At 45.8% G+C, this 72,089-nt stretch overlaps 1 protein-coding gene across 1 annotated transcript; it reads right to left on the reverse strand.

Moving 5' to 3' along the window:
- Positions 1-30,550: 30,550 nt before the first annotated feature.
- Positions 30,551-60,453, reverse strand: EGLN2 (egl-9 family hypoxia inducible factor 2). Its single transcript, XM_044306471.1, has 6 exons — positions 60,055-60,453; positions 58,774-59,894; positions 40,548-40,667; positions 36,366-36,502; positions 36,214-36,281; positions 30,551-31,525 (listed from the first exon to the last, which is right to left on the reverse strand). Exons 2-6 carry the CDS (start codon positions 59,698-59,700, stop codon positions 31,473-31,475), a joined length of 1,305 nt encoding a protein of 434 aa, XP_044162406.1. The 5' UTR covers positions 59,701-59,894; positions 60,055-60,453; the 3' UTR covers positions 30,551-31,472.
- Between the last annotated feature and the right edge of the window lie 11,636 nt (positions 60,454-72,089).

Genomic DNA, 72,089 nt, shown 5'->3' on the forward strand with positions numbered 1-72,089 from the left:
CTCTAGGGGTGCATCAGGGGGGCTTCAAATGGGACATGGTGTAAATAAACTAGTCCAGCAAAACCTGCCTTACAAAAACCAAACGGCGCTTCTTTCACTCTACGCCCCGCTGTGTGGCCGTACAGTAGTTTACGGCCACATATGGGGTGTTTCTGTAAACGGCAGAGTCAGGGCAATAAAGATACAGTCTTGTTTGGCTGTTAACCCTTGCTTTGTTAGTGGAAAAAATGGGTTAAAATGGAAAATTTGGCAAAAAAATGAAATTCTCAAATTTCATCCCCATTTGCCAATAACTCTTGTGCAACACCTAAAGGGTTAATGAAGCTTGTAAAATCAGTTTTGAATACCTTGAGGGGTGTAGTTTCTTAGATGGGGTCACTTTTATGGAGTTTCTACTCTAGGGGTGCATCAGGGGGGCTTCAAATGGGACATGGTGTCAAAAAAACTGTCCAGCAAAATCTGCCTTTCAAAAACCATATGGCGCACCTTTCACTCTACGCCCCGCTGTGTGGCCGTACAGTAGTTTACGGCCACATATGGGGTGTTTCTGTAAACGGCAGAGTCAGGGCAATAAAGATACAGTCTTGTTTGGCTGTTAACCCTTGCTTTGTTAGTGGAAAAAATGGGTTAAAATGGAAAATTAGGCAAAAAAATGAAATTCTAAAATTTCATCCCCATTTGCCAATAACTCTTGTGCAACACCTAAAGGATTAACGACGTTTGTAAAATCAGTTTTGAATACCTTGAGGGGTGTAGTTTATAGAATGGGGTCATTTTTGGGTGGTTTCTATTATGTAAGCCTCGCAAAGTGACTTCAGACCTGTAGTGGTCCCTAAAAATTGGGTTTTTGTAAATTTCTGAAAAATTTCAAGATTTGCTTCTAAACTTCTAAGCCTTGTAACATCCCCAAAAAATAAAATATCATTCCCAAAATAATTCAAACATGAAGTAGACATATGGGGAATGTAAAGGCATCACAATTTTTAGGGGTATTACTATGTATTACAGAAGTAGAGAAACTGAAACTTTGAAATTTGCAAATTTTTCCAATTTTTTTTAAAATTTTGTATTTTTTTGTGCAAAAAAAATATTTTTTTTCACTTCATTTTACCAGTGTCATGAAGTACAATATGTGACGAAAAAACAATCTCAGAACGGCCTGGATAAGTCAAAGCGTTTTAAAGTTATCAGCACTTAAAGTGACTCTGGTCAGATTTGCAAAAAATGGCCTGGTCCTAAGGTGTAAAAAGGCTGTGTCCTTAAGGGGTTAAATAATGCAGCTGCGCATGCCAGGCTTGAGCAGGTATATGTGTGAATATGGATTAGGGAAGATGCTGAGATCCGTCTCTCCGCATGTCATGCGGACAGTCGGATCCATCTTGTATTTATTTTAACATTTTTACCGGTCTGCACATGCTCAGGCTGGAAGGACGGATCCGGCACTAATACATTCCTATGGGGAAAAATGCCGGACCCGTCCTTGTGGGCCCTTGGGCGATAAAGTCCCAGTGGGCCCCCTTACATAGTGATAACTCTCTGAGTATAGATAATGTAGTAGATATCACCTGCAGCTCTATGTAACAACACAGATAACACAGTACTGGCTATCTGAGTACAGAAAATTTTGTAGTGTTACCTGCAGTCCTATGTAAAACTACAGATAACACTAGAGCTGATAATGTGGTAGTGTTACCTGCAGTCCTATGTAAAAACCACAGATAACACTAGTGTAGATCATGTGGTAGTGTTACCTACGTCCTTAATGTGCCTCCCTGTGCCTCTCCCACGGACTCCATGCTGGTGGCGCTGCCTTCTCTTCCATCTTCTTCTTCTTGCCCCACACAGAACATCCTGATGCAGCTGCGTTAAGACATAGGAACACTGTGGGCATGGTGATGGTGACACAAACACAGACACACACACACAGGTGACAGACACACACACAGGGACAGACACATACAGAAGGACAGACACTTATACAATGGTGAGATCGTCACAGCACCAGCAGGTATGGGGCAGGCTCGCCGCCGCAGTCCGCTCCATCCATTGTCTCAGCACCGCATGGTGAGTGGAGCACAACACGGCTTATCATAAGCTGGGCCATGCAGGCAGCCGACTGAAACAGCGGTGAAAACCCAGTGACAGCTCAGGCTTCTTTCACATCAGCGTTCAGCCTTTCCGTTCCCCTGCTCCATTTAGGAGCAGGAGAATGGAAAGGACGGATTCGGCACATAACTGAGCCGAACGGAGCCTAAGGACCCCATAGACTATAATGGGGTCCGTTAGGTGTTTGCTCAGAAGAAGATTTTTGAAGCGGAGACAAAAGTCCTGCATGCACTACTTTAGTTTCTGCTCCAAAATCATCTTCTGAGCACAAACCTAACAGACTTTATTATAGTCTATGGGGTCTGTAGGCTCCGTTATGTTCCGAATCTGTCCTTTCCATTCTCCTGCTCCTAAACTGAGCAGGAGAACGGAATGGCTAAACGGTGATGTGAAAGAAGCCTCATACTGATCCTTTCTATAGGGGCCCCCTTCTTCTCCCTCTGTACAGGGAACACTGACAACTGTTGCAGTCCGCATCTTTTGCAGCCCGATTGAAATGAATGGGTCCGCACACATTACCCAAAATTGTGGCACTGAGGCGGACCCAGAATTACGGTCGTGTGACTGGACCCTAAAGCTGGGTCATCAGCGATACTTGGTGGTAACAGCAGCGCTGAGCAGTGGCGGATTATAATTGCGGCGTTTGGGTCGGTAGCCCCGGGCCCGGCATCGCTGGGGGGCCCAACGACCCAAACGCCCACAAACTACGGCGGGGCACGGGAGCACATAGTTCCCTGCCCCGCCGCCGATCACCACCATAGGCTTCAGGCCTGCTAGGCCTGAAGCCTATGCGGTAGTAAAATCCTGGTGCAGGCGGGCGTGATGACGTCATCGCGCCGTGCCAGTGCCCGGACGCAGCACACTTACGTGTGTGCGCCCGCCTGCACCATCTACGAGTGAGCGCCGGCTGGGACACAGGTAAGTATTAGCTTTTATTTATTTATTTTTTTGTGTGCCAACTGCCGACTTTGGGGGACATTACTGAAGGAACAGGGGGGGCAAACTACTACGTGGGGGCAAATTACTAGTATGGGGGAAATTAATACTGTGGGGGTAGTGTGGGAGACAATTAATACTGTAGGGGCAAATTACTACCATGGGGGGAATTAATACTGTGAGGGCAGTGTGGAGAAAATAATACTGTGGGGGCAGTGTGGGGGGCTATTTACTTAATGGATGGCAGTGTGGGGGAAAATTATCTAATGGGGGGCAGTGTGGGGGGTTATTACTTGATGGGGCAGTGTGGGGGGCAAATTACTTAATGATGGGACAGTGTGGGGGCAAATTACTTAATGGATGGCAGTGTCGGGGCAAATCACTTAATGGATGGCAGTGTGGGAGCAAATAACTTAATGGATTGCAGTGTGGGGGGCAAATTACTTAATGGATGTCAGTGTGGGGGCAAATTACTTAATGGATGGCAGTGTCAGGTAAAATGATCTAATGGGGGGCAGTGTGTGGGGTTATTACTTGATGGGGGCAGTGTGGGCAGCAAATTACTTTGTGGGTGAAATTACTACATGGGAGGCAGTGTGGGGGAAATTACTGTATGGAGCAGTGTGGGGGAACTTACTATATGGGGGAAATTACTATTTGGGGGCAGTGTGGGGGAAATTACTATTTGGGGGCAGTGTGGGGGAAATTACTATATGGGGCAGTGTGGGGGAAATTACTATATGGGGCAGTGTGGGGGAAATTACTATATGGGGCAGTGTGGGGGAAATTACTATATGGGGGCAGTGTGGGGGAAATTACTATATGGGGGCAGTGTGGGGGAAATTACTATATGGGGCAGTGTGGGGGAAATTACTATATGGGGCAGTGTGGGGGAAATTACTATATGGGGCAGTGTGGGGGAAATTACTATATGGGGCAGTGTGGGGGAAATTACTATATGGGGGCAGTGTGGGGGAAATTACTATATGGGGGCAGTGTGGGGGAAATTACTATATGGGGGCAGTGTGGGGGAAATTACTATATGGGGCAGTGTGGGGGAAATTACTATATGGGCCAGTGTGGGGGAAATTACTATATGGGCCAGTGTGGGGGAAATTACTATATGGGGCAGTGTGGGGGAAATTACTATATGGGCCAGTGTGGGGGAAATTACTATATGCGGCAGTGTGGGGGAAATTACTATATGGGGGCAGTGTGCGGGAAATTACTATATGGGGCAGTGTGGGGGAAATTACTATATGGGGCAGAGAGGGGGAAATTACTATATGGGGCAGTGTGGGGGAAATTACTATATGGGGCAGTGTGGGGGAAATTACTATATGGGGCAGTGTGGGGGAAATTACTTTATGGATCAGTGTGGGGAAATTACTGTGTGTGGGCAGTGTGGGGGAAATTACTATATGGGGCAGTGTGGGGGAAATTACTATATGGGGGTAGTGTGGGGGCCTTTCTATTAGGGGACATTATTTTTGGGGACACTATACAGGTATTATTACCTGGAACACAATATAGGGTGTTATTATTACTGGGGGCACTCTAGGGGACATTATAATTGCTGTAGACACTATAGGGACCTTTGGGGTAATTTATCAAACTGGTGTAAAGTATAACTGGGTTAGTTACCCATAGCAGCCAATCAGATTCCAGCTTTCATTTTTCACAGCTCCTTTGGAAAATTAAAGGTGGAATCTGATTGGTTGCTGTGGGCATCTAAGCCAGTTGTAATTTACACCAGTTTGATAAATGACCCCAATTATGAGAACTCTAACGTGTCTGTGTAACAAACTCTGTATAGAAGAGATGCGGCAGAAAGAATTTGTCATGGAGGTCTGGGTCAAACGGAGGAGAAGATGAAAGAGAGGATCTACATGACAGGAGATGTCACAGGTATGTGGTGCAGTATTCTCCTATATGTAGAGCGGGCTCACTACTGTGACTTGTGTCTCATCTTCTCCTCCAAGTCTTTTTTTATCATAATCGTATGTATTTTAAATTTGGCAACTAAAATTTGTATTTGTCACCTGCAGTCCTATGTAACAGCCTAGATAACAGTGATTACTTTCTGTGTAGAGATAATGTAGTAGATGTTCCATGCAGTCCTATGTAACACCCCACATAACACAATAGTTCACTGTGTTATGTGGGGTGTTACATAGGACTGCAGATAACATCTATGACATCTGTACACAGAGAGTTATGAGATGGTGGGGGTCTGACTCCTGGCACCCCCGCCAATCAGCTGTTTGAGGAGACCGCGATGTCCCAGTGAGCGTCGCAGCCTCTTTGCTCGTTACAAAGCACAGCGCTGTCCATTTGATAGCCCTGCGCTCGGTATTACAGCTCAGCCGCAATCACTCGGATGAGACAGAGCTGCACCTAGACCATGTGAACGATGTCATATTGCCTAGGAAGAGACGTTGGCGCTTACGAAGCACCGCAGCCTCTTCATATAGAAAAAAAAACTAAAACTAAAATGGAGGGGGGGGGGGGGGCCTGAATTGGGTAGACAGCCCCGGGCCTATCATGCACTTAATCCGCCCCTGGCGCTGAGTGACAGTAACTACTGACAACACCTACTAAGGACGCGCTCTAAAGATTTAGCATGGACAAGTACTACTTCTCCATGCTAAATCTTACAGCGTGTCCTAATTATAAGTAAATGGGACATCATGGGAGGGGAGTGGTGCTGGCTGAGACTCACTATTTGGCTAATGGAAAAAGCTCAGTCACTGTTGCAGCACGCCAGACCTGCAGGGTATAGCGATAGTGAGGTCACGGTTATGGGCAATCGAGGGTTACTCACTTTTCTGAGGAGAACCCTGGGCAGGCATGCGACAGTGAAGGAGAGGCAGACACTAGTTCCTCTGGGGCACACTCTGTAAATAGGGACCGGGCCTGATGGTGTGTGAGGTGCCCTGGATGTTGCAGGTATTTTGAGTGCCTGAGGTAAGGTCCCTTTAAGAATCATGATGCCAGTGCCTGTAACGGTGGCACACCGATTTGTAGGAGGATTAATAGAGTACACAGATGGTAAACCAAATGTTGCTTTACTTTAGACAACAGTCCAACTTTGTACAGGCAGTTACAGTAGATGATGATGCAGTCCTTTATAGCACAAGTGCACAGCAGGTTCACTTTACAATACGGCAGGTTTAAATCTTGCAAGATACTTGGAGGGTAAACAGTTAATGCTTTGCAGTGCAATGCTGCTCTATCCCCACAGCTATTCTAGCTGGCTGGATCCCAAGGCCCGGATGCCTAATTGCTGGCTTGAATCCTTGGTATATAAAATCTTCCTCCAGTATTGGCACTTGCTCTATATATCACAGTACCTCTGCCCCTCAGCTTACTTCTCTGCTGGGTTGGAAGGTGGCTGCAGGTTTCTCCCAGGAGGTCCACTCCTACTACTGGGGTGTCTCTACTGAGCTAAGCTTAGCCTCAGGAGCTTCAGGCTGACTAGGTGGTCCTTCTAGTCCCCTGGAATTAGTGATGTCCGGATCATGAACGAATCGTTCTTTTGAACCGATTCAGTTCACTGATCCGGAAGAGTCGGTTCCTCTGACTGAGCCGATCCGAATGAAACGGCTCAGTCAGATCAGCATAGAAGCAGCAGCAGGCAGTGAAATAGGAGCCGGCAGTGGACGCTAGCCCCGCCCCTCCCCGCCCTCCAACCAATCAGAGGCAGCCAGCACTGCCTACCAGCACAGGGGGAGTCGCAGGGACTCAGAGAATCGTCTGAGTCTATTAGTTAAAAGAATCGAATGAGTCGGAGACTCATTTGATTCTTTTGAGTTAAAAGAACCGTGAGTCACCGAGTCCCTGCCAGGCTCCCTGCTCTGCGGCTCCCTGTAAGTCCGTCCGGGGGGAAGGGGGGGCATTAATCTAGCATGTAGCAGAGCTGTGTGTGTACAGGGTGCATGCAGCAGTGTAGCATCATGCTACACTGCTACATGCACCCTGTACACACACAGCTCTGCTACATGCTGTAGCAGAGCAGGAAGTCTGGTAGGGACTCGGTGACACGATTCTTTTAACTAAAACTCTCAGACAATTATCTGAGTCCCTGCAATAACTATAGCCACTACATCACAGTCTGCTTCACTGCAGCAGAGCTGTGTTTGCCAGGAGCGAGTCCCTCTGACCTTCGGTTCACTTGAGAGCCGACTCAGCAAGTGAACCGAAGATTCGATGAGCTGAGCATGCGCATTGATTTTCAGTTCACTTGCTTCTGCCGGCTCATGAAGTGAACCGAAGATCCGATTCATGAATCGGTTCATTTGAATGAGCTGATTCAAATGAACCGATTCAGCTCAAAGATCCAAACTTCCCATCACTACCTGGAATACAATAACTCTCCCCTGTCTGGGCCTACCTATATATATCTAGGGCTCTCTAGCTCCCTCTAACGTCTGGGAGGCTAAACTACACCCTGACAGGCCTGCTAAGCATTAAAGGGATTCTGTCACCTCCTTTTACGATTTTAACCTTCCCCGGACCGCCGTACGCAGGATTGCGTCCTGCCGGCGGTCCTGCTCTTCTGGGTGGACGCATATACGCGTCCTCCCGCGAGAGCCGAGATTTCCTGTGAACGCGCGCACGCAGGCGCGCGCGCTCACAGGAACGGAAGGTAAGAGAGTGGATCTCAAGCCTGCCAGCGGCGATCGCTCGCTGGCAGGCTGGAGATGTTTTTTTTTTAACCCCTAACAGGTATATTAGACGCTGTTTTGATAACAGCGTCTAATATACCTGCTACCTGGTCCTCTGGTGGTCCCTTTTGTTAGGATCGACCACCAGAGGACACAGGCAGCTCAGTAAAGTAGCATCAAACACTACACTACACTACACACCCCCCCCTGTCACTTATTAACCCTTTATGAACCACTGATCACCCCATACAGACTCCCTGATCACCCCCCTGTCATTGATCACCCCCCTGTCATTGATCACCCCCCTGTCAGGCTCCGTTCAGACGTCCGTATGATTTTTACGGATCCACTTATACATGGATCGGATCCGCAAAACGAATACGGACGTCTGAATGGAGCCTTACAGGGGGGTGATCAATGACAGGCGGGTGATCACCCATATAGACTTCCCGATCACCCCCCTGTCATTGATCACCCCCCTGTCAGGCTCCGTTCAGACGTCCGTATGATTTTTACGGATCCACTGATGCATGGATCGGATCCGTAAAACGCATACGGACGTCTGAATGGAGCCTTACAGGGGGGTGATCAATGACAAGGGGGTGATCACGCATATAGACTTCCTGATCACCCCCCTGTCATTGATCACCCCCTGTCATTGATCACCCCCCTGTAAGGCTCCGTTCAGACGTCCGTATGATTTTTACGGATCCACTGATACATGGATCGGATCCGCAAAACGCATACGGACGTCTGAATGGAGCCTTACAGGGGGGTGATCAATGACAAGGGGGTGATCACGCATATAGACTTCCTGATCACTTCCCTGTCATTGATCACCCCCCTGTAAGGCTCCATTCAGACGTCTGTATGATTTTTACGGATCCACGGATACATGGATCGGATCCGCAAAACACATACGGACGTCTGAATGGAGCCTTACAGGGGGGTGATCAATGCCAAGGGGGTGATCACCTCATATACACTCCCTGATCACCCCCTGACATTGATCACCCCCTTGTCATTGATCACCCACCTGTAAGGCTCCATTCAGACGTCCGTATGTGTTTTGCGGATCCGATCCGTGGATCCGTAAAAATCATATGGACGTCTGAATGGAGCCTTTCAGAGGGGTGATCAATGACAGAGGGGTGATCAATGACAGAGGGGTGATCAGGGAGTGTATATGAGGTCATCACCCCATATACACTCCCTGATCACCCCCCTGTCATTGATCACCCCCTGTAAGGCTCCATTCAGACATTTTTTTGGCCCAAGTTAGCGGAAATATTTTTTTTTGTTAGTTTTTTCTTACAAAGTCTCATATTGCACTAACTTGTGTCCAAAAAATAAAATCTCACATGAACTCACCATACCCCTCACGGAATCCAAATGCGTAACATTTTTTAGACATTTATATTCCAGACTTCTTCTCACGCTTTAGGACCCCTAAAAGGCCAGGACAGTATAAACACCCCACATGTGACCCCATTTCGGAAAGAAGACACCCCAAGGTATTCCGTGAGGGGCATATTGAGTCCATGAAAGATTTAAATTTTTGTCCCAAGTTAGCGGAAAGTGAGACTTTGTGAGAAAAAACAAAAAAATTATCAATTTCCGCTAACTTATGCAACAAATTTTTTTTTCTATGAACTCGCCATGCCCCTCATTGAATACCTTGGGGTGTCTTCTTTCCAAAATGGGGTCACATGTGGGGTATTTATACTGCCCTGGCTTTTTAGGGGCCCTAAAGCGTGAGAAGAAGTCTGGGATCCAAATGTCTAAAAATGCCCTCCTAAAAGGAATTTGGGCCGCTTTGCGCATCTAGGCTGCAAAAAAGTGTCACACATCTGGTATCTCCGTACTCAGGAGAAGTTGGGGAATGTGTTTTGGGGTGTCATTTTACATATACCCATGCTGGGTGAGAAAAATATCTTGGTCAAATGCCAACTTTGTATAAAAAAATTGGAAAAGTTGTCTTTTGCCAAGATATTTCTCTCACCCAGCATGGTTATATGTAAAATGACACCCCAAAACACATTCCCCAACTTCTCCTGAGTACGGCGATACCAGATGTGTCACACTTTTTTGCAGTCTAGGTGGGCAAAGGGACCCACATTCCAAAGTGCACCTTTCGGATTTCACCGGTCATTTTTTACACATTTTGATTGCAAAGTACTTCTCACACATATGGGCCCCTAAATTGCCAGGGCAGTATAACTACCCCACAAGTGACCCCATTTTGGAAAGAAGACACCCCAAGGTATTCCGTGAGGGGCATGGCGAGTTCCTAGAATTTTTAATTTTTTGTCGCAAGTTAGTGGAATATGAGACTTTGTAAGGAAAAAAAATATATAAAAATCATAATTTTCCGCTAACTTGTGACAAAAAATAAAAAGTTCTATGAACTCACTATGCCCATCAGCGAATACCTTAGGGTGTCTACTTTCCGAAATGGGGTCATTTGTGGGGTTTTTCTACTGTTTGGGCATTGTAGATCCTCAGGAATCATGACAGGTGCTCAGAAAGTCAGAGCTGTTTCAAAAAGCGGAAATTCACATTTTTGTACCATAGTGTGTAAACGCTATAACTTTTACCCAAACCATTTTTTTTTTTTGCCCAAACATTTTTTTTTATCAAAGACATGTAGAACAATAAATTTGGCGAAAAATTTATATATGGATGTCGTTTTTTTTGCAAAATTTTACAGCTGAAAGTGAAAATTTTCATTTTGTTGCAAAAAAATCGTTACATTTTGATTAATAACAAAAAAAGTATAAATGTCAGCAGCAATAAAATACCACCAAATGAAAGCTCTATTAGTGAGAAGAAAAGGAGGTAAAATTCATTTGGGTGGTAAGTTGCATGACCGATCGATAAACGGTGAAAGTAGTGTAGTGCAGAAGTGTAAAAAGTGGCCTGGTCATGAAGGGGGTTTTAGCTAGCGGGGCTGAAGTGGTTAAGCTGGCACCATCGCTATGTTGACTAAAGTAGCTTATTTCCAGGACTCTTCTTTTTACTTAAAATCGTTTAGTAGTTTTGATGTAAAAGCGATTTTTATGTTAATTAGGGTCCAAGGTGCCCAGAGGGGCGTTTTTCTCACTCTCCGGTGCCCAGTGACGCCCCCCTGCAGTGCCCAGTGACGCCTCCTGATCATCAAATAACCTCCCACAGCCCGGAAAACCGTTCCTCCCCCTCCCCACGTCATAGTGTACCTTATAGAAATGCCCCGTCCTTCTTACTGTCTGCGGCCAGAAAACTCGCGCAGGCTCAGTACCGCCTGCGCGATCATCAACCTCCTGAGGGCAACAGCCTCAAAAGTCTCACTGGGCATGCACCGAGCCCAGTGATGTGACCTGAGCGCTGTTGCCCTCAGGACGTTGATGATCGCGCAGGCCGCAGGCGGTACTGCGCCTGCGCGAGTTTTCTGGCCGCAGACAGTAAGAAGGACGGGGCATTTCTATAAGGTACACTATGACGTGGGGAGGGGGCGGAACGGTTTGCCGGGCTGTGGGAGGTTATTTGATGATCAGGAGGCGTCCCTGGGCACTGCAGGGGGGCGTCACTGGGCACCGGAGAGTGAGAAAAACGCCCCTCTGGGCACCTTGGACACTAATTAGCATAACATAAAAATCGCTTTTACATCAAAACTACTAAACGAAATTAAGTAAAAAGAAGAGTCCTGCAAATAAGGTACTTTAGTCAACATAGCGATGGTGCCAGCTTAAAATCGTAAAAAGAGGTGACAGAATCCCTTTAACAGGGGAACCATACCAATGTAAAACACACAGAAAATACATTACAATGCATAGTTAAATATAATATCACTGTCCCTTGTGAGCAGAAGTAACACGTTACCTAATTGACCCTTGTGTAGTGCCCACTCCTACCTAGTGGGACAGTACACTGTGACATGGCTGAGCCTCAAGGGGTTAAAATTAAACAACTGGACAAAATGAAGGAAAAAAAAAAAAAGGACCTTACTAGTTTGAAGACAGGCCAGCAGCAAGCAGGACAGGAAACAACTCTGCAGTGATGGTAGAAAGGCAGGAGTAGCCACACTGAGTGGTCACCCTCTGGTGATCACAGAAGAACGTGGGGCATGTCAGGAGCACAGAGGACTGCAGAAGGAGGAGGCAATGATCGGGCTATTTTCCTGGGCCCCAGCCCCTCCTTCTGCAGGTCTCTCTCTCTTTTCCCTGGCTGTGTGAGGAGGCGGAGCCAAGGGTCGCAGACTGGCACAATGAGTGAGAGGCAGCACACTGCCTGCATGGCCGGGCTTATCATAAGCCGGGACATGCAGGCAGCCGCCCACGACATTTGGGACCTATGCAGCTGCAGGAGTGAGCTGGCACAGTGGGCCCCCCCAGGAGCAGTGGGCCCCGGACCCACCCACACCCCAGCAGCTCACCTCGCTGCTGGGGTGGGCCCCGGACCCACCCTCCACTTCCGGCGAACCACCTCCCAGACTGCCTCTCTACCTCCGCCCTCCAGCTCCGAGTCCGATCGCCCCCTATCACAGCACCACGCCCGCCGCCACATGAATTTTTTTTTATTTTTTTTTAATCCTCAGTCGGCGGCGGGCCCCCAGTGGCGTAGGGCATCATATCCATTGCTATGGCTGCTATGGCGATCCTTACGCCACTGAGTCAGGTAGTTTCAATCTAAAAGACACAGGATTAATAATATCAATAATCTCATAGGGTCCAATGAAGCGCGGTGCAAACTTTCTGGAAACCCCTTTCAAGGAAAGATTCTTGGTGGACAGCCACACCTTGTCACCGACCTCAAAATTAACTCCCTTGGAGCGTCTCTTATCAGCTTGCTCCCTCAGACTCTCCTGGGCATTTTCCAGGTTCGTTAGAACCTGGGCCCAGACTGTGCACAGTTCTGAAGTAAAACTATCTGCCTCCGGGTTGGGTGAGGACACCGAAGGACTGGAACTAAAACGAGGATGGAAGCCCAGGTTACAGAAAAATGGAGACACCCCCGTGGACGAGTTCACCCGATTGTTGATGGCAAACTCCGCCAACGGAAGGTATCCCACCCACTGATGCTGATTGTCAGACACATAACATATCAGAAATTGTTCAACCGCCTGATTCAACCGTTCCGTCTGCCCAAAGAAATTTCACACCTTTGACAAAAGGCCTTCAAAAACTTAGAGACGAACTGCACTGTCAGAAACAATATTTTCCGGAACTCGATGCTAGAGTCTTGGCATTAGGGAGCTTAATCAGAGGGACGAAGTGCACCATTTTACTAAATCGGTCGACCACTACCCAAACCACTGACTTCCCCTTAGAGGTTGGCAAGTCTGTGATAAAATCCATGGAAATATGTGACCATGGCCTGCATGGAATGGGTAGGGGTCGTAATTCACCAGCAGGACGCGTTCTCTGAGTTTTAGATCTGGCACATACCTCACAAGCAGACACATAAGAACGGACATCTCTAGATAAAGTGGGCCACGAGAAAGACCTAGACAGGATTCCCTTGTGGCATCAATACCAGGATGGCCGCACAAAACAGAGTCATGGCACTCACCAGGCAAAGACGGAAGTGCCCAGGAATGAATAACTTATCTGAGGGTGTCCGTGCAGGGGCAAGATGTTGTGCTGAAGCGATTTCAGAAGAGAGGTCTGCAGATATTGAAGCCAAAATGATATTAGTCGGCAGGATGGGTTCAGGAGGGGTGTCAGGAGGCTGGAAGGCACTAAAGCTTTGGGACAAGGCGTCCACCTTGATATTCTTACTTCCTTGCCTGAAAGTAATAGTAAAATTAAAACGTGTGAAAAACAGGCCCCATCTGGCTTGCCTAGGATTAACGTGTTTAGCAGCTTCAAGGAATACCAAATTCTTATGGTCAGTAAGAACCATGACACAGTGTTTAGCCCCTTCTAAAAAATGTCTCCATTCCTCAAACGCCCATTTGATGGCCAGTAGTTTGCGGTTCCCAATGTCATAATTCCTCTCCGTGGGAGAGAATTTACGTGAAAAGAACGCGCACGGTCTTAAATTAGTGAGGTTGGGAGACCCCTGAGAAAGAATAGCCCCCACCCTGTCCTCAGATGCGTCCACCTCTACTACAAAGGGTTCCTCTGGATCCGGCGGAATCAAGACTGGGGCATTCTGAAAACACATTTTAAGAGTCTCAAAAGCCTTGAGAGCCTCAGGTGGCCAGTTAACAAGATCCGCCCCCTTCTTGGTTAGGTCGGTCAAAGGTTTGGCGATTACAGAAAAACTTTTGATAAACTTTCGATAGTAATTAGAGAATCCTAAAAAGCGTTGTAATGCTTTTAGGGAGGATGGTCTCAACCAGTCTGGAATTGCCTGAACTTTCTTAGGATCCATTTTAAATGAGTGTGGAGTAAGGATATACCCTAGATATAAAATCTCCTGTACTCCAAACACGCATTTCTCTAATTTGACCGACAATTGATTTTCCCGGAGGAACCCGTGCACCAGTTTGAGAGGAGAGACATTAGACTCCCAGTCCGAAGAGAAAATCAAAATGTCGTCCAGATATACGATCATAAATCTGCCGATTAACTCCCTGAAGATGTCATTCATTAAATTCTGAAAAACTGCCAGGGCATTGCTGAGTCCAAATGGCATGATTAAATACTCAAAGTGCCCCTCTGGGGTGTTGAAGGCAGTTTTCCACTCATCCCCTTCTTTAATACGTATCAGGTTATAAGCCCCTCTCAAATCAAGTTTGGAAAACCAGGATGCTCCCAAAACCTAGTTGAACAAGTCAGGAATCAACGGGATAGAATATTGATTCCTAATGGTAATCTTGTTCAACCTTCTATAGTCAATACAGGGTCTGAGACCACTGTCCTTCTTATTAACAAAAAAGAACCCTGCACCCATGGGGGAGGTGGAAGGTCGAATATGTCCCTTTTTAAGGCTCTCCCTAATATACTCTTTCATAGCGCTGCGCTCTGGACCAGATAGGTTGTAAATACGTCCCTTGGGAAATCTAGACCCTGCCACTAAATCTATAGCGCAGTCATAGGGTCTATGGGAAGGAAGAGTCTCGAACTCGGACGTGGAAAAAACATCATGGAACTCTTCAATATACAGAAGGACCGCCATGGAATTAGAGGAAACCCCTGCCTGGACAAAGGTCAAACAGGAGTTACAATTGGGACCCCATTTTTCTAACTCACCCATGGTCCAGTTAATGACCGGGTTGTGTGGCTGAAGCCAAGGCATCCCTAAGACCACTTCTACGGGCAGATTTTCGAGAATAAAAAACTAACACCTCTCTGAGTGACACAGCCCTACCAACAAGGTTATTTTAGGAGTACAAAGCTTGACCATTCCTCCCAGCAGGGGAGTGGAGTCAATGGCGACAATATAGAAAGGAGTAGACAGATTCAACATGGGTATTCCCACCTGTACTGCAAACTTAAGATCCATAAAACTAAAGGTAGAACCGGAGTCAACGAAAGCTCTACCTGGCCCCCTGAGGGTCCCAAAGACCACAGAAATGGTCAGTAACAACTTCTTTATTACCACCTCCCGAAGTACCATGTCTTGGGCTCCCCCAAATTTGGACGATCTTCCGGAAGGAGGAATCTTGGGGCACTGAAGAACCCAATGTTCGGAGTTGCCGCAGTAGAAACAGGTGCCCCGTAAGCGACATTGCTCTCTATGGGTCATACCAAGTTGCATAGGTTCGTCCATCTGTGCCTCCGACTTGAGTCCCACAGGAGCGGTTTCAGGTTTGGAAATACCCTGTGGAGAAAACAGATGTTCCCGCTGTCTCTCCCTGACACGTCTGTCCAATCTAATGGCCAAAGTCATAGTCTCCTCTAAGGCCTCGGGACAGGGGTAGCAGACCAGCAAATCTTTAAGATTCTCAGCCAGGCCTGACCTGAACTGGCTCTTGAGGACCGGTTCATTCCAGCCGGAAGGTACGCACCACTTACGGAACTGGGTGCAGTAGTCCTTAATTGGCCGATCACCCTGACTGAGGGCCTTCAAATGTGACTCGGCTACGGACGCTCTGTTGGGTTTATCGTACAGAACCCCCAGAGCTTGAAAAAATGAGTCAACGGATCTAAGGCAAGGAGAGTCAGGAGGCAAGGAGAATGCCCACTCCTGAGGGTCTCCCTGGAGGAGGGAGATAATTATTCCGACCCTCTGTTGGTCAGAGCCAGACGAATGAAGCCGCAAGCGAAAATATAGCTTAAAGCTTTCCTTGAAAGCCAAGAAGCACTTGTGGTCTCCTGAAAACCGATCCGGCAACTTGACATGAGGTTCTTCCTGCAGACCAGCCGGAGAAGGTATAGGGAGCGTCCAGTCAGATTCTTGGGCAGTAACCTCTCTCCCAGTTCCTGAACAATTTGCGCCAGGGTTTGTACATGGTCAGTGAGACTCTGTAAAGGGTCCATAATGATGTATGGCCTGTGATTCTGTCACGGTCACGTACACACACACGCAGGGGGGAGGAAAGTGACCACTGCCCTCCACCCTCACCCCTGGCCCTGCCTACTTGCCTCGCAAGTCCTAATGACAGGGGACAACTGGACGGCAGTCCTTAGCTTAGAATACTTGCTGGGATGAAAGACAAGACAAACAACGGATAGTGAACGGACCGAGTCAATACCAAGAGTGCGACGAAGTACAAAGGGAGTAAGCAGAGAATAGTCAGGAGAAGCTGGGGTCAAATACCAGGAGAGTAATAAGGTACCACAGGATTGAGCAAGAACAGGCCAGGTCACAAGCCGAAGTTCAAGCCAAGAGGTCACATCAGGAACAAAGAGCAAGCAGTAGCGGGTCAAAAACAGGCACAGGTCAAATCCAGATAGCGCAGGTAACTCAATAACAGATAGCCTTGGACAATTAGTCACAGGCAACTTGTGGCTAGCAGGTTGCCTGTTTATATACTGAAGAGGAGAGGTCGTGTGACGTGGCCAGCGCCACATGACCTCCCACCATGTCTGAAGCCGAGCGCCGAGCGCCGAGTGCCCAGCTCGGCGCTCAGCCCCTTGAGCATCACTGTGGGAACGGGGGACGCCGGCCACACAGAGAAGAAGCGTGCGGCCGGGCGCGCTCCGCTCCCCGTTACCCCAGCAACCAGCTCGGTTCGGCTCTCCAGCAGGACACGGCGTGCGTGTCTGCCACCGTGTCACACCAAGGTGCCGGCGGTGCAGGAGAGGAGAAGCACGTCGCCGGTGCCCTGTGACAATTGACCTCCACAGCGCCCGCCCCTTTAACAGTGAACTCCACAGCGCCCGCCCCTTTAACAGTGAACTCCACAGCGCCCGTCCATTTAATAGTGGCCCCTGCCCCCCATGCATGTAGCAGTGTAGTTGTGCCGTCATACGTCATATGACTGAATATTTCAGGACCTGTGAACTGCTAAAACCTGTGATCAGTTGTTATGGCAACCTGAAGTAGGACCTGTGGGCTTCTATTGGCTGACAAGGGACATGTGACCATGTGTATGGTGGTTAGGATTTAAGTGAAAGGCTGGTAGGCTTGTATTGGATAATGCAGGTCATTTTTTGGGAATATCTCGGGAACAGTACGTCCTAGAGAGCTGAGACCAACCCCCCCCCCCCCCCCCCCCGCGGAACATACATACATATATACGTCCTTTTTTATATATATAGCTATGATATCCAAACATGAAGTCACTGTAAATAACTCTGCTTTTGACTTTAACACACAAACATAGGAACTGTATTAAGGTTATTGGCAGGTTTAGCTGTATAATCATATAAGCTATACTAGCAATCTAGGACAGGTGTTAGATGGCCAGCTACACTATGACGGGGTCACAGAGAGCATTACTAGCACTATGGGCATTACTACTATTAAGGGGGCACAATGGGCATTATTACTGTGAAGGGGGCAAAATGGGCATTATCACTATGAAGTGGGCACAGTGGGCATTATTACTATAAAGGGGGCACAATGGGGATTATTACTATAAAGGGGACACAATGGGGATTATTATTGTGAAGGGGGCACAATGGGGATTATTACTATGAAGGGTGCACAATGGGGATTATTACTGTGAGGGGGACACAATGTGGCCATAACTACCGTGAGAGGGCACAATGTGGGCATAACTACTGTGAGGGGGCACAAGTCTATACAAAACTACTGTGAAGGTTGTACAATGAGGGCAATACTAATGTGAGGGGGTACAATTTTTTTAAAGTATTGGGGGGGGAGCCAGAGAAAGGACCCACTCTGTGTGCCAAACACCCTAGGCACGTCCAAAAGATATGTTTGGCGCAAAAACAACACTGCACATCACCAAAAGAACACCATCCCCACAGCGAAGCATGGTGGTGGCAGCATCATGCCAAGGGGCTGTTTTTCTTCAGCTGGAACTGGGGCCTTAGTTAAGCTAGAGGGAATTATGAACAGTTCCAAATACCAGTCAATATTGGCACAAAACCTTCAGGCTTCTGCTAACTTTATCTTTCAGCATGACAACGACCCAAAGCATACATCCAAATCAACAAAGGAATGGCTTCACCAGAAGAAGAATACATTTTTTGAATGGCCCAGCCAAAGCGCAGACCTGAATCCGATTGAAAATCTGTGGGGTGATCTGAAGAGGGCTGTGCCCAGGAGATGCCCTCGCAATCTGACAGTGCAATCGGAGTGTTTTTGCAAAGAAGAGTGGGAAAATCATGCCAAGTCAAAATGTGCCATGCTGATAGACTCATACCCAAAAAGACTGAGTGCTGTTATAAAATCAAAAGGTGTTTCAACAAAGTACTAGCTTAAGGGTGTGCACACTTATGCAACCATATTATTATTTTATTTTTATATTTTTTTCTTCCCTCTACCTAAAAGATTTCAGTTTGTTTTTCAATTGAGTTGTACAGTTTATAGGTCACATTAAGGGCTCATGCACACGACAGTATTTTGCGTTCAGTATACTGCCCGTTTTTTTCGTTCAGTATGCGGTACATATACTGAACCATTCATTTCACAGGTTCAGCAAAAAAAAATGAAGTGTCTCCGTCTGCATTCCGTTTCAGTATTTCCATATTTCCGTACCGTGAAAAGATAGAACATGTCCTATTCTTGTCCGCAAATCACGGTGCTTAGCTCCATTCAAGTCAATGGGTCCGCAAAAAAAACGGAACACATACGGAAATGCATCCGTATGTCTTCCGTATCCGTTCTGTTTTTGCTGAACCATCTATTGAAAATGTTAAGCCGAGCCCAATTTTTTTTACTGTATATGGCATACGGGAAAACGGAATGGAAAAACGGAACGGAAACACAACGGAAACGAAAAACGGAACAATAAATCCGTAAAAAACAGACCGCAAAACACTGAAAAAGCCATACTGTCGTGTGCATGAGCCCTAAAGGTGGAAAAAGTTCTGAAATAAATTATCTTTGTCTAATTTTTTTACATCACAGAAACCTGACATTTTAACAGGGGTGTGTAGACTTTTTATATCCACTGTAGTTTCCTTACAGCAAGTCTCATTGTCTTCAGCACAGGAGCAAATCATCCACCTATTGTAACAGGACCGCTGAGCCGGGCGGTGCCCAGTTTGTAAGGACAGATTGCAGAGCCTGTGTATACATGGTTGGGGAATTCTGAGCTCCCTGAGGCAGGACGGTCCAAGTATACTGGTTACCCTTAAATGTAAAGGCAAACAGATACTGACAGTCTTGGTGCAACGGGACACTAAGGCCTCGTTCACACTTCAGTGTTTGGTCAGTGATTTCCATCAGTGATTTGTGAGCCAAAACCAGGTGCAACTCTAAACACAGAACAGGAGCAGATCTTTCCCTTCTACCTCATGTCTGTGGAGGCTCCACTTCTGGTTTTGGCTCACAAATCACTGATGGAAATCACTGACCAAACACTGAAGTGTGAACGAGGCCTAAGGGTTATTATTACTAAGGAATAGTGTTGAGCGAACTTCTGTTTTAAGTTCGGCGTCTAAAGTTCGGCTTCCGGTAAGCGGAGAATCCCGATATGGATTCCGAATTCCGTTGTGGTCCGTGGTAGCGGAATCAATAATCGGCCATTATTGATTCCGCTACCACGGACCACAACGGTATTCGGAATCCATAGCGGGATTCTCCGCTAACCGGAAGCCGAACTTTAGACGCCGAACTTAAAACAGAAGTTCGCTCAACACTACTAAGGAACCTAAGATATCTGTGTGGTAAACCCTGCAAAGACGAGACGCAGCTGGAGAATCATGGGCTGATTGGACGAGAAATAGAAGGTCTGCATCAGAGGAGACCTCACCTGGGAGGCACTGGATGTAATAGGTATGCGGTGCTGTATAGTTCTATATTTTTGGTAGTGTCTATCCAGCAAGTAAAATATGTCTTTTGTGCTAAGGCAGGTGTGTGTGTTTGGGGCATTTACTTTGAGAATTTGGCATATATGCATTGGGGCTTGGGCGCCTTATCTTTTAAGACTCTATCAACGCCCCTGAGCAGGGGTCACACATTCAGATGGGACTTGTGGACCCCGTTTGGGTGATTACTAAGGCATACCTTCCAACCGTCCCAGATCCGGAGGGACAGTCCCAGATTTCAGGGGCTGTCCTGCGGTCCCGGAACAGGGCAGGTATGTCCTACTATCAGCCAGCTGTCCCTGCTTTTTATATGACGCAGAGACAGTTGCCTGTAATGATGAAGCAAAGAGCCGTCCGCTCCCTGCTTCATCATTCCTCCCCCCTGTCGGTGCTCCACACTGCTGGTCTGTGCATGGGGCGGGGCTGGCCGGTAGTCAGCTGTGCTCCTCCTCCTTCTACACAGACCAGCAGCTCTGTGTGTATCCTGCTGCCACTGGGGAGATCATCGGAGGAACCAGGTGAGCATGTAGAGTTTGGGATTTTTTTACTTCCTGTGAAGGGGGCATATACCTGGGCTTATTACTGTGAGGGGGCACAACTGGGCATAGTACTGTGAGGGGTCACATAACTGGGCATATTACTGCGAGGGGACACATAGGGCAAAACTACTGTGAGGAGCACATATCTGGACATAATACTGTGAAAGGGGCACATATCTGGGCATAACTACTGTGAGGGGGCATATATCTGGTCATAACTACTGTCAGGGGGCACATATATGGTCATAACTACTGTGAGGGGGCACATATCTGGACAAAACTACTGTGAGGGGGCACATATCTGGACAAAACTACTGTGAGGGGCACATATCAGGGGATAACTACTGTGAGGGGCACATATCAGGGGATAACTACTGTGAGGGGGCACATCTGGCATAACTACTGTGAGGGGGCAGATATCTGGGCATAACTACTGTGAGGGGGCACATATCTGGCCATAACTACTGTGAGAGCACATATATGGTTATAACTAGTGTGAGGGGCACATATCTGGACAAAACTACTGTGAGGGGCACATATCAGGACAAAACTACTGTGAGGGGCACATATCAGGGCATAACTACTGTTAGGGGGCACATCTGGCATAACTACTGTGAGGCGGCACATATCTGAGCATAACTACTGTGAGGGGGCACATATCTGAGCATAACTACTGTGAAGGGGCACATATCTGGACATCACTCTGAAAGAGGCACAATGCTGGCATAACTACTGTGTAGTTACATAAAGGGGGAATCATTTCTATGTGGGGGCATTCAGGGAACTGGGTGGGATTAGGTGTATAGTTATGTTTTGGGTGGACCTAGTGCAGAAAACATGTGCGTGCTGCACATAATGTCCATTTTCCTTCTTTTAAAAAGTTGGGAGTTATGCACTAGGGATTCCAGCGGTTGGACCCCCAGGAATCACACGTTTATGCTCTATCCAGTAGATAGGTGGCAAATGTGGCTTAGGCTACTTTCACACTTGCGGCAGAGAATTCCAGCAGGCAGTTCAGTCGCCGGAACTGCCTGCCGGATCCGGCAATCTGGACGCAAACGGATGCATTTGTAAGACGCATCCGGATGCATGATGCAGTATTTTCTTCGGCCAAAAAACGTAAGAGGGACTGAACTGAAGACATGAACGGATTGCTTTCTATTCAGAATGCATTAGGATAAAACTGATCAGTTCCTTTCCGGTATTGAGCCCCTAGGACGGAACTCAACACCGGAAAACAAAAACACAAGTGTGAAAGTACCCTTATGAGAAAACCACTTTAAAATATGTTTCTGATCTACTAGATCAAAATGACGTACATGATTAAAAACATATAATAGAAAATGACAGAATGACAGACAAATCAGTATCACAAAAGTGCGGTACAACCCTGGGAGAACTTGGTAAGAGAAGTGACGTAAAATGGAGCCTGAAGACAAGAATTTATTTCATAAGTCCAAAAAATGTGAATGTCTAATCAATGAAAACAAAAGATGCCATATACATAAAGTGCAAGTGCAAAACCGCAAATAAGCAGCCAGAGAATAACGGCTCTACAGAGTTCATAAGTCATCAATTGAGTAGACGTCTAGTCAATAAGGTGCAACAGATACCATGATAAAGTGCGTGTGCAGGAGAACATGGTAAAATACTATTCAAAGGCTCAACGGCTAATTTTTTAATACGTATTCATGTTCCCGCATATGTCTGTGTCTTCCTATCTGAGATCTAATATTAATGCTGTCTTTCTGTATATAGGTTAATATATCTGCATTCACCTTTCTACATGGACCCTGACTGGATTGTCCGTGTCATCATGATCCCAATTGAAGATGGAAACGCCACATCATCTCTTTCTATTATCTATGGATCCATTCACTCACACCCTATTAATATTGTTTTTCAATTTATTTATTATATTCTTTATTTCAGGATATTTGTAGCACTTTAACATTTTATTCACCATATATATTTATTTTTTTCTCACCAGTTTTTCTTCACCATGAGTATTATATGTTATAATAGATCAGTCCACTAGTTATGCTACGTTATATACTTTGGGATCTGTTTTCTCATACCCCACCATAGCCTATTTTGGCCATTTACTAATATCGATTCACTTACACTATTTCATTCACATTCATCATGCACTCCTCTCACTTCTTTACCTCACAAGTAAGGTTACTATGTGTTCCGGTGCGTTTTTCATCCTTTGGGCGTTGCCGATCATGTGATCGCGCTTCGCGATCATGTGATTTATCTCCCCTTGACATCGCCGGCCACGTGACAGGCCATCACGTGATCGCCGATTGTCTCGCGGGATCAATACGTCACGCAAGGTCCTTAAAGGGGTTATCCCATCATAGACAATGGGGGACTATCACTAGGATATGCCCCCAATGTCTGATAGGTGCGGGCCCCACCGCTGGGACCCGCACCTACAAACAGAACGGAGCGGAGAAACTTGAGGACGGCGATAGGGCAGATGGTTTCATTTACACCATCTGTCTCTATTTTTACTAAATCGGCGTACTTTGATTAGAGGAGCATTTATTTAAATATAGCCCCTCCAGTAGGAAGAACCGTGCCCCCAAAGGAAGGTTTCCACCGAAACGCGTGTCGGGGTGTGCGGTCTTCCTGTGGAGTTACTACTTTAAATTTACGATATGTGACTTCTTATGCTTATATTATATTCATTATATTATTACCGTTGAGCCTTTGAATAGTATTTTACCATGTTCTCCTGCACACGCACTTTATCATGGTATCTGTTGCACCTTATTGACTAGACGTCTACTCAATTGATGACTTATGAACTCTGTAGAGCCGTTATTCTCAGGCTGCTTATTTGCGGTTTTGCACTTGCCCTTTTTTGTATATGGCATCTTTTGTTTTCATTGATTAGACATTCAAATTTTTTGGACTTTTGAAATAAATTCTTGTCTTCAGGCTCCATTTTACGTCACTTCTCTTACCAAGTTCTCGCAGGGTTGTACCGCACTTTTGTGATACTGATTTGTCTGTCTTTTTCTATTATATGTTTTTAATCATGTACTTCAATAAAAAAAAAATATATATATATAGCTTATTAATTCTCAGTGTTCGATTATAGGTTTTTCCAGTTATCCCTGAGTTAGCTTTTATGCTGAGGGGCTCATGCTACTTTGTTGCTTCACGCATCTTTTTATGTAACCTACTTTGCATTTAACTAGATCAAAATGACCTAAAGTTTATTATAAGCATTTTCTTAATTGTTTGAGCTTTATATTTGTAATTTGTCACCTTTCTTTACAAATGCCGCTTTTCCATGATATTAATGGAACTAGATCACTTGAAGTGCTCTGATTATCGTCTTATTTACATGCAAATAATCTGAAATCACAGTCAGAAGTTTCTGGATACTTGTCTTTTTATTCCAGATGCTTCCCTACAATCATTCCCAGGCCAGTTTCAACTCATCGTGAGTGCTGTACTTCAAAATTACCAGCAGATGGAGCCAGATAGGTTCCAAATTCCAATTCCTGGTGTTTTCGAACAGCCATTCCTATGTTGAGCCCTTCATGGGTGGTGTACATCATAGTGACCAGCAGGTGGAGCTATAATTCTAAACTGTAAATATTCTTTTAAATAAAGTGTTTTTAAGCCAAGAATCTTCTTAAAATACATCAGTTTAGCCCCAATAATATTACCATACACTGTGCTGCACCTCAAAATCTCAACAACACTTCCAGTGCCCCCTAGAGACAAGAAAGGAGGGTAACCCTTTAAGTCATGAACTGAAAAAAAAAAATTCTCCTAAATTTATTCTTAGAAAATCACAATATTGTAGCACAGCTGGAGAACTGCCCTTCCATACCAATCTCTTTTGTCTTGTGGACCCTGAAGGACTTGGCACATCCATGCATCACTCAAACAGCGAATTGATTTAAAGGGGTATTCAGAGACTATATAACTGCTGATCTATCTTCTGTATAGGTCATCAGTATGTGATCGTGGGGGTCTGACACCCGGGACCCCTGACAATCAGCTATTTGTGAAGGCCGCCCCGGTGTTCCTGTGAGTGCCACGGTCTTCTTAAAGTTTAGCCTAAGACATGTGATGTCACGTTCATTGGCTGAGGGGCTGAGCTGCGATACCAAGCACAGCTGCTATACCAGGGATCAGCAACCTCCAGCTGTTGTGAAACTATAATTCCCAGCATGCTCCATTCATTTGTATAAAGTTCTTAGAATAGCAGAGCAAGTATGCATGCTGGGAGTTGTAGTTTCACAACAGTGGGAGTGCCGGAGGTTGCCTACCCCTGTGCTATGCAATGTACGGCACTGTGCTTGGTGAGCTGCGAGAAGCCTGCGGCACTCACAGCAGTCCACAGCTGGTCGACAGGGTCCTAGGTGTCGGACCCCCACCGATCAGATACCAATGACCCTTCCAGAGGATAAGTCATCGGTTAAAAAGTCTCGGGAAACCTCTTAAAGGCTACTTTCACATCAACGTTTTTATATTCAGGTTTTGAGATTCGGCACAGGTTCGCAAAGCCTTAATAAAACGCTTCCGTTTCATTCAATACAACTGGATGCATCTGTTTCGTCCGGATCCGGTTGTAATAAATAGAAACTGAACATTAAAATCATTGTAAGTCAATGGGTGCTGGATCCTGTTTTTTTCCTTTCAGCGGTTTTGTGTCTGGTCGGAAAACTGAACAAACTGGAACGGAATGCAACCTGATCTTCATTGACAATGAATGAGGACAAAATGGAAGTGTTTTGCCCCCGTTTTAAGATCCTCTCCGAATTTCAAAACTGGAATGCAAAACGCATATGTGAAACTGTGTAATACTGTGTTTATCCAGAGGGGGTGCTGCAGGGAAATGAACACTACATACAGCGTTACCGCTAAGGCTACTTTTACACTCGTGTTTGGTGCGGATCCGTCATGGATCTGCACTGATGGAGCCGTTCAGATATTACAACCGTCTGCATCCGTTCAGAACGGAACAGTTTGTATTATCTTTAACATGGCCAAGACATCTTGAACGCCATTGAAAGTCAATAGAGGACGGATCCATTTTCTATTGTGCTAGATTGTGTCATAGAAAACTGATCCGTCCTCATTGGCTTACATTGTGTGTCAGAACGGATCCGTTTGGCTCAGTTTCGTCAGACGGACACCAAAACGCTGCAAGCAGTGTTTTGGTGTCCGCCTCCAAAGCGGAATGGAGATGGAACTGAGGCATTTTGAGGGGATCCTTATCCATTCAGAATGCATTAGTGCAAAACTGATCCGTTTTGGACCGCTTGTGAGAGCCCTGAATGCATCTCGCAAACGGAAATCCAAAACGCCAGTGTGAAAGTAGCCTAAGATTACACCTGATCACTTGGATTCCCGGCAGCAAGACATCCTGTGACCAGTTTATGGTCCGGAGTCATTTTATAAAAATGGTATTGTCTAGGGAAGAGAACTCTTTAAAATGTAAACCGTCGTTATGGTAATAATATATAACATACGAAGCATGCACACACCATACGTAGATATGTACATACTAAAAATGCACATAAAGATGTGGACTTTGCTCCATATATAACAAAAACAGTGGCTTGAGAAAGGTCTTTTGCGGCCAAAATGTTTCCTGTCCTTCCCTACTCATACCATGGAGGTGGAGTAAAGGTTTGGAATTGGCGTCTGATCCCTGTTTTTTTTTTCTTCTATATTGTATTTCTTGATAGTGACTTGGTGCTGAGGATGCACCTTACTGTGCGTGCGCTCGGTATTCCATACAATTCAAAGGCAGAACGAAGCCTGAAAACAAATTGAAATCCTTTGGTCAAAGTAGCCTCTGCGGTTAGTGTCCATGTAGTTAGATATCACAGCTCACATGTTCATGACCATCTAGAAATTAAGGAGAACAGCTTTCATAGAGAGGACCATCTAGAGCCAAGAAAGCCCTTAGTAGCAGAGCTTTTCACCATCGGGGGTTTTGCTTGGGGCCCAATACCAACTGCAGACCTCTAGTGTCAATCAGAATGCCGATGCAGCCAAGCCTTTCCTCCGGGCAGCAGTAGGTACCAGACCAAAAATCAGAAGAAGAGTAGAGAGTGGGATACAGCAGCGGCGCAACTAAAATAAATTCAAATCCACTGGTGATACTACATCTTTACACTGCAGGCAAGATCTCTAGCCTCATGTAGCTTCTCTGAAGAATACATTTTTGGGTTCCCCATATATCATTGGAGTGGGAACCCCTTCAACCATTTGGCACTGCAGAAAGGAGTATAGGAGGAGAGATAGTCATCTGTGCCTGAGGCTCTCTCCATTGGGAGTAGCTGTTACCACAACACCCATGATCTTCAAAGGAGAGAGCCACATGCATTGCATGCTGACTGGGGGCAATGAGGACCTTCATTGTCCTGGTAATGCCAGAATTAGATCCTGCACTTGTAAATTTATGACATACACTACTCACAAAAAGTTAGGGATATTTGGCTTGTGAGTGAAATTTCAGAATTAACCTAAAATGCATTCTAACCTTTACAGGTGAACCTAATGTGACCTTCTCCAAACTTCTGAATGCACATGTCCAACTGTTCAATGTATCAGTACTTTTTGCACAACTTGCTGTTCTCTAACAAGGAGCTTAACGGCAAAATTCACAACAGGTGTTTAATCCATGAATCGCCCAATAAATTTCCTGGTTCAATTAGAATTGGTATCTAAACAGTTCTCCTCATCATGCTGTTCACATTTTTTAAATCAGGAGACCAAGACGACACCTAACAATTGATCAACAGTACTTTGCCATTGTGAGGCTTCGAGCAGAATGGTCTCAGACAGAAGTGGCCATTGAGCTTAGAGAGTCACAGAGTGTCATCAGCAGGTTGCAACAGAGATACAGAGAGACTGGAAGATTCACAGAAAGGCTTAGACGAGGATGTCCTTTGCCACATCCCACACTGATGACCCCTTTATTGTGAACAATGCCCTGCGGAACCGGATGATAAATGCCACACAACTCTAGGCACATTTAAGGGAGGTGAGAGGCACCCAAGTGTCACGGCAGACCATTTGAAACTGTTTACATTAGCCTGCTAGACGACCTGTAAGGGTACCTGACTACAACACCAGGCACAGGCGTCATCGTCTTGCATGGGTCAAGGAGAATCTACGCTGGACGAGGGACCAGTGGGCCTCAGTGCTGTTCACTGATGAAAGTCGATTCACACTGAGCAGAAATGATGGCCACCAACGATGTTGGAGACGCCAAGGAGAGCGCTATGCATCAGCCACTGTTGTCACCAGATGAGCCTTTGGTGGTGGTGGTGTTACAGTGTGGTCAGGTGTGTCTAGTAATGAGATGAGATGTTGTTGTCAAGCTGTAATTGATGCTCGAGGCCACATGACAAGTTATTGAGACAATGAAATTTTTTGTGGGGCTATACCCACCACTGTTGTTGGTTTTTGTTACAATAAATAGTTTGAGGAAATCACTGTTACATGCTTCTACTGAAATGCCCTACTTTTATGCCCTACTTTTATGATATAATATCACTGTAGCGTGAACCTGAAAGCCAAATATTCCTAGTAGTGACTAGTGTGTACTTTTGTCATGCCATAAATATCTTGGTTAGAATATTTCTTTATATATTACTGGGGCCCCTGGGATAGGACACATTTATTGGTGGGAGGCTGACCACTGGGACCCCCAACAATCCCGACAACAGGAGGCAGCAGTAGAGCATGCGAGCTGCCACTCCATTCACCTTATAGGACTGTCGGATATAGCCGAATACATTAATCAGCTATTTCTGGTTTTCCCATAGAGTGCTGGTGATCAGTGGGGGTCCCATCGGTCAAACCCCCACTAATCAGTTAATGGAACACCCTTTTAATCAATATATAAATAATAATACTCTGTAATATACTTTGTGGGAAATTTATTATCGCCGGTGCTACAAAAAGTGGTACCAAAAAGCTACAAGCACCATTTGCAAAAAGATATAAAAAAATATATATAATTGCAACTTGGGTTTTACGCCACCTACTGCACTTTGTTTTCTTTTGAAAGGAATAACTATTTCAGGCCTGATATTTAGGCAGAACGAGCAACAATCGTCAATAAACCCATCGATCGGCGCTCAAAAGTATATGGGAGAGGAACTAATTCAATTGTATCAATTATCGGCAGAACATCCCCGATTACACCAGAAGATGTTCTGCCGATAATCTGTTATCTTTCATTCTGATCACTTGCTCGCTTATTGGCTGAGAGGCAGCATGACTATACAGGAACAAGCGTTCTTAGACCTCTCGTACATGATGTGGCCCCGACAGGGTGATCTGCATGCAGCTCACAACTGTAATTCTTAGCCAGTAACTTGTATATGCAATTTGTTTTAAAATACCACGGGACGGCCTGGCAAGTACAAGTGCAGCCCGGCAATTATCGGTGAGCCGCTTTGCCGGGGCAGCATCCTGTACAGGCAGTCTAAGAAAACTTTTTTGCAATAATTTTCTTGAAAAATACTCAATGTAAGGGTACAACCACGAGGAGCAATAGTGTCATGGTTGTGAAGCGCTGCGGTTGAGTACCCTGGCCAGTACGAACACCAGATCTTTTCCCCATCGAGAACGTCTGGGACTGGACGGAGCGGTGGATCTCCCATGCACAGCAGCCAACAACCACCCTGGCTGAACTATGTATCCAAGTGGAAAGAGCGTGTAATAACATACCACAGGGGGATCTCCAACATCTGTTTGGCCACTAACATGCCAGAGTGGCAGCGAGGGGAGATGCCACCCAGTATTAATGTGACCCTGAACAAAAAAATAAATGGGGCACCACCTTGTGTGTTCATTGACCGAACACCACAGGTTTATCACATTGTTTTCCAGGTGTTCTTCTGTTCGTTTTCTGCTAATATACACTCCCCTAAAGAATTATTAGGAACACCTGTTCTATTTCTCATTAATGCGATTATCTAGTCAACCAATCACATGGCAGTTGCTTCAATGCATGTAGGGTTGTGGTCCTGGCCAAGACAATCTCCTGAACTCCAAACTGAATGTCAGAATGGGAAAGAAAGGTGGGCTACAACAGCAGAAGACCCCACCGGGTACCACTCATCTCCACTACAAATAGGAAAAAGAGGCTACAATTTGCACGAGCTCACCAAAATTGGACTGTTGAAGACTGGAAAAATGTTGCCTGGTCTGATGAGTCTCGATTTCTGTTGAGACATTCAAATGGTAGAGTCCGAATTTGGTGTAAACAGAATGAGAACATGTATCCATCATGCCTTGTTACCACTGTGCAGGCTGGTGGTGTAATGGTGTGGGGGATGTTTTCTGGGCACACTTTAGGCCCCTTAGTGCCAATTGGCCATCGTTTAAATGCCACGGGCTACCTGAGCATTGTTTCTGAACATGTCCATCCCTTCATGACCACCATGTACCCATCGTCTGATGGCTACTTCCAGCAGGATAATGCACCATGTCACAAAGCTCGAATCATTTCAAATAGGTTTCTTGAACATGACAATAAGTTCACTGTACTAAAATGGCCCCCACAGTCACCAGATCTCAACCCAATAGAGCATCTTTGGGATGTGATGGAACGGGAGCTTCGTGCCCTGGATGTGCATCCCTCAAATCTCCATCAACTGCAAGATGCTATCCTATCAACATGGGCCAACATTTCTAAAGAATGCTATCAGCACCTTGTTGAATCAATGCCACGTAGAATTAAGGCAGTTCTGAAGGCAAAAGGGGGTCCAACACCGTATTAGTATGGTGTTCCTAATAATTCTTTAGGTGAGTGTATGTATCAATGATATTTGCATCTCCTCTGTAGGCTGCAACTTCCTGTGGACATTCATGTCATTGCTCCTCTCAATGGGTCTAATGATAGGTGTGGTCCCTGTTAGATACCTGCTCCTCAGAGGCGGTAATGTATTTGTCGGTACTTGATTCATGCACACAGATATCAGGCACGCAGAAGGTCATGAGGTAATTTTTATTGCAGCTCTTACAATATAAATCAGTATCTTTCTTTCATACAAACATCTGATCTCCGTCTCGGTCTGTCTTGGGTGGATGGGGGGGAAAAAAAGAGTTTTAGAAAAAGAAAAAAAAAAAGGTGAACTTTGCAAACATTAACCCTTTAACTGACAGCATATAGCAGCAGGAAGACAGGGGTGAGGGTCTGGCAGCGCTTTACAGGAGCCACAGACAGACATACACGTATTTGGACGTGACACGTTGACTTCTCCTTCATATCATCCTATGAAGAACACAAGGTGAAGCCCTTTGATCTCTCCCTGCTCCCAGTCACCATTCTATATACTGTTTTGTGTGTCCCTTGTTTGCCCTTATGACTGTATCTGTTGTATCTTCACATTGCCTTCACGGCAGTCTATATCTTCATCAGTAAAGGTCTCTGACGTCTATGGTTTACCACCCCACCCCCCTCTTCCTGAGCTTATCCCAACTCAACATCTTGCCCCCTTTCCCCCTTCCCAGTCATACTGACGTCATGACATGCCAGGACAAGTGCACAGCAGACCCCTGCTGCTTCACCTCTGGCCTATAGCTCTCTGTCTGTGCAAGGTTTGAGTGAACATTCAGCAATTCTTAACAAATGTCTGACCATGGGGCAATAGTCTGCGGATGCCTTCCCGGTTTTATGCTCTGCTGGCCGTGTGATGTAGCTTCATTTTACATATTCACATTTCAGGAAAGAGGTTGATCGGATGATCCCAATGGCAGGCCGTGAGGAGGTAAAAATCAGCAAACATCTACCCGGGAGGGGGGTAGGAAAGAATTCCAGTTCTGCCTGGTGACTGGTATCCTCGCCCGGATGATAGCAGCTGAGAGGCGCCTACAGAACGACTACTAGGAGGCATCTAACCTTCCCCTCCCCGTCACACTTCTCCAGAGGTGGATACCGGGACGTGGATTCCCTTCTGTCCGCTGGCTGGAGGGCAAGAAATAAAAAGAGAAGGGAAGAAAAATGTTTTAATTGAGTCATAAGTTCCAACTCTAAACATTAACTGTTGTTCCTGGGGGTGATGTCACCACTTGACCAGTGACATCACAACACTGATTATATTGGGAACTGTAGTACCCTGACAGATTGTTCAACTATTGTTTTCAGCCTGGCTTGGGTCACGTTCCTATTTAGGGCATTCTATAGTATTCTCAAAAATGTATTACCTGCTTTTGCCACTAGGTGGCATAAGTTGCAGAGATAACCTGCTACTATACGAAATGTGACTATGGATCTCACTTTAAAGGGAACCTGTCATCAGCTTTATGCTGATCTCACTGAGGGCAGCATAAATTAGTGACAGAAATGCTGATGTCAGCGCTGTGTCACTCATGAGCCAAAAGTAAGTGATTGCCGAGAACCAGCATCATAATCATTGCAGCCCAGGCCTTGAAAAGAGTCAAATCTACTTGAGAAGAGTCCTGGTTATTCCTAATCTCCTGCTCTCCGCCATCTGCTGATGATTGGCAGTTCTCTCCTAGAGAGAAAGAGAGAAAACTAGGTAGAAGCCTGTCAGTCATCAGCAGGAGAGCAGGGATTCATCAATAACCAGGACTCTTCTCAGGTGGCCGGGACTCTTTTCCAGCCCAGTCTGCAATGATTGTGATGTTGGTTCTCGGCAACCACTTACTTTTAACTTATAAATGACAGATCGCTGAAATCGTCTCACCTGTCTCTACTTTATTCTGCCGATAGTATGGGCAGCACAAAGTTGATGACAGGTTCCCTTTAAGGCAATGCACACAAAAAAAAAAATACAACTTTAGAAAGTTTTAGCCGATTATGCACAATTCCTGTTGATAACCCACAATCCGAATAAGCTACATTGTGCAGCAAATATAATAAAGCATGCATGGGCTAAGTAAAGAGTTTCCACGTATTATATACTACAATGACGTAAACTAGATGTTATTCTGAGTTGAGTATCTAATGAACAGACTGTTTGCCCAATAGTGTGATCTCAGGGCAGGAGACCCCGTTTAATTAAACTTACAAAGGTGTTGCCCACCCTTTGGAATCTGTATTTACCCCTCTCACCTCAACGAGGCCACCTAAACATAACATTGCAAAAGGAACCTATCAGAATCAAAGGGGGTCTGCCAAGAAAAATCTGATGTCTATGGCCATCTTAAAAACAAATATATGCTCTCTTTTGCCCTCTAGTGGTGACAGAAAGCAGCGCCATCGTTTAAACGGGTTATCCCATCTCAGCATAATTGGCATATCGCTGGGAGACGCCAGAAATGTCAGATGGGTGCAGGTCCCACCTCTGCAGAATGGGCCCTGCCCTAAAGTGAAGGAGGGCATGGTGTGCGCGCACGACATCGTCTCCTTCTCCCTGCTATAGGACTTCCAAAAATAGCCAAGTGACTGTCTCTTAAGTCCCAGAGCCGTGAATGGAGAGCAAGCCACATATGTTGAGAGGGTAATACCCATTTAAAAGGTCCACACTGTTCCAGAAGACAACTATTTGCAGTTGTATTAGTGGATGTTCAGAGGAGGGACCAGATTTGCTAATGTGTCTGCCCCTAGAATCTGTCCAAACGTACCACAAATTGGCACAACTAGAGTTTCTCCAAATTTTTTGGGCTTATTCGAAAAGGGATGGAGCTTAGTGGGAAGGGCTTGGTCTAAGTTGCAACATTTTGTGCTAAAATTGCACCACAATTCTGTGATAAATCTGGTGCAGGTCTACACAGCCATCTACAGGCTTCGTAAATCTGCCCCATGGTGTTTTTAGTCCGTACAGATGTGTCCTAAGAGACAGCAGGAGACATCTCGAGTCCCCTCACTGCAGCCTTTCCACATGCCCGAGAGGTGAAATTCCAGTCTTAGCTGCATTGCTCTTGCACAAGAATTTTAGGCATGACCAGAAGCATTCCGATCCTGTGTCGCTCGGCCTTCCTGCCATCTGTGCACTCGCACCGGCTCTGACATGGTTTATCTTATGCAGCTGTCAATTTCCATGCGCTCAGTTTTGCCGTCATGTGCCAAGAGGCCAAGACCAGGAATAGGTCGCAGTCAGTGGCAACATACAGTACAGGCTTGCTACCAGTGGCAACCAATCAGTGGCCATGATGGGAGTTGTAGTCTTGCAACAACTGGAGTGCCAGAGGTTGTGACCCCTGTGAATATATGACTGATGAGAGCAAGGATCAGACTATACAGGGTTTGTCTGGGAGGTGCAGCCATGGAGGTACAGAGATCTGCATAGAAGCCGTAAAATATTTTCATGAAGACTATCGGCAAAGTTTAGTGCATTTTATTTTAGTTGTCTTTCTGAAAGGGATGTAAAGAGCACCGATCAGCAGGATCCACCCTATTAAGCCAGGCATGTTGCCTGGTAGGGTTGAGCAAGCTGAGCAAAATGATAGCCTTCTTTTTCCTGTAGGGCAAACTGCTGCCGAGATACCGGTATATTCATTTTTACATTTATGCAAATTACCTACTTAGAGCATCAAGGGGCTGGCCGTAGAGCTCGCAGCACTGCTAGTGCTACGTCCCTGTGCTCTGTGCATTACCCCCTCGCTCTTGATTGGCAGGGCCAGACCTTTCGGCGCTTGTGCAGTGGATCTGATGAGCTCGGAAAGCAGCATCAGATCCACTGCACAAGTGCAGAGTCACTGTGCAAACTAGGAGAAGGTGCGAGAACACAGGTCTAGCCCTGTCAATCAAAGGGGAGAAGGAAGTACACAGAGCACAGGGCCATAGTACTAGCAGTGCTCCATGTTTTACAACCAGCCCCATGGTGCTCAAAATAGGTGATTTGCATAGCTAGAAAAAGTAATATCTTACAGCTAATGGCCCTAGAAACAAAAGAAAGGTAGCATTTTACATAGCATGATCAACCCTTCCAGGCAATATGCCTGGTTTAATAGGGTTGATCATGCTGACAGCTGCTCTATAAGGGTCCATTCACACGTCCGTATGTGTTTTTCTAATCCACAAAATGCGGATCCGCAAAATATGGACACCGGCAATGTGCGTTCCGCATTTTGCGGACCGCACATCGCCGGCACTCTCATAGAAATTGCCTTTTCTTGTCTGCAATTGCGGACAAGAATAGGACAGGTTCTATTTTTTTGCGGAACTGACAGCACATTCCGGCCCCATTGAAAATGAATGCGTCTGCACCTGTTCCGCATAATTACAGATCGGATGCGGACCCATTTTGCGGACGTGTGAATGGACCCTACAGAGCTCATCAGCCCTATTAAACAAGGTATACCACTTTGTAGGGTTGATCCTGCTTATTAAATGACACCTGTTTTCTGAAAGCTGACATTCAAGAGAAAAAAAAAACACTTGTATAATTTATGCAAATTAGGGTCGGGGCCTATCCTCTGTATGCGCCTCAGCTTTTTAATGCTGGCCTCACCCCTTCGGTGCACTGTAGCCCTTCTTTGCATAAGGAATAAAAGTTTTTGGTTTTTTTTTCTCACAAACGCCATAGATTCTCACAAGACAGGTATGTGTCACGGTCATATTGGTGTTTGACCGTGATGCGGTTGCCGTGGAGACTCGTTGCTTGTGGCAACATATAGTTTGCAGTTTGCATGTACACAACCCCTTTAAGTTGTGTCTCCCTGCTGTGTGGTGTGCGTGGGGTTAATATCCTGACTTGGTTAGATCAGGGTGTGGTCTCTTCTAGCTATTTAGCCTTTGCTTGTAGCTTGGAGGTTAGTTGTGCTCTAGCCTTGCTGTGGGCTGGAAGCTATGCTCCATTCTGTGGCTTTTCCATCTGCCCAGTCATTAAGGGCCACCTTGTTGGACATCGAAGTCTCATAGCAATGTCATTGCTTTGTATCCCTTGTATCCTCTATGTACCCAACCTCACTTGTATGTTTGGTGTGGGTTTATGTTCAGGGTTTATTGTATGTCTTGTTTGTTGTTTTATGTCTGGGATGTTGTTGGTGTTTGTCCCTGCATGTGTGCAAGATGTTTCCCTGTGTGTGTTGTCCCTCCGGAAGGGGGTTGGTTTCCCGGAGGGGTGAACCATTTTTCTATGATGTGCAGTTGCTGGAGTCCTGGTTCCTGTGTGTCAGTATGGACTGCATCCGGATGGTGTTTGGATGGCAGCACGTCTGCTTGGGTTCCAGGTTATTTCTTTTGTGTTCTGGCGGCTGCAGCAGGTAAGTAACCAGATTTACTGTTGTTGTTGGTTCAGTTGTTTCTGGCCACTGGTATCATTTTCTTGATGTTGTTTGTCCTTTTGTTGCTAGGCCTGTGGGAGACTCTGTTTCATCCGTGTCATGGATGAACCAGTTGGTCTCTTGTCCCTTTCTCCTTACCTCAGGTATTTCAGGGTTCTGAGGTTTAGGCGTATGGGCCCTCCACCTTCAGGGTTGGCTCATACAGATAGGAAATTAGGGCCAGATTTAGGGATGCTTTAGGAGGCAACCTGATACCAGCATCCAGGCTTAGTTGCTACCTTATATCTCTGACATTGTACGATGGGGGGTTTCCCCCACTCCCCATCGTGATAGTATCATTTTCATCAGCAAGATCAACCCTACCAGGCAGTATGCCTAGTTTAACAAGGTTGATCCTGCGGATCCAGCATCTACTACACTACAAAAGCAATGTAGAGACACGTATCTCTCAGTCCCTCTCACCTAGTCTGTATTTGTCTTTGGCCTCTGATCGTTCCTTTGCATCAAAATACCAGACAGTGATGGCATACCTGTGGATGGAAAGAACACCAGAGCAATATTAGGTCCTGAACCTGAAAGTTACCGGCATAAACCAGTCCCTAATAGGCACTTACCGCATGGCGTAGGCCGGCTTAACTTCATGGGGATTGCGGCGATCGGACCAGAATATCAATAACCGGTCAAACAATGGCTCAATGTTGGCTACAACCGAACGGCCTTCTGGGAAGATCTGTAGGAGTCCCCCGTGGACCTAAAGATAAAGGAGGAATACATCAGCGAAATATTGGTCTAATGAGTGAGTTTTACGTGAGGGGCATCACAGGGGCTGTCCTGTTGGATAAAATGTTTAACAATGTTTAAAGAGGACCTTTCACAGGTCCTGACATAACAATATTAGTACCTGGCAGTGAAGGAAATGATCAATAGATGTCTGTGGGCAAATTTTTTTTCAGATTGGCTGCTCCGTTGGGGGCGCTGTGCCCCTCTTTCTCTTTTCCCGCCCTGTATGCTAATCAATAGCGTCGGTACAGGGAGGAGGAGACGGCCGTGTTTCTCAAGGGGCGTGTCCTTCTCCTTGGCTGTGAGCTGCCCAATCGCAGTGGAGTGCATCACAGCCAGGGGGAAGGGGAGATTTATTTATTTTTTTCTCCCTGGCTGTGACACCGCACCGCTTGCGGATTTCACTGCAGACTTTTTCTTCGCCACCGACTCAAATCCGAGAACCAAAATCTGCAGCAGATATTGCGCGATGCGGATTTTAAGATCCAGCAAATTCTTTGCTGGAATTTCCACAGCATACGGATGAGGTTTTGTGAAATCGCAGCCGCTTGCCTTACACTGTATCACGCCGCAGATTTTATCGAAGAGAATCTGCAACGATTCCGTGAATTCAGACCTACAGTAAATTGTGTTATAAAGGCAAGAAATTCAGAATCTGGCAAAACGAGCTTTTATGTTCCCCATCGTTTTACTGATGACAGTCAAGGGTGTCTGGCTCCATGAAAGGATTGGTAGACTGGCCAAGGTGGCGGCAGGTTCCACCTTTGCTATTCTGTAAGTCATTCATGGCTCGCCAGTCTGTGCCCGGAGCTCCATAAATAAACTACAGTGATTAGAAGCAGGTTACGGCGGCGGGACGAATTGTAGCACAGAACCAGAGCAGGAACGCACATTCAACAGCCTGTCAAGCAGAATTAAAGGGCAAGTCCTGTGAAATATGAAAAAAAAAAAAAAAACTATTTTAATTAGCGCTAATAAAGATATTAATTTACATTTGTCAACTGGGTTGAGTGTCCTGAGCTCAGATCAGTTACCACCCCATACAAAATGCGTTACTCCGTAGGGGGCGACAAAGAGCATAGCGGAAACAATCTGCTGAGGCCATGGTGGGGGTCCGATCTCTGGGATTCCCCACCGATCCTGACAATGAAGTGAAGGGGCTGTGCTACTATTCTCTGCAAAGCTGGGCATCCAAGAGCGCTGCTCTGCAGGGAAAACGTAGAAGAAGATGCAGGGGCCTCTTCCTTCTCAGGTGGGGGTTCCAGAGGTGACGACATATGATAAGATGGGAATAATTCCTAAAGGCTACTTTAAGTAGTGTTGGAAGGCTGGAGCAGTGGGGGACAGATTGGAGATACAACTATAGAGGACCTCTCCTCACACATCTGTTTTAGTAACTACTTGAATTCCACATGAATTGACTATTCTGGAGCATTTACTGTTAGGACTATGTTGTCCCACAGCACTCCTCCATTATTCCTACTAGAAGTTCATGAACTGGGGATATATATCAGTTGGGCGGGGTCCCTACGCAGTCCAATTGGTGCTGTCAGTATCAGACTATGCAGGGACACACGCTCAAATGGTAACACCCAGATGGACCTTTATTCCGAGCATATATTTATAAGAGTAGATGATCCAGTACTGTTAGTACAAGGGGAATGCAAGTCGGTAACTAAAACAGACATGTCAGGGGAGGTGAGGGTCCTCTTTAAATGTGATGATCGCTAACACTAAGAAACCAGGAACCAAAAATCCAGGTCTAATATCTCAAGTGAGAGACGCTAGAAAAATCACTTCTGATATCTGGAGTTGGAAGGAGTTAGGATGCAGCCATAACGTCAAGCAGAACACACCATCACTGTTGCTATTCATTGGGAAATCCTTCAGACTCCCTGATGAATCATCTCCGCAAGGGACAGGTAAAAGAGACACTATCATCCTGCAAAGCATTACAAGGGGATGTCCAATTTAATAATATTTGGTTGCAATAACATCTTATTGCACCAGTTAAGGGGTTGTCCCATGACCACTTGTTGCTCCATTTAAAACGGGAAACATGGGCCCCCGCTCTACTGATCCTGTGGATAGAGGATTAGTTGTCATCATGGGATAAGCCCTTTAAAGAGGGCTTCATATAGGAAAGTGCAGACGTGGTTACACCGAAGTCAGCCGACCGTGAGCAGGGACACAACCAATTCAATGATGAAATGAACATCTTTATTCAGAAGATAAAACCTCTTGTAGATAACATGTTTTAGAGTGCAGCCTGTTGTACATGGAATGGGTACCCCAGCCATTAAGCCAGGGGCTGCCTGACTGTAGGTAGCTCAGCCAAGTGGTAATACAAACAATATCATGTAAAGATCAGCAAATATAACCAGTGTCAGACTGTGGTTCCTTGGGCCCAGCAGATACAATTATTTTTTAAGGCCCAACCCATATATCATCAATGAAGTCTAATAGGGTTTTTAATCAAAGAAATAGCCCATAGTGAAAAGTGACTAGGTCCAATGGTCGAATGTTTTTTTTTTTTTTTGTCCTGGACCTTTGGAGCCCACTATGGTATTAAAGCCTAGGACCACCAGAGGATCCTCTGGTACTCTGGTTGGCCAATCCAAACCTGAATATGGCATATATATAAATGGGTTAATTCCTGGGGTAACCTAGGGTGAACGCCTGGGTTAATGCCTATAGTAACCTAGGGTGAATGCCTGGGGTAACCTAGGGTGAACGGCTGGGTTAATGCCTGGGGTAACCTAGGGTGAACGGCTGGGTTAATGCCGGGGGTAACCTAGGGTGAACGGCTGGGTTAATGCCTGGGGTAACCTAGGGTGAACGGCTGGGTTAATGCCGGGGGTAACCTAGGGTGAACGGCTGGGTTAATGCCGGGGGTAACCTAGGGTGAACGGCTGGGTTAATGCCGGGGGTAACCTAGGGTGAACGGCTGGGTTAATGCCGGGGGTAACCTAGGGTGAACGGCTGGGTTAATGCCGGGGGTAACCTAGGGTGAACGGCTGGGTGAACGGCTGGGTTAATGCCTGGGGTAACCTAGGGTGAACGGCTGGGTTAATGCCGGGGGTAACCTAGGGTGAACGGCTGGGTTAATGCTTAGGGTCCCCATTCCATGTAAGTACATTGCATATTAATTTGCTTTGCATTTATTTCATGTTTTAGACTTGAAAAAGTGAGTCCTAGCACTCTGAAACACGTTGTCCATAAGTTTTATTTTCTGAATAAAGATTTTCATCATCAAATTAGTTGTGTCCTTGCGCCAGTAAAGACGTCCCCTCACGGTCAGATGACTTTGGGCTAACCATCTCCACCGGTTTCCATTTCTCTTTCCACTCCTCCTGTTGGTCGGCCACTGCTTGCAGAGTATACTGAAGACATGGGCTGCACCGACCAGTATACCCGCTCCATTTGCCTACACTAGTCTTGCACAACACAAGCAGATGAGCATCATACGTCCCATCGTGGACCTTTAGGCTAGTTTCAGGTCAATAAGAGAAACACGCTGTGTGTGGGAGCATGAATCCCCGTTCTGACCTCTGCTCCTCTGACAGGATTGCACAGTATTATAATGATTTATAACGCTGTGTGTCTCTCCCTGACCTCGCTCACATAATGCCATCGGTGCAATTCTGAAGATACAGGTCTGGCAGTGTGTTTCTCCCACTGAACCTACTCATCTGACCTTAGCTTTGACGTCTTCACCCAATGAGCAACTTTCCTCTTCTTTTGCTACTATTGCTTAAAGAGGACTTGTCAGCCTTTATGTCCGTTTCAGAAAAAAACATGTTCGCCATAAAAAAATATCAACGCAGGGCGATATCATTGACATAGATGACGGTGATATGACCACCCATGACCTGGGCAGATCACCATTAACAGCTTCAGCAAACGCATGGACAAAGTGATCACATAATTGTGTCCCGTCCCTATGGAAGGACTTCGCCCTGCGTTTGTCTCTTCCCGTTGGATTGCGTCCATGAAGCAGTGACGAAGAAACTCACCTCTGTGTCCCAGTTTTGATTTAGGTAGTAAATGCAGGTTAAGCAGCGTCCATCCCTGTTTGGATTATCGACATGTCGTACATATCCCATCCCGTTGCCCGGATAACAAGCGACCATCGCCTGGAAGAAATGAAAATCATCTTATCATATAATGCTTAAATAAAGCTTCTATAATGTGTATCATATACCAACAATGCAAGGCTGGTGTCACACACAGGTTGTTTCTTTTTCTTTTTTTTGCGTTTTTGAGGGCTTTTGTGATTTTTGGTACATTTTTGGGGGTGTTCTTTAGGCAAAGAGATGATATGGAAATCTATGGGAATATTAAATGCAGGACAGACAGTTTTTTGAACTTGCGTTTTTGAACACTAGAAGTGTGGGGATTTTTGTGTCAACAGTGTTTTTTTTCCAAACTGCAGAGTTCTATGTCATTTTTACGTTATTGCGTTCCCCCCCATACACCACCACTGAGTTTTTTAGCAGCTTCAAAAAGATGACTGTGGAATGTGTGCGGACATTTTTTAAAGGAATTTTTGCATGGTGTTCTTTTACCCATTTTTTTCCCCACACAGCCGTAAGTGACATTACAGTGGCACAATATTGGCAAAAAAACACATTATTGGGCTAAAAAGGCTAAAAAAAAAAGCTGATCAAGTCTTTTTTTTTTATTTGGCGGAAGGGGGCAAAAAATGCCAGGGCAAAAACGTATGAAGAAGCCCCAAAAGGAAAACTGGTAATTCCAGCTCAATCACAAACTATGACAAACGTATCAAATATGAAGGGGAAATCCACAGAAAATTATCTTCTGATGCGCCTTATGTGAGAAGATTGCATTTGTCTTCGGCTAGTTTCACACTGGCGGCAGCCTTCTCTGGCAGGCGGTTCCAGCGGGGGAACAGCCTGACGGAACCGTGCTACTGCTAGTGCACCGCGCCGCCGGAAGTCCGCTCCGGCCCCATTCACGATAATAGGGGGGGGGGGGAATGGAGGTCCGACCGCAGCACGGCAAACATACCGAGAGGCGGCCGGAATAAAACTACGACATGTTGTACCTTTATTCCGGCCGCCTCTTGGCATGTTTGCCGTGCGGCGGCCGGACTTCTGGCCTTAGTCCCCATCATACAGTTGTCACGCTTCGGAGTGGGAGGAAAACAACACACCAAGCATAAGAAGGAAGGGGGGAACAGGGAATCAGACCTGAGAACTAGGGAAGGAAAATGGACACCTCCTTGTGAAAACCTTAACCAAAATCCTGACTGACTACCAGTATGAACAGACCCCAAAAGGTAGATGAGTTCATACGCAGGAATATCTAGAGTCCTAGCAAGCCCTATAGGACCCTGGTACTAATGGCAGGGGCGAGACTACCTGTTCCTCCAAAAGGAAGGACGGACAGGAGTCTCCTTCAGGCCTAATACAAACAATAGGGAAATGCAACACACAGAACCCAAACAAAATACAAAAGGGAAAGGAAAGACTTAACTTCAAAAGGAGCAATGGAAGCACCAGGAACTCAGCCGAGATCCAACCACAATCTATACAAATGTCCAAACAGATGCTATAAACCGCACACCATTGTGGGAGAAGCAACTATAAATAGAGAAGGTTAAATGACCCTAATAGCCACACCTGGTAAAAGAAGGTGTGGCAAGCACCAGAAACAACACAGACGTCATTTGATCCAAACGGAAAACATGTCAGATCAAACCACGTGTTGCCAAGTCTCACCGATCTCAGTAACGTTTGTGACAACAGTGAGGCTTGAAAGTTTGTGAACCCTTTAGGATTTTCAATATTTCTGAATAAATTTTACCTAAAACTACATCAGATTTTCACACAAGTCTTAAATACAGGTAAAGATAACCAAATCCAAAAAATACTGTATCTTTTGCCCCATAAGACGCACTTTTTTTCCCCCCCAAACTGTACTGCTCTGTACTTACCGCTTCCTGGTCCTCGGCTGTCGGCCGTGCAGTGGCTGCGCACAGCATGAGGGTGCTCTGTGACCTCACGCTGTGCGCGCCAGTTCACAGCACCGCCGACGAAGTAAGAGGATCGTGCTGGAGGAGCGGCGGCGTCCAGGAGCAGGAGAGGTAAGTGGTTTATTTATTTTTTGATCTAAGGCCAGGGGGGGGGCTGCTATTTACATATATGGCTGGGGGCTACTGATTATATATATGGCTGGGGGCTGATTACATATATGGCTGGGGGGGATTAGAGGCATGGAGGACTGATATGAGGCATGGGGGTCTGATCTGAGGTCTCATTGGGTGGGGTCTTATTAACATTGGGGGTTCTGATTGCAGTGCTCCAGAGCTAAAATAAATTTTTAGTCGCCAAATCGAAACTGAATCAAAATTTTGGTATCGTGACAACGCTACGCCGATCAGATCGGCGTAGGGTTGTTTCGATACCAAAATTTTGATTTGCTTTCGACACCATAAAAAAGTATTGCGATACTCAATACCACGCAAAAAAAAAAAAACACCCAAAAAAAGCCGCGTGCATTCCGCATTTTATGAAACGTTCAGCCCAGAATAGAACAGTCCTATCCTATTTTTTGGGATGACAAGGTGACGAAAAAATGGGGAATCGCATGGTTTTTATTTATTTATTTCTGTTACGGCGCATACCGCATAGGAGATATTTTTTAATAGTTTGGACTTTTTGGACGCAGCGCTATGTAATATGTTTATTTTTTGTTTATATATTTTATATGTAAAATTGGGAAAGGGGAGATTTAAACTTAATATTTTAGGGTTTGTGAGGTTTTTTTGTTTGTTTTGTTTTTTACTTACTATTAGCCCCCTTAGGATCTAGAACCCTTGTCCTATTCCCCTGATAGAGCTCTATCAGAGTGAATAGGACCTCACACTCTCCCTGCTGCCATGGGCTTTGTGCACATAGCAGCAGGGAGCTTACCATAGCAGCCAGGGCTTCAGGAGCAACCTGGCTGCCATGGTAACCGATCGGAGCCCCGCGATTACACTGCTGGGGCTCCGATCGGAACTGCCACTGAACCACCAATGACTTTAATACTGAGGGGTTGGGGGGCGCACTGCGCCACCAATGTTTTATTATACTGGGGTGTTGGGGGGGGGGGGGGCGGACTGCGCAGCTCAGTTCCATTCAAATGAATGGGGCTGAGCTGCGATACCAAGCACAGCCACTATCCAGAGGATGGCACTGCGCTTGGTAAGCTGTGAGGAGGATATGGTGAGCGCAATGGCTTCCTCAAGCATCTGATCGACGGGGCTGTCAGGAGTCTGCTGATCTGATATTTCAATATGAAAATCCCAGATAACCCATTTAATAATCCTACTCTTGGAGTATCTCATCCGAGCAAGCTCCTGCTCAACAGATAATCTATGTTTTCAGCTATTCTAAGACATTCAGAAGATAAGACGACCTCTTGCTCATTCCAGTGTATCCAAGCCTACATGCTTAGTGTTATTATACAATAAATTGCCCTCAACTTTCCCAACTCTGGCCCCACTTGCGTCACCACTGTAGAAGCCATCACAATATCCTGAAGATAAATCGCTTTGTGTTAGGGGTCACCACATTCCTGTGGTCTACTCTTAAAGGAGCAAAGAAGAAGCTAATGTGCCAACTCAGGTGCAGATATCTAGAGGGATGGATTTTTATAACATACACAGGGGCATAACTATTTGAGATGTAGAGATAGCCACTGCAACCAGGCCCTTCTGCCACATATGAAGGGCATTGTACTATAAATGGCACATGGTAGGAACGAGGGGTGTTATAGATTTTGCTTTGGAGCAATGCACAAGTATTGACCACTAGGTTTTGAACAAACTACTGTGACCGGTTCACTTAGGCCCAGGTGGTAAGGAAACTTTAGACAAAAGTTCCATCTACACCAGTGACGCTAGGCCAGTGATGGCTAACCTCCGGCACTTCAGTTGTGGTGAAACGATGACTCCCAGCATGCTCCATTCATCTCTATGGATTTTTGAGAACAGCCAAGCAAGTGTGCATTTTGGGAGTTGTAGTTTTACCACAGCTGGAGTGCCGGAGGTTAGCCATCACAGTGCTAGGCTATTCTCCAAGTTACTTTCCACTGTCTACTCGAGAGTGCTCAAGACTCATGATGGCCACCACGACATGGCTCAAAATGCAGCAGTAAAATTTACAGTTTGAGCCTGGAGTCTAAGTGACTACTTTCTACCCCATGTACATCCAGAAGCGATACAGCAGATCATAAACGACCCCAACCAATGATTTGCCGGGGCAACCTCCAAAAAACATATACCACCACCAGTGGTTCATATGCAGCAATTTTCATATACTGGATGACCCCTTTAAGCTAAGGATCGTGTATTTGGACAAGTCTACGTCTTGGTCATGAAATAGAACTAACAGTATTGCAGCCTTAAAAAAAGGCATGTCAGGGGTTAATAAAGAGCTGTAAAGCCCACACATTATGAGCTGCCTGTATATAAGGTTTCCTGTAACCACAGGATCTACGCAGCTAAAGATAAGCCAACGTCAAAGAGCAGTATTTGAACCTATGACCCGGTGACTCATGAGTATCTGCCTGCTGAGATATTAATCAAAGGACGGCAGACAGAACATACATATCTACATGGTCAGGCTTTGTATAAAGTCATGTTCCCAATAATGGACTTTCCCATACCTTATCCCCATGCTTCACGAAGGCTCTGTTCAAAACGCCTTTAGTTGGTGCCACGCGCGCACACCTAAAGTGAGGTAATCCAGGAAAATCTACCAATGACACCAGATATAAGCAACAATATGCCATAGAGCGCATGAATCTACCACTGATGCCCAGTGTAAAAAAAATAAACAAAAAAAAAAGTGAGAAAATGTCAAAAGAGCATTTATTCCTCTTTTTTTTTGTACATTTTTCTGGGTATAAAAGAAAATACTAAAAGAAAAATAGCATAAAAATAAAACCACGTATCACCGGAAAAAAAATGTACACGTATGTACTGAAAAAAAGGAAAATGTGTCTGCTCAGAAAGGTGAGGAGGGTATATGTCCTAGTCGTAAAATGGTTAAGGTGCGCTATATTCTGGACAAAACTGTTGCCTTACAGTGTCCGAATTTCGGATTGGAGAAGCGCCAATTGACAACAAATGTATCATTTTCATCAGCCTCTTCCACAGATTGATGCAAAGTATATTGGGAGTGAACAATCGCTATCACGATCATTCCTCCATCATTCAGTTGTGCTGATTATCGGCAGCATATCCCTGATTACAAAGGGTGACATGCTGCCTATAATCGGCATCTTTTAGACAAGCATTGGTTTGTCAGCTGATCTGCGGAACAATATGGACCAGTTTTCGGCAAAGTGCGTTACTATGAACCCTTATTCCCGATTCCTAGCCATGTAATAAGGCCTTTATTGTCAAACTTTTGCACCTGTTCTCTCTTGTGGAACCCCCTGATCAGGTTCTGAGAAACCTGGATGTGGAGAATTAAATATCCAGTTGCCTGATCCACATGTCCTACAATATCTGCCATCGGAGGAGAGTCAGGACGCCCCCATACACAGTAGATGGGTGGCCAGTCCCGATAAAATCATCAGATTGGGCAGACTTTCATTTTGTGTGTACGGTCAGCGTGACACAAAACTATGAAGCTGAATCCAACTCTATATGATATACAATCGAGGGTGGATTTGGCATTTGTGAGGCCCCAAACAAAGTCATCTCTGGGGGTCCCTGTTGCACGGCTTAGCTCCGCCTGATTGCACCGCCAACCTTCACCTTTTACACCGCTAAGCTCTGCTCCCGTTGTACCACTCAACATAGCAGCGCAGCTCAACTGTTGGAAAGGGCCCCACTGGGCCCCTTGTGCATCTGAACTATGTCTGTCCCTAATCTAGTCTTTTTTTCAGCCACCCACTTGATCTCTTGGGCCCCAAGCATTTTCTTGGTTTGCACCATGGTAAAGCCAGCCCTTACTGTCTAGAAAAGCGTAAGAGATTACTCACATCACAACCATTCACAAAATTTTTTTTGTTTCCTCGCACAGGTACGGAAGAAAGGGCAGGGACGGCAATTTAAAGGCTCCATCGCCACTTGTATTTACAGCTACTATAAAGGTTCTTGGTACATAGAGTTCCCCGATCTCAAACGCAGACTTCACTGGCAGGGAACGGGTTACTGGTAGCCGTACTGTTGTGACGGTTGGAGAACAGCATTTTCGTCATTTTTGGAATTGTTTTCCGGCTGCTCTGTGTACGTGTGTTTGGGATTCCAGAGCTAAACTCCCTGCACACATAGGGCAGCTGTGAACGGCCAATGAAATGCATGGCCTCAGCTGTCATCCGTCCAAGGAATTTCTTTCCGAATGCTACCGGGATGGTCACTGGGGTCCACTCCCTATCTGGAAATATACGTTTCGCAGGGCCATAAAATTTACAGCTCCGTCCCATATATATAGCGTTCCGGCAGATTCACATTTTACAGATGTGAGGTGCCTACAAAAAGATCACAATAGACATCGATCGCCTCCACTTATCGGACGTATTCTCGGAACAAGTATCTCCCCCCATTTAATCTCTACAACATCATTCGCTCCCATCCAATTCACTCCGTGTTTGCACAGGCGATGTGTTGGCAACGCGATCAGCTTAAAAACGGGTATGACCAAATGTCAGCTGATCGGCGCTCATGAGCGTCGAAAGTGCAACTGTTTTCCCAATGGTCCCCCTGTGTAAATGGGCCTAAAATGGACACATCACCACCGTAATTCACTGGTAAACCAGACGCAATGCCTTGTAGGACAAGCTCAGCTGAATATAATGATACCTTCCTCTTAGCCATCCGTTGTTTCATTCTGGAGAAAAAGTCCATTAAATTAATATGCAAATGAGCAGTTAAGTGCAAGGAGGGCGGGCCCAAGCCACTCTGTGCAACCTTTCTCCTGCTTTCTCTGCCAGCCCCTTCCATTTCCCTCTTCAATGACTATGAAGGAACCTGGCCCTGTCAATCAAGAAGAAGAAGGAAGTAGGAAGAGCAAGGGTGCACAGGGTGGCTTGGGTCCGCCCTCAGTGCACATAACTGCTAGATTTGCATATGGTTGAAAAAAACATAACTGCTAGGAAGTGAAAGGATAGGAGAAGCGTTTTCCAGTAGTTCCATTGCGGTGAATGTAGACGTGGCTCTGCTTACGTGGCCTGCTCTCAATTCAATGCTATGGGACGTCAGAAAATAGGTGAGCACGGCTCCTCGGCTATTTTTGGAAGTCTCGTAGCAGTGAATGGAGAGGTCGCCCCATTCTGGAGATAGGAGCAAGTTCCCAAAGTAGGGCCCACATTACCTTGACATTTGGGGCCAGGGTCAGACTGGGAACTTAGAGGCCCTAGAAAAAAGTGACCCCATTTTGTAGTCAGGTCCAAATTGATGGAAGGCAGGGCCAACAATACCATATTGTGGCATATTATACCACCCCCAACAGAGCCAAATACCACAGTCCATCATACTGTCAGCAGCACAAAATACATCCCCAAAAGCATCTGAAGTGCTTCCGTTCTGCACCATTCCGCATCTCCGGATTTGCGGACCCATTCAAGTGAATAGGTCCGCATCCGTGATGCGGAATGCCCACGGAACGGCACCCGTGTATTGCAGATCCGCAAATGCGGTCCGCAATACGGCAACGGGAAGCACACGTTCGAGTGCAGGGGGCCTTAGGCTACATGCACACGACCGTTGTGTGTTTTGCGGTCCACAAATTGCGGATCCGCAAAACACGGATGGCGTCCGTGTGCGTTCCGCAATTCGCAGAACGGCACGGACAGCCATTGATATAACTGCCTATTCTTGTCCGCTAAACAGACAAGAATAGGACAGGTTATATTTTTTTTGCGGACCACGGAACGGAGCAACGGATGCGGACAGCAGCATTGAAGTGAATGGGTCCGCATCCGAGCCACAAAAACTGCGGCTCGGATGCGGACCAAAACAATGGCCGCGTGCATGAGGCCTTACTCTGCAGTTTCTGCTCTTGTGATACGCAGTCCACAAATTGCAGATCCGCAGCACGCGGATATCGGTCCTGTGTATTCTGCATTCTGCAGAGCAAAACATCCTGGCTCCGTATCTGAACCGCACAAAATGCAGATCAGATGCAGAAAAGAAATATGTTCGTGTGCATGAGCCCTAAGCCAAAATATAATCCGCAGAGGTCTGACTCGTGCATAAAGGAAGTGAAGAAAAAAATAATCTAAAAGTATTTATTAAATGACAGTACATGACACCATATTTCAGTGGATGACGACTTTAGAAGCTAGTCAGACACGTGTTGGAAATAATCTATTACAATTTTTATATCTAGAAACGACTTAGGCACTTGGGCTCACTGGCTTCTGGGATGTGCCCGGCCCTATTCCAACATACCATGGCTCGTAGATGGCAAGCCAAGTCTGCACCTGTTGTGTGTGGTAAGATATTAACGGCATGTGAAGGATCCTACTAATAACTCATCTAACAACCAGGGGTGCACCTAGTCTATCTGCTGCTTGAGGCTGAAACGGCGCCCCCCCCATGCCAATTTCTTAACCTAACTCCTTTGCCACAATGAAAGCGCTCATTGCTCATGGCCCTTCTGCTGCTCCCCCTCTTGCCCCTTCCTGGTGCCTCACCTGGCCTCATTCATGGTGCACCCCTGCTAACCACCTTACCCACAGAAAAATACGTTTCTGCTTCAATCCCAAGAAATACCAATTTTTGACAGAGGATCAGAAATAATTTCATCTCTAAGACCACCCTCAGACTGTCCCCCAAGTTCTGCCATCAAGGCAAACAGGAACTGGACAGGACAGCCTCAACCAATCAAATTCTTCATTTTCCAGGTTCGCAGCCATCTATCCCGATTCAAAATATAAATAACATCCACGGTAAGGCACCTAAATGGCTCATCTGTGGAGGTGCTGGTGAAGATACAGTAGCCCTCAGCTGAACACCAGCTACTTTATGTTTATGGCCATCTCAGGTTTCCAAGTTCAGGTGAAACACGTCCTCCAGGAGCCAATGCCACTAACTTTTATTTTCTTTTTTTTTCTTTTTTAGTGTCTATGTATTTTTTTAGGTGCCAGTTTGGGGTACAAATATGCATTTCATTTTTACTACAGGATAAACTGCAGAACAATAGCGATTCCAAAAACAGTGTTTATTCTTTTAAGGGAGTACCAAAAATGTCTAGATGACATAAGAAAAAAATGTGTTTGTGGGTTTTATGCCCTTGTTCAACTATATTATTTTGTTTTTTTAATAATTTTTTCTTACATTTTTATGCACTAGCAGGCAATATAAGCAGACAGCCCTGATTTCAGGCTAATTAACGGGAACAAGGGTTTATAGGAATGCTCGTTCCCGATAACTGGCTCCTATAATCGAGCAGCAAACGCTGGTTCATTTGGCTGATGGCCATCTTCAATCAGGATGAAAGATGCCCGATCATCGGAGGCACTTCTCCCTGTGTAATCATGGATGTGCTTCCGATAATGAGGGAGGAATGACTGTGTAGCGATCATTCCTCCCCCATTCAGTTTGCATCGGCCTCAGGCTGGTCATACACATCACACTGATGTTGGCTGAATCCACCGATTTCGGTTGAACTAGCTGACCACTAAGGTGTGTAGGGTTGTCCTGACTCTGCCCGATGGCAGATGTCAGGGGAAAGAAGGATTGGACATGTTGGCTTACTCCTCTCTCCCCACTGAAAACACATGTATGCCCCACCGAGCGTGGGTCAGGAGGAATAGGTCGAAGGTGCAGGTCGAAGGAAAACCAGGTATCCCCAGATACTACTAACCACACCATGTAACATGTAAAGTAACCCAGATATTACTACACCAGGTAATGTGTAAAGCAACCCAGATATTACTACACCAGGTAATGTGTCCAGCAACCCAGATATTACTACACCAGGTAATGTGTCCAGCAACCCAGATATTACTACACCAGGTAATGTGTCCAGCAACCCAGATATTACTACACCAGGTAATGTGTCCAGCAACCCAGATATTACTACACCAGGTAATGTGTCCAGCAACCCAGATATTACTACACCAGGTAATGTGTCCAGCAACCCAGATATTACTACACCAGGTAATGTGTCCAGCAACCCAGATATTACTACACCAGGTAATGTGTCCAGCAACCCAGATATTACTACACCAGGTAATGTGTCCAGCAACCCAGATATTACTACACCAGGTAATGTGTCAGGTAAGCTAGATACTACTAGACCAGGTAATGTGTCTGGTAACCTAGATATTACTACACCAGGTAATGTGTCCTGCAACCCAGATATTACTACACCAGGTAATGTGTCCTGCAACCCAGATATTACTACACCAGGTAATGTGTCCGGTAACCTAGATACTACTACACCAGGTAATGTGTCCGGTAACTTAGATACTACTACACCAGGTAATGTGTCCGGTGACTTAGATACTACTAGACCAGGTTCTGTATAAAGTAACCCAGATACTACCACACCAGGAAATACGTACAGCAATCCAGATACTACTACACCATGTAACATGTAAAGTAACCCAGATACTACCCAGACACATAATGTGTCCAGTAACCCAGATATTACTAAACCAGGTAATATGTCCAGTAATCCATATTCTACCACAACAGGTAATGTTTACAGTAACCCAGATACTAGCACACCAGGAAATGTGTCCAGCAACCGAGATACTACTACACCAGGTAATGTATACAGTAAGCCAGATACTACTATATCGCTTAATACTGTATGTATAGTAACCCAGATACTACTACACCTTGTAATGAGACCAGTAACCCAGATACTACTACACCTTGTAATGACACCAGTAACCTCTTTCACACTTGCGTTGTCCGGATCCGGCGTGTACTCCACTTGCCGGAATTACACGCCGGATCCGGAAAAACGCAAGTGTACTGAAAGCATTTGAAGACGGATCCGTCTTCAAAATGCTTTCAGTGTTACTATGGCACCCAGGACGCTATTAAAGTCCTGGTTGCCATAGTAGGAGCGGGGAGCGGGGGAGCGGTATACTTACAGTCCGCGCGGCTCCCGGGGCGCTCCAGAGTGACGTCAGAGCGCCCCATGCGCATGGATTACGTGCCATGCGATCACGTGATCCATGCACTTGGGGCGCCCTGACGTCACTCTGAAGCGCCCCGGGAGCCGCACGGATGGTAAGTATGCTGCTCCCCGCTACACTTTACCATGGCTGCCAGGACTTTAGCGTCCCGGCAGCCATGGTAACCATTGAGAAAAAGCTAAACGTCGCATCCGGCAATGCGCCGAAACGACATTTAGCTTAAGGCCGGATCCGGATCAATGCCTTTCAATGGGCATTCATTCCGGATCCGGCCTTGCGCATTTTCTCCGGCCAAAAAACGTTCCGTTCCGGAACTGAAGACATCCTGATGCATCCTGAACGGATTTCACTCCATTCAGAATGCATTAGGATAAAACTGATCAGGATTCTTCCGGCATAGAGCCCCGATGACGGAACTCTATGCTGGAAGAAAAGAACGCAGGTGTGAAAGAGCCAGATACTACTACACCTTGTAATGAGACCAGTAACCCAGATACTACTACATCTTTGCCCTGTTGATTTGTAGGGACACAACCATATGAACAGATATAAACCTACCCATGTCCTACAGAGATACAACCACAATATGACAGATATACATCTATCCAGACCATGTAGAAATACTGCTATATCTTGATGGACATATACTAACATACTAAACACATAATATTGTGCAAGTCCACATATCCACAAAAGCCACCTTCAATACAACTATTAATGTACAATTGGCAGGCATACACCAACCCAAGTCCACTAGAAATATAAATTCAGCTACTACATTTTACTTGCCAGACATTATCAATGCACTGTATGGCGGTACTGTATTACGGCACTATAGGAGCATCTTAAGACATTGTTATTCACAGCACTGCATGGCAGTTTAATCTGAGTACTATAAAGCAGTTTTATTTGAATCGTATACTATACTGATCTGCATTATGTTAGTATTATTTAGGCACAGTATGACGGTATTTAGATCAGTTAAGGGAACCCAGCATCCCCATGTCAGCAGACCTCCCAGGCTGGCAGACTGTACGTTCTCCTGGGTCAGTACGGGTTAATGCTGTAGTCCAGAGTATCAGGGTGACTCAGTATCTGGCGCTGCGTAGTAATCATTAACCAGCCCGGAGCTTATCTCAGGCCTCAGGTTGAGGAATACAGGCTGAGGGTACATGATGTTTTTGTGAAGAAGTACGTCCATTATAACCGCACTACAATGCCCGCACATCCCTGGAGATCAGATTCGACTTTGTAATGACTACTTCCATGACACAACCAAAAATCCTGGGCGTTTTTCTGCAGTGAACGATTAAAGGTTACGAAATTCAGGACCTTGAGGTTTTATTTCTCCTGTCAGGTTCTGTCTACTCATGCCGTGATGCTGGAGCCTACTGGGCGGACTTACATTCAGGACTTCCCCACATGGGAAACGTATTACTGGAAACAGAGAGGACCTTTTTTTATTTTGAGCACCTGCAGCCCAACAGGAAATTAGAAAACACCACAAAGGCTTCGTTCACATTTCCGTTTTTCACTGACTCCTGTCCGCATTTTCCATGGACAGCACACGTACCCATTGATTGTAATTAGTGTTGAGCAAATCGAAGTATCCGAAGTGGACTTCGATCCGAATTTCAGGGGAAATTCGATTCACCAGAAAGTTGGATTTTTTCATGCTTCGTGGTAACAAATCAATTTTCCCTGATATAGGGGGAGAAAAAAAATAATCAAACTCATCTCAACCATTTGATCGCGTACAGGCCGCCGCAGCCATCTTGATTGAAGATCCAGCGCAAAATCGTGTGCGCAGTGACGTAGGATGTCCCCACGCTGGGCGGCGTCATGACGTCATCACGCACCATGCGGGTTTACACGCTAGATTTTCAATCAAGATGGCCACGGCAGCCTTTACGCATTCAAATGGGATGAGTTTTTTTTTTCTCACTGGTTAACCCCCTGAATGCTACAATGTGCATCTCAGATGAACGCAGCATCTGAGGGGTTCAATGATAGGGGGCGCCTCAATCGCCGTTTCCCATCATTGAGCCCGCTTCTTACAAAGAAAAACAAAGCTAATTTTTTTGGGTAAAATTCGGTGAAGCAGCAGAATAGAATTTTTAAGAACTTCGCTCATTTCTAAGGCCTCTTGCACAAGACCGTTGTTTTGTTCCGTATCCGAGCCGCAGTTTTTGCAGCTTGGATGCGGACCCAGATGCGGAAAGCAGTCTGTGTGCTGTCCGCATCCGTTGCTCCGTTCCGTGGTCCGCAAAAAAAAAATATAACCTGTCCTATTCTTGTCTGTTTTGCCATCCGTGTTTTGCGGATCCGCAATTTGCGGACCGCAAAACACACAACGGTCGTGTGCATGAGGCCTAATTGTAATATATGCGTTCACACATCAGTAGTTTTCCACTGACTGTAGGTCAGTGAAATAAATCACGGAGACATGCACTACTTTGGTTCGGAAGGCGAACCAAACCCGCCCATTGAAGTCTATGGTTTTGTGAAAAACAAAGACACAACACGGATGGCGCCCGCGTTTGGTCCATTTTTCACTGACCACTGATAGGAGATGCTATTTGATTTTCGATTTTCGGCCTAGCAGTGTCCGTGGAACACAGATGAAGGGCAAAGAAATGACACACGGACCAAACATGGATCCTTCACTGACAACTTCATGGATGAAACATGGACAGATTTTTTTCACTGACGTCAAATGGACACAGAAATGTCAACGCGGCCAAACACAGTTTTTTGTTGTTGTTTTTTTATGTAGTGGTGTTCCTTGTGTTTTCCTGTCACAACATGCTCTTGGTTTTGTTTTCAGGTGCTTGACAAAAAATACTCGCAAGTAAAACGCCATGTGATTTGGGCTATTTTTTACAAGTGTTTATTTTTTTTATTGGGGGGGGCAAAAAAAAAAAACACTTGTAAAAAAAAAAAAATTTATAAAAGATAAGCGTGGTAGCACCCTTATGGCTACCTGCACACATTGCGTATTTGCCTGCAGAAAAATCCACGCGAAAGCTACAAAAAAAAATAAACGCAGATAAATCAGCATTATCTATTTGGTTTTTTTGGGTGCGTTTTTTGTGGTTTTGCTGCCGATTAAGGTCTATGGGGAAAACCGCTCTACAGAAAGTGCAAAGGTGAGGAATGACACAAACAAATGATATGCTGTGGATTTTAAAATCCGCAAGGCAGGGCAATTTCCACGCAAACAAAATATGCAATGGTGCCCTGAAGCTCTGGGGTCCCGCACCATATCCTAGCGGTGGGCAGCACAGTGGCACAGAGGTTAGCATTGGTGCCTTGCAGCGCTGGGGTCCAGGCTTCAAATCCGACCAGCGTTAACATCTGCATGGAGTTTGTATGTTCTCCCCGTGTTTGCGGGGGTTTCCTCCGGGTTTTCCAGATTCCTCCCACACTCCAAAGACATACTGATGCAAATTGGCTTGATACGAAATTGACCCTAGTGTGCATTGTGTGATAGGGTTGAGCACCTATATGGCAGCCACTGACTTCCCAGGGAGTCGCCCCAACCACACAACTATTCCTTCGCTCAGTCCTTGTGAGAAAAGCGCATTACAAATGTACGTCACCGTAAATCTCATTCACTTTGATGGTGGCGTATTACGCCGCTATGCATGAAAATCCACACAGAAAATTTGAAAGGTGTGCAGGTAGCTTAAAGGGGTTGTCTAGTTTCTGCTTGACCAAAATAACATGAGATGAAGTGTCACCTGCTCTCGTCCTGACACTTCTTCCTTCGATTCACCGCCAATGTCTATATTGCAACTGCCCCATTAAAGGGGCAAGAGTCAAGAGATCGACCTGTAATAAAGAATAGATCATTACTAACCTGGCAGATCCTCCGCTGCCAGTCGGCTCCAGGCAGGGCTCATCGAGAGAATGTGACCACTGCAGCCAAGCAATGGCCTCTTCAGTGCACCACTGAGGCCAGTACCTGGCTGCAGCAGTCAAGTGTTGTCGATGTGATGTCATAGCCGCCAAGAGTGTCGGAGTGGTGGCGCGGGGTGTGTCAAGTAAATAATCATCAATTCTTTATTACAGGACGATTCCTTGACGCTTGAAACCGGACGACCCCTTTAATGGGACAGCCGCAAGACAGACATTGGCGGTGATTTGAAGGAAGAAGTGTCTGTGGTACTGGGAGAGTACCGTGACACTTCATCTCAAGTTACTTTGGTCATGCAGAGTCAACACATGCCATCCGTGGGTTCACAGAGGTCAGACCCCTACCCTTAAGACTCTGGTGGCACCATCTAGCGATCTGTCACCTGAGATAAGCCCTTTAAAAAATGGCTGAACAGGAAAATAATAAAGAGGCCGCGGAGGCTAATAAATGGGACGATGCCCCTAGCGGCCAATCAAATTTCAGCTCTCATTTGTCAGAATCGGGCAGTAAGAATAAAGCAGAGATCTGATTGGCGGTTACGACAACTCTTCCACTGCTTCCTATCACTACATATAGGAGCGCATTCACATGACCGTATGTATTTTGCAGGCCGCAAACACAGATCCGAAAAATATACGGATGACATCCGTTTTTGTTTTTTTGCGGACCCATTGTAACAATGCCTATCCTTGTCCGCAAAACGGACAAGAATAGGACATGTTCTATTTTTTTTTTTTTTTTTTTTGAGGGGCTGTGGAACGGACATGCAGATGCAGACAGGACACCTCGTTGAAATGAATGTCCAGATAAGGTCGTGTGAATGAGCCCTTAGTACGTGATGATGAGCACAACAAGGTACAGGTTTTTCCTCCACTTCCCCTTCTCAGAATTAACACCTTCACTATTATCTTGTAGATCGTCCCTATGGAGCGGGATCCAGTTGGAGGGGTCACTGTAGATACTTAAGACCCTGAAAATCCAGTTCCACCAGATGAGAATCGTACGTGTCTTCTTGAATGCTTTGGAGGTGTACACTATAAGGTGAATGAGCTAGTTCCAAAAAAAAGTGACACTGTAAGCAGTCAATGGCGCTGACCCGGCAGACATCAGATACTCTGCCTGCGCTAATGGGGGAAAGAAAACCACAAAAATCTCTCCATTTAGAAAAGCTGGATGACACCCAGTAGACATACATGATCATACAATGGCCCATTGCAAGGGAAAGTTAGGTGACAATCTCTATGGAATTTGGAATGGCAATCTTATTGGTTGTCACTCAGCTTTCCCAGAGGCGGATAAAATTAAGAACATATGGTGTCACATATTCCTAACTGGCCATCCTCCTCTATCAGTCCAAAAAAAAAAATCCTCCATAGATAGATCTGTTGCAGGAAAAGGCTACTTTCACACTAGCGTTTTCTGTGGATCTGCAAAAACGCTTCCGTTACCATAATACGTTGTATTATGTCTTCTATAACCATGATGGATCCGTCTTGAAAGTCAATGGGGGACGGATCAGTTTTCTATTGTGCCAGATTGTGTCAGAGAAAACGGATCCGTCCTGACACACAATGTAAGTCAAAGGGGACGGATCCGTTTTCTCGTTTGGCTCCACTTCGTCAGTCGGACAGCAAAAAGCTGCAAGCAGCGTTTTGGTGCCCGCCTCCAAAGCGGAATAGTGACTGAATGGAGGCAAACTGATGCATTCGGAGCGGATCCTTTTCCATTCAGAATGCATTAGAGCAAACTGATCCGTTTTGGACCGCTTGTGAGAGCAGCCCTGAACGGATCTCACAAACGCCAGTGTGAAAGTAGCCAAACCTGGGTGACAACCAGCATGGCTGCTGTTATACGTAGCTCTCGTAGACTGCTGAAAGGTAAATCAGCAAAATCACGCAGTGAGCGTTCCCTTTGTGGCGCATGCAGATGCAGAGTTTCTACGCGGATTGTTTCCGCACCAAATTCCGCCTGTGCGATGCAGATTTTGAAGCTCGTTTTGCCCCAGATCTCACCCATTGCATTCCAAACTCCGCACAAACAATCGACAAGCAGTGGATTTCAAAACTAACACCACACATAAAAAAAGTCACACTGGGGGTCATTTACAAAGAGCGGCTTTTTCCAACGGTCTATTTCCCCCCCCCCCCCCCCCCCCCCCCTCCCCTGCACTGCCAGAAGATTCGCCTGATTTATGATGAGGTGTACCTTGGGCAGTCCATGAGCCTGGAGTAAAAAAAAAACTATTCCAGCCCGACTGAAGTCACTTTTACACCTGTTTTCAAACATAAAAGATAATAAATTTGCCGGAGGCAAAGTCCCAAGTGGCAAGCATGGAGTTAAAACAGCTGTGCGATAAAATAATGTTGCATGAACGTTTAAAAAGTCGGAAGAAGGCATACAAATGTTCTTAAATGACCCCCCACTGTGTACACAAGACCTGGCAAATCGTATTAACCTTACTGGCACGAAGATCCTCGTGTAATCCGCACCGTGTGCATGTGGGTGGGTGACAATCTCCGTGAAAGACTAACTGCACACATTGCGGATTACCTGCGGTTTTTCATGCCGAAAAAACTCTGCGTAGTGCTCTATCATCCGAGCGAAAGAGATTTGTATAAATATCATGTCAATTGTTTGTGCGATTCCGCACCTTCTGAAGAGGGTTTTTCTCCAATAGACTTAACATAAACAGAAAATCTCCACAAAAATCTGCATAAAAAAACATACAAAAAAACACAATAAATTTGATGGGGATTTTCGACCTGCACGAATTGCATATTTGTAGGTGTCCTTCTGATTGGTTATGTTTTTGAGACACAAAGAAAAGCCGGCTAATATGTGTGGTCCTCCACATTCCTGCTGTTCCTTCTTGTGACAAACAACCACGTATTTACAGTAGTCCTGCAGAGTCCGAGACGTGACACTTCAGCCAGTAAGCTTTGCTCTATTTCACAATGGCCCCGTGCCCCAGTGGGCATTGCATTTATAGAAGATGAACAAACAACCTCTATGTTCTATGTAATCATCTCTACCCTACGTGACACAGCAGAGAACTATGAGGCCCACCCCTATCCTCGATGAGGGTTGTGGGATCTTTCATGGAGAATGTAATATGAAGACATTTTTGATTTGAGCCTTATAGGATTTTGAGGGTGTTTTTGTAAAATATTTTTGGATATACTGTATATTTAGGGCTCGTCACTCACCTTGGTTCTGCCATTGATGATATAGCTGCCAAGTTGCTTGCTGCAGTTCATGATGACCTCGTCTATCCTGGACATGAGGATCCCTATGTTCTCACAGCCGGGTTCCTTTCCTTCGACCCAGGCAATCTGATCTCCCCGAATATTTTTGGAAGGTATGGTTCTCTGGCTAACAAGCTGTCCGTCTCTAAACTTCCCACTGCGGTTTAGTATCTCCACCTCATCCAAGACACGGGAACCCAAAGATTCTCCTAAAAAGTTGTCCTTGACACAAATACCATAGTACATCATGCACGGGACGATGTAGTCTAAGGCCATTCTTTGGGCAGATACTACCACATTTGGAGGTTTTGTGCTATGGTGTGCCTCGTTTCTGCAGATCTCTCTTCTCTTGCCCTCCATAGGAGGGAATCCAGAAGGTCCACTTTCTGAGGATACAAGCCTGTTCTCCATTACACCATTCCATTTTCTTTTAACAGGCAATCCATCTCTTCGACCATTGATGGTCACCAACCCGTCCTGGCCAGTGCTGCCACCATCAACCTCCCTGGAAAGAAAACCAGCCATAACCTGGTTCACTGCTGCCCCAGTCCTTACCATCGGCATCTCCCCGTTCGTTAAAACACGTGGCCGAACAGTGCCAACGGCGCGGATCAACAGGGGGTCTGGTTCGGCTACAGCAGAAAAATCCTCTGTAGTGGACTCCTCCTGCTGTGGTTGATAATGGCACCTATTACCTGCGGTTAATGAGCTGACAGTAGAGTGGACATCAGACGGGTGGTGGGGTGTAGTCACTGAGAGTTGTGGAAATCCTTGTACCCCCATTCTGGCACCCTGTAAAGTAGATAGCACTCTGGACTGCCCAGGTTCTTGGCTGGATGACTTAGCTTCACTCTTTATGGGCTTCCCCAGCTGATGCACTCTATCCATGTCAGTGTCAGCATGTTCCTTGCACGTAGCACACGTCCTAGCTCCATCATCATTCAGCTCCTACTGTAGGTCACGGTGCCAGGCAGCAGAGGTAGGGCACTCATTCTACAGTACACAGCTTCACCCGCTGGCTCTCCCCTCTTCTGACAGCAGTGACAGCTCCGGCTGGGTGCAATTAGACATACAACTTTGTCCTACAGAAGAGAGAACAGTTATGAGTAAGCACCGACTGCCCTGCCCTACCATCGACTCAATAAGATAGGAGACCATAAATGCTGCATCAGTCCTGACTAGACATAGAAAAGCCTCAGAGAATCCAGTATATAATACAGGACATAACATCAAGACACTTACCCAGACAGGACCCCCTGATCTCCTCAATGCGACCAGCTCAGACCATGCACTGCAGTCTGGTAGGCTGTGTCTGAGCTGGAGGAGACCACCAGACAGTGATGTTCTCAAGTAGGCAGATCTTGGAGGCTCTCTGCACCCCCAAGGCGAGGACTAAGCTGTGATGCAGGATACTGAGGTCTACCCCCCCTAGCTCCTATTTCTTCCCAACCTGCAATTCTCAATGGATCCTTATAAGACCCCCCACAATGGAGGGCTGTGCTATGCTGCAAGGTTTTTCAAGGATAATCCTCTGTTCTTGTCCTAAGCATATTCAGAGGAGCTGACCTCCCTCCTGGAGCAGCTGGGCAGACCTGTGGCTGCTGCTTGACTAACACTAGTGAGCTCCCCCCTCCTTCTGGACCAAGTCTCCCCCTCCATAAGGCTTTGTGTCAAATACACGTGCACCACGATCATGTGACAGGGGACAGCTGCAGTGTCAGCCAGCGGCCGCTAGAGGGAGAAGGAATCTCTTCTGCTTTTTATTATTGTACTACTGCTGCTGCTGTTTCTTTTATGGTGTGGTTGTATTGTTAACCCCTTGATTACTTTATGCTATTTTGCATCTTTGTTAATCACAGATAGGGCATTCTTTTTATTTATTTTTATTTTTTACAGATTTTATGCACTTTAGTATTTGTTATTTTATTTTTCAGATGGAAAGGGCATAAGGGATAGGATTAGGGATAGCTAGCCATCAGGGTTGCCAAACCATCATTTTTCATTATTTTATTTTGAACAACAAAATTGGAAAACCATAATGAATAATACAGATTATAAGTGATACACGTCTATAGCTCAATATAGCATAGATTTACTGTGAGCTGTAAAATGATGATAATTACCCCCAAAATAATCTAGTCAAGTACCAACAGCCTCAAAAAAATCATGGACACGTCTATTTTTATTTTTTTTTCACGGACACAGGAAAAAAATCGCCTATTTTGACGGACTGTCCATAAATTTCTAGACGGTTGGCAACCCTGGCTATTAGATCTGCGGGGATCCGATCGCTGGGACCTTCAGCGATCACGAGATTGTAGATGCAGGATGCCACTCCATTCATTTTGTATGGGACTGCTAGAAATAAGCAAGCGCTGGACTCAGCCATCTCTGGCAGTCCAACAGAGAATGAAAGGAGCAGCACTGCGCAAGCGGAGCCAGGTGCTCTACTCATTTTGGAGTCTTTGGCCTCCATTCTCATGATCAGTGGGGGACACAGTGGTCAGACCCCCCCCATCTAATAGCTACACCCTAATACTGTGGATAGGGGATAACATTTTATAACCGGAATACCCCTTTAAAGCCACTTTCAAACAGTCCGTGGGGGTCATTTACTAAGAACAGCTTTTTCCATCTGTCTTAGATTCCCCATATGCCGCCGTAAGATTTTGGTAATTTATGACAAGGCGTGTGCAGCATAAAAACGACTCCAGCCAGGGATGGAGTACTTTTTTGCCATTTACACCTGTTTCCAGGCCACATGACCCCACTCTGCCCCCGTTCCACCCAACTGCCCAGTACGGCGTAAAATCAGCTTTCTGACTAAATATTGTCTCCCATCCGTCCAAAAAACGATTATTTGTCTCAGTATTATCAGCCAAAACCAGGGGCGAAACCCAGAGAAAATGTATAAGGCTACATGCACACGACCGTATGTGTATTGCGATCCGCAAAAAAAACTGATGACATTTCGTATGGCATCCTTTTTTTTTGCGGATCTGTTTTTTTGCTCCATTGTAATAATGCCTTTCCTTGTCCGCAAACTAGAAAAAAATAGGATATGCACAATTTTTTTTGCGGCGCAACGGAACGGACATACTGATGCGGACAGCACACGGTGTGCTGTCCGCATTTTTTTTTTGCGGACCTATTGAAATGAATGGGTCCGCATCCTATCCGCAAAAAAAACGGATCGGACACGGAAACAAAACACAGTCGTGTGCATGAGGCCTAATGGAAAGACTTCTGCCTCCTCTGTGTTTTAGGGCTCATGCACATGACTGTTCGTAAATCGTGGATACTCAAAACATGGATACCGGTCATGTGCATTCCGTATTTTGCAGAACAGAACAGCCGGCCCCTAATAGAACAGTCCTATAGTTGTCCGTAATGTGGACATGTTCTATTTTTTTGTCGAATGGAATGCACACTGAGTCATTTCCATATTTTTATTTTCCAGCCCCATTGAAGTGAATGGTTCCACGTATGGGCCTCAAAAAAAAAAAACGACACAGAAAAAAAATATGTTCGTGTGCATAAGCCCTCAGACTCAGTTCTGGTTTTGGCTTACAAAATACTGATCAAATACTGACTGTGTAAAAATGGTTTAAAGGGGTTGTCCCGGTTCAGCACTGAAGCCGGACATAACCCCTTCATCACCCATCACCCTTGCCCTGCGGTGAATCGCTTTTTCAGTAGATCCGGTGAAGTACAGGCTAGGGCAGCGCTAAAACCCACCCACTAGTGCCAGTGACGTCACTGGGAACGCTGCTAGGCAGAAGAAGCCTCCGCCTAGCAGTGTAAAAAATAAACAAAACAGCTTTTGCCCTGTGCAATGTATGTTCTGATGCTGCACTCAGAGGGGCTGCCTGGGTGAAGAAGGGGATATGTCCCCGCCTGCCATTGGCTGCTCCGCCCCGACACCAGATGCTTTCATCCGCACACGGGGAGAAGCAGCTGCGGCCGTGTGGGGACCAGGAGCGGAGCGCCAGGTAAGTAGAATCAGTGTGAGGGGCCCGGGTGTATGGGGGGCCATTTACAGCCTCGGATAACACCTTTAATGCTTCCTAATGTTTTGGTTTTTTTCACTTGCAATACATTTTCATTTTATTTATATTTTTTCTGTTTTTCACAAGCATTTTTCAGGTGTTTTTAAAGTTCTATAGAAAAGCCTATGAGGAAAAATTTCATAAAAATACCTACAGCTGACTTAAAGCGAACCTTTCACCTCATTTTCACTTTATAAACTAGCAACAGTACCTTATAGATTATCTTGAGTGTGTTGTTATCCATGTTAGTGCCGCTTTCCTGCGCTGTTTATTCATAAAAATATCGTCTTATAAAGTTCAAATTTCGTGCTCCAACAGTCAAGCAACAAGTCAAGGGGGTAGCCCTTCCCTCTCCTCTGGCCGTACCTCCCCTGCCCTAACGCCGCCTCTATGCGCTGTAATTGACAGCCGGCACAGCGCTTGTGAATCCTGCGCATGCGCCGTCCTCCTCCTCCGCTTGATCCAGTCTTTCTTTCAGACACAAGCGCGATCCTGTAACAGAATCGCGCATGCGCCGTCCGCAATCCCTGCCTGTCTGCTCTCCTGTCTGCGCAGACAGGAGAGCAGACAGGCAGGGATTGCGGACGGCGCATGCGCGATTCTGTTACAGGATCGCGCTTGTGTCTGAAAGAAAGACTGGATCAAGCGGAGGAGGAGGACGGCGCATGCGCAGGATTCACAAGCGCTGTGCCGGCTGTCAATTACAGCGCATAGAGGCGGCGTTAGGGCAGGGGAGGTACGGCCAGAGGAGAGGGAAGGGCTACCCCCTTGACTTGTTGCTTGACTGTTGGAGCACGAAATTTGAACTTTATAAGACGATATTTTTATGAATAAACAGCGCAGGAAAGCGGCACTAACATGGATAACAACACACTCAAGATAATCTATAAGGTACTGTTGCTAGTTTATAAAGTGAAAATGAGGTGAAAGGTTCGCTTTAAAGCAAAAATCCTCCACCAAAATTTCACAAACAAAAGCACACATTTTTATGTCCTGTATTTTTCACCATTTTGTACAGTTTTTTTGCAGTGCTTTTTTTAGCATTTTTTTATATATACTTTAGGGCTCATGCACACAGACGTGTTTTGTGCTCCTGCAGAAATGTCCTATCCTGGTCCACAAAACGGACAAGAATAGGACATGTTTTATCGGGGCCACGGAACAGACTCACGGATGAGGACAGCACGCAGAGTGCTGTCAGCATCTTTTGCCGCCCCATTGGGGTGACTGGGTGCGCATCCAATCCGCAGATCGAATGCTGACTGAAACTACAGCTTGTGCCTTGCATGAGCCCTTAGGGTTGATTCACACAGTTTGGACTCTTTCACACATCCTTAGTGCTCCCATGGCCGTATTGCGGGCCGCATGCGGAGGTTCCGCAATACGCGGGGCACCGGCCGTGAGCATTCCGCATCACTTGAATGGGTCCGCAAATCCGGAGATGCGGTGCGGTGCGGAACGGAAGCATGGAACGGAACCCCACGGAAACACTACGGATTTTTATTATAATCTATTATGTTTTATAGCATTTTTAGTAGGAATTTGTTCACCAAATTATCAAACATTTAAAATCCAATCCATATCTCCCCCCGGACATCAGCCGATGGGTAGAGTTGGGAGACCCTCATAGACATTGCTGAAATTGCTGGGTTAGTGGATTTCCAGTATATTCAGGCAGTAGTAAACATGTCAGGAGCGGCCATTGTTGTTCACAAAGCCTGCATAGCATTCACATTCAGATGCATTTGTTCATGGTGACTTACAGGAAATAAATGTGACACGTGAAATCGAACCCCTCGTAACGTAACTATGGCGTCAGTCGGAAAATTATATAAAAAATTGTCTCCCTAACGTTATAAATGGAGCAGTTGCCCATAGCAACCAATCAGCTTCCTGCTCTCATTTTTCAGAGGCCCTATGAAAAATGAAAGCAGCAGCCTGATTGGTTGCTAGGGGCAACTGCCTGACGTAGAGGCAGACAGCCGCTGGCTTTAATAGCTTAGATTTTATGAATGTCACAGTTTGATTCTGTTGATGTGTTCATTCCCACATCCGCAATTCCATTCCGCATTTTGCGGAACGGAATTGTGGACCCATACATTTCTATGGGGCCGCACGACGTGCGGCCCCGATCTGGAATTGCAGACCCTCACTTCCGGGTCCGCAATTCCGATCCTGAAAAAAATAGAACATGTCCTATTCTTGTCCGCAATAGTGGACAAGAATAGGCATATTCTCTTAGTGCCGGCAATGTGCGGCCTGCAAAATGCGGAACGCACATTGCCGCTGTCCGTGTTTTGCGTATCCGTGGATCCACAAAACACACACGGATGTGTGAATGGAGCCTTAAGAGCATTTAGAGATGAGTGCATCAGATCATTATGTACCCAGCTGGTGGCCATGAGGTGGGCTCAGGCAGCCCCTGGGGCATCTGCCCACCGGGAAACTTCCCTGTAGGATCTATGGCCAGCCCGCCCCTGGTGGTAGGCCAGTGACATCACGTTCATTGGTCACCTGGCCGAGGTGCAGCTAGGCCCATTCAAGTGAATGCAACATGAGGTACAGCTGCGATACAATGTACGAGGCTTTGCTTGGTAGGCTGTGCCCACTGGGGCGCTGCTCTTCAAACAGCTGATTGGTTAGGGTGCCAGGTCCCTCAATGATCAGATTTTGATCTTGAAGATAGATCCTCAATATTCTACTCCCGGAAAACCCTTTTATGTTTATTTTGATATATCATGTGTCATTTGTGGTATTTCTGGCAGAGGTTGGTATATCTTTCTGAGGGCTCATTCACACGAACCTGTGCTGCCCGTTGCCGTATTGCGGACTGCATTTGCGTATCTGTAATACACGGGCACTGTTCCGTGTGCATTCCGCATCACGGATGCGGACCCATTCACTTCAATGGGTCCCCAAATCCGAAGATGCGGAACGGAACACTACGGAAGCACTACGGAGTGCTTTCTGGGGTTCCGTTCCGTGCCTCCGCACCGCAAAAAAATAGAACTTGCTCTATCTTTTTGCAGAACAGACTGATCGCGAACCCATTCAAGTGAATGGGTCTGCGATCCCCACGCGGCTGTCCCACGGACGGTGCCCATGTATTGCGGACCGCAATTTGCGGTCCACAGCACGGGCACGGGCTTCACGTGGTCGTGTGAACAAGCTCTTAGGGTACTTTCACACTTGCATTGTTGGATTCCGTCTCACAAATGCATTGCAATATGATTTGTGGGCGCGTGCGCACTCAGGGGTAGGGAGATCTGATGAAACATTTTGCGCTGCAAAATCTCTATACCCCTAAGTGCGCACGCGCTGCGCTGCAGTAATTCTTTGCTAAGCCGGTGGATGTGCACTTGCGCAGCGCCGCACACACCCTCCTCCAGCTGATTCTTATGCGGCCGCGTCACTTCCGATGCAGCCGCGTCACTTCCGGTATAGACTTTTGGCAAGGTATAAAGATTTGGCAGAACACCGGCATTCTGGCAAGTGTTCCGGAATTTTGGACGGAGACAATACAGATTGCTCTCCATTTAGAATGCATTAGGATATAACTCCGGTATTGAGCCCCTAGGACGGAACTGAATACCGGAAAAGTTTAACGCAAGTGTAAAAGTACTCTTATGTTATTTTTGTTTTCATTTTTTTTTTTACAACAAAGACTGATTTTTAGGAGTCCATTATAAATGTGATGTGTATAAATGTTTTACATTGCAGCTTTCCCATGTAAATGCAGAAGCCACAGCAGATCCAATTTTAGGGTAAACCCCAGTTATACTTGTAGAAAAGCATAGTCACACGCTCCACTGGATGTCTGAATCTTCCGTAGACGTCAATGCAGTCAAAATATGATCTGCGTATAGAGATCTATGAGAAAACCTTGTCTAGATGCCACATGGGCACTGTTTTTTTTTACTCTGCAATTCTAAGTGAATCAATGTGGAAAGAAAGCTTGGACCCCATAGGGACGTCATACGGAATAAAACCGAAAATACCGGGTCACACAAAGCTTCAGAGGTGCAAAGTACACGGCTGTACAGAGTATTATATTAAAACTACTATTAAAATTAAATAAAAAAACCTCCACCAAAATTTCACACAAAAAAAGCACAAATTTTTATGTCTTGTATTTTTCACCAATTTGTACAGTTTTTTGCAGTGCTTTTTTAGCAAATCATGGATCCGCAAAGTACGGATCCTGGCCGACTTCACGCTGCCATTTTTTTTTTACTCCTGCAGAAAGGTCCTATCGTTGTCCACAAAAGATGCAAGAATAGGACATGTTCTATTTTGTTCCGGGGCCACGAAACAGACTTACGGTCTGTCCGCATCTTTTTCCGCCCCATTGGGGTAACTGGGTGCGCGTCTGATCCGCAAAAAAATGCAGATCGGATGGGGACTGAAACTACGGCTATGTGCATGAGCCCTTAGGATTGATTCACACAGTTCTTGTGGCATTTTTGCAGACAATTTTTGATAAGTTTTTACATGCTTTTTCTTAGTGTTTTTTTTAAAGTCACCTCTGACAGGCTGACAGGTATCTCATGGAACACGTGGCCAGACCCATGGTGATAACCATACTTACCTGATCCCTGCCGCTGGGTACTGGCTCCATCATAGCCCCACCAGATCTTCAGGTGACACCTGGTGTCACCCAAGCCTCAAGTTACTGGCCAGTTATTGACATCCTGTTTGATGCTAGGAGACCTGGGAGACCTGCAGAACCGGCATGGCAGCGATGGAGCTGGAACCCAACGGCGGGGATCAGGTAAGTATGACTACCACTGGGGTCCAGCCACTCTGCAATGGGCCTGTAGAAAAGATCCCAGGTGTGAACAACCCCTTTAAGATAAAGTACACTATGCTCTGTTACTCCACAAGCCCCCTCTAAACCTGCCCAACTATTCTTTGTCCAATACTTGTCCTCTGATTTTCTATTACACTCCCCCCTCTCTTCTATTGTTCTATTCACATCCCCCCCATTTCTCACTATCACAGGGGGGAAGGGTGGGGTTGGCCTATGGCTCCCTTCGGTTTCTCACTGTGAGCATCGCCCTGAGGGTCTAACAGTAGTCTTCCAGTAAACGGCTGCATATCTAATGCTCAAACCCCCTTGACAAAATATAACCTTGAGGCACTTATCAAGATATCCCACCTTAGGAACTTATCCCACCCAATAGTGATCTGAAACCTGATCTTTGAGTTTGATGGGTGGCAAACGCCTGCCCTTATCATGTCAGAGAGCACAGAAGAGTCATTTGGTGGACTTACTCATGTGGCCTTCAAAGAAGTTTGTAATCTTCCTACTTTCAACAAAATTTAAATAAGAATATTGGTGGCCATAGACAGTGACATCATTAGAACAGCCCAGAGAATCCTCTGATGGGCCCAGGCTCTCATACCGTAGTGGGCCCCAAGGGTCCAGAAGATATATAATAGTTGGAGCTCCCTTTGGAGACAATAAATTGCCAATAGGGTCTATTTTTTTTAATCAAAACCTATTACAATTAATGGATGATAAGAGGTTTGGGCCCTGAGAATAATTTCCTCTGGTGGGCCCAAAGAACCACAGACAAAGAGAAGCCCGAGAAGAAGACCCCATTTGATGTCTATAGGTGATGTCTATCGTCTTAATGTACGGAAACATGAGCAGATGGAGGCAGGAATAATTCTATAGAAAGGAGGAACTTCTGCAGTATACGGTATATCTCCTGTGAATCCTCCGCACACTTCCTGACCTTCTGTGGCATGCAGACAGGACATGTTTGTTGGTATATGTTGGTGTATAGACAGTAGAGAAGGGACAAGTTCCTTTTTTATCTTCCCCCCACCACACCCCCTGCCGGGTCCTGTCTCCCAATCCTCCTCCCTCCCTCCTCATTACCACTAGTGAGACGTGCAAGACAGCACACACATACATCGTGCAAGGAACTCTGGGAAAGGGATAGCCCTCAGCATATGGGACTGACCTCGGCTCCCAGTCCCGGATGCATAGTTAGATAGGTGGGTGTGTGGGGGGTGGCGGAGTTGCGAACATATACAATACGTACAGTAGATTATAAGATAATACAGTACGTAACACATGCTGTGGCTTCATCTTATGTTTTTTCTGTATTATTTTTTTTGTGTGTGTGTGTCAGGGACAGCTTCGGCATTTCAAGCCGGCAGTATACTTTAGATTTCTTCAACCGTCCCTTTAACAGGCTCGCTCGGCCCGACCAAGCATTCAAGTGTTTTCAATAGGGCAAAAGGGAATGAGCCCAACTCATAGGCCCCTTCTGGCGGTGGCTTATTTCCTGTCCGTAGAAAACGATCGGGCATGTTGAAATTCAACGTGCAGACCCCTGTGATGATACTGCATACCGCCTGACGCTCAGTTGTGTCCCTCCATGGCGCAGGGCCACAGTTTACTCCCTGCTCGTAGACTTCAGAACAGTGAGCCGCCTTGTTTGAGCTATTTAGGTGGCATTGGACAGGAAACGCTTACTGAAATAGAGAAGACAGGAAATTCCCCTTCTTCGTGTGACTTTTTTTTATTGCGGAGGTTACAAAATCACCCATTAGGACTTAATGTGACAGCAGCGCGCTACAAGACACGAGTTCACTGCTTAAAGTAAAAGGACAAATCCACTTTCCTAAGTATTTTCCAGTTTAAAGAGGAGCGGTCACCTCTCCTGACATAACTACTTGTATTCTCCATGTAATGACAATTCTGGAGCATCTATTCTTATGACTCTATGTTGTGGTGTTCCTCTGTTATTCCTACTAGAAGTTTAGGAATGAACTGCCAGTACATTGCAATAAAGGTCCAACTGGGTTTTACCAGTTGATATTGGCAGCACTGACTGGATAGTGGTAGACTGCCACTTTATACACTGGGGATACTAAATGGGGGAGCCCCCACTATTAAGGCCTCATGCACACGACAGTATTTTTTTGCGGTCCGCAAAAAGGGGTTCCGTTGTTCCGTGATCTGTGTCCGTTTTTGTTTCCATGCGTCTTCCTTTATTTTTGGAGGATCTCCAAACATGAAGGAAAGTAAACAAAAATCTAAGTTTAGTTTGCCATGCAAATGATAGGAAAAAACGGACGCGGATGACAATTTTGTGTGCATCCGTGTTTTTTAACGGACCAATTGACCTGAATGGGTCCGTGAACCGTTGTCCGTGAAAAAAATAGGACAGGTCATATTGTTTTCATGGACTGGAAACACGGATCATGGACGCGGATGACAAAACGGTGCATTAGCCGAGTTTTCCGCAGAAAATCACGGAAAACGGAACAACGGACACGGGACACAACAACGGTCGTGTGCATGAGGCCTTAACCCAAACAACCTTAAAATTACTAATTCTGAAAATTGGTTGGGTCTATGTAGGCGGCTTTTCTGCAAGTATGTACTCTTAGGGCTCATGCACATGACCGCATGTATTTTGCAGTCCGCAAAGCATGCCATCTTCATGTGTTGCCTGGCAATATGTCTCACGACACATAGGGCACAACTACACTGCGACATTGATGTCGCACGACAATTTTTATAATGGTAGTCTATGGTGTTGCACTACGACATGCAACATACTGCGAAAAATACGGATGACGTTCGTGTGCATTCCATATTTTGCAGAACGGAACAGCTGGCCCCTAATAGAACAGTCCTATCCTTGTCCGTACTGCGGACAATAATAGGACATGTTCTATTTTTTTGCGGAACGGACGTACGGAAATGGAATGCACGCAGAGTAACCAGTTGTTTTTTTTGCAGACCCATTGACCGCATGCGGTCTGCAAAAAAAAAAAAGGAACGGACACGGAAAGAAAATACGTTCGTGTGCATGAGCCCTTAGGGAAATGTGCTGAGTAGCAAAAATGTAGAGCTGTATTAATACATGTTCCAACCTTTAGATAAGATTTACTGATTGTATATCAGTTTATAAAGAAGGGAGCCTGTCAACATGCAGGGTGACGGAGAGGTGGCCAGCAGCTTCTGGCCTCAAGATCTAACGATGACTTACCTTCCACAGAAAAGAGCTCTTGAGTAGCTTTCTGAGCACTGTGAGATGTGCCGTTCCTCTGTTATTACTATTGGAAATACATTAAAAACACAGTTCTCAATGCCCCACAGCATTGTTTGCTACAAGATCAGAATTTTTTAGGGGGCAGTGGAGCAATAGTCTGACACAGTTACAGAGGTGGGACCATGGCTGGAGTCCTCATCCGAGCAGCATTTTTGAGTACACACGTCCGTTCCGCGGCCCTGCAAAAAATTGTCCGGTATCCGTGTTTTGCAGGTCCTCAATTTGCGGACCGCAAGATGGGCACAGTCATGTGCATGGGGCCCAACAGAAATAAATATCTGAGATGGAAATACCCCTTCAATAAATGTATTTTCCACTGTGTTTACTAGACCTGTCACAGGTAATTGAGTTACAAATCTGTAGTTATAAATTATTATGGGATGGGTCAGTGACATCCTGCATGGCCCCCATCACAACCCCTACTACAATGGTTGTCATCCTGAGGTCCTAGGGGCCTGCATGGTAACATTACTTAGCTACCAGAGAAATATCCCTTAAAGGGTATTCCGGTTTTAATTTTTTTTTTATTAATTTGTTTACCGCATATAATAGCAAATACCTTCCTTATGTTAGGTTGTTGTCCCCTGTCTGCACAGCAGAATGCTTTAGCCCATTAATCAGTCAGTCCTGTGTAATGCATCCAAACTGACTTAAACATGGCGTCAGTCATGTGACATTACATGACACATATGTGCTGGGTCAGAGCACAGGACACTTCCAAGGAATAACTACGGAACTAATGGTGGAAACTATTGAGGCACTTACAACTACTTTAATGTATGTGTGTTTACATGGCTGCCTATTTCCAGGTGATTTGTAAAATGGCTGCCTGTCTCTAGGTGATGTTGTCGTGTTGTTAATAAAGTTAACTGAAAAAAAAAAAACACAACACATACAATGTAGAGGGGAGAAGAATGTCAGACATGAATTGCTACTGTAGGCAGTAATACTGTTGATACTGTATCTGGACACATTTCTGTACCTACAGGGAGTGCAGAATTATTAGGCAAGTTGTATTTTTGAGGATTAATTTTATTATTGAACAACAACCATGTTCTCAATGAACCCAAAAAACTCATTAATATCAAAGCTGAATATTTTTGGAAGTAGTTTTTAGTTTGTTTTTAGTTTTAGCTATTTTAGGGGGATA

Source organism: Bufo gargarizans, chromosome 9 (genome assembly GCF_014858855.1).
Source record: "Bufo gargarizans isolate SCDJY-AF-19 chromosome 9, ASM1485885v1, whole genome shotgun sequence".
Taxonomy (NCBI): domain Eukaryota; kingdom Metazoa; phylum Chordata; class Amphibia; order Anura; family Bufonidae; genus Bufo; species Bufo gargarizans.

Excerpts from the sequence above, each read along its gene's own strand:
- EGLN2 (XM_044306471.1), bottom strand. The coding sequence starts at position 59,700 with ATGGATAGAGTGCATCAGCTGGGGAAGCCCATAAAGAGTGAAGCTAAG. Across the intron at positions 40,668-58,773 it reads TCATCAATGGCAGAACCAAG|GCGATGGTCGCTTGTTATCC; the intron begins GTGAGTGACGAG and ends CATTTCTTCCAG. Across the intron at positions 31,526-36,213 it reads CAAAGACAAATACAGACTAG|CCAGCGGACAGAAGGGAATC; the intron begins GTGAGAGGGACT and ends CTTGCCCTCCAG.